Genomic DNA, 72,089 nt, shown 5'->3' with positions numbered 1-72,089 from the left:
GTGAACTGTTTTTTGATTGGTGGAGAAAGTATTTTGAGTATTTTAAATACAAAATTACTCCACTCTAAAGTATTTTGTTACAAATTACATTAGATTTTGTATCGGCCCTATCAAATACAAATTACAAAATACTCAAAAGTAATTGAAATACGTATTTCAAATACAAGTAATAGAAATACTGCCCATCTCTGAGTGCTGCTGCAGTAAAAGCTTCCTCACTGCATGTCGGATACAGCCACACCATTCTATCAAGCTCAAACATTTTAGATCCTTAATTTCACTGCAAAGGAGTGGAATTACAGTTCAATCTGTTGTGTCATCAAAACGACGTATGTTCATGTTTGGATTCAGGTGATTTTTGATTTAGAATCGCCAGTGTGCTAGTAACGGACGTAGTCGTCGTACGAGGTCACGTCCAGGTCGAACTCCAGCTTCCACTGCAGGGTCTTGAATGTGGGCCGATTTTGTTCGTTCGCCTTCCAGCAGTCCATCATAATGTCATGCATGACTTTGGGACAGTTGGGCGGGCTTGGCATCCTGTAGCCCGTGGGGACCCTCTGGATAACTTGGTAGTTGGTCATGGCTGGGGGGGGGAGAGAATCACAGGACATTACAGCTTCTCTTGCAGGAGACAATTGTTTGACATTAAAATGTTTGAGCTACTTAATACCACAGGAAAAAAAACTGCGCTTTGACTTTCCAGAAAATTCAGAATACGTCTCTGCCATTTTTTTAAATCTCTATGTTCAGAGAATAATTTATCACTAGGTTGACCAAAGTCTCACCTGGGTAAGGCATCTGTCCAAACGTCATGATCTCGTACAGCAGAATTCCAAAGGACCAAATGTCCGATTTGATGCTGAACATGTTGTCTAGGATGGCCTCTGGCGCGGTCCATTTCACAGGGAATTTACTTCCTTCTTTGGCTTCGTACACATTTTCATTCTCTTTCTAGAAACAAAAAAAACTATCAGTGAGTCAGCTTTAGTGTAGAGATCCGGCGACAACCTCCGGATGTGAAAAGTGAAGCCAATGCAGAGGTGCCTTAATTAAGGCCTTTACAAGCTGGGGGAATTTTTTTACATGCAATCCATTTGCGGCACAACATATTTTTTCAAACTGTATTATGTCAAACTTAGTCATGAATACGTTCACACAGTACGCAAGTATTACATAGTAAAAAATTCAAGTCTTCTTCAATACAGCATTATCATTTCATATATTATGTTTTTTCTTTTGGGTAAAACGATAAAGCAGGGGATGCTTTAGGGCGGGTCTACCTTGTGACTACCACGGCGTTGTCCAGTCTGGGAGTTGTCCGTGTTTTTGTCTTACAACCTAAACCCTTTTACACTGTTTTCAGTTCATGAAAGCCATTTGTAACATTTTGGTCGCCTACAAATGTCTCATTCAGCGTTCGGTTGTACTCAACTCCATCCTCTCGTGTCACTTCTGGTTCTGAAAAAACAAGATGGCAACCGTAGTCCACAAACCGATGGCTGATGTCATGGTAACAACGTCCACTTCTTATATTCGGTCCATGACGTAAACCCTTACTGTCGCAACATGACCGCACAAAAGTGTATTTTGAAAGGGTGTTTGATAGATAACCGTTGTCAACATGTGACAATACCTAAACTAAACAGTTAGACTTGGGTTGTGGAGTATATATTAGGTTGTATGATAAATGCCAATAAATGAGGGAAATGTCTGTAATTAATGGGGAATGCAGGCTTGCTTACACAGTTCCAACAACTACCAAGAATCCTTGTACAATAAGTTGATCAAAAAGTTAATTTACTTAAGTATTTTTTAGTGTAGTGTAACATTTGTATTTGCTGTGATTAGTGAGAATTACTATAACATTTGCTACATGCATTATACAACAGCACTTTGAATGTTAAACCCACCATGAAGACCCTGGCAAGGCCAAAGTCAGCCACTTTGCAGGTGTTGTTCTCACCCACCAGGACGTTCCTGGCTGCCAGGTCTCTGTGGATGTAGTTCTGCAACTCCAGGAAAGCCATGGCCGATGCCACCTGGGCAGCCATCTCAATCTGGTCAGAGATACCCAGCGTGGTGCCCTTATCCTCTGTAATCAAGCAGAGAGACACATAATCAGTCGCAGTCCTACCGTGTTTAAGGTAACGTAGGTAGCAGAGAAAGAACACAGGAGCCCAAAGTGTCAGGGGCCCCCCTGGCTTTCATCTACAAAATATAATTCAACAAGATACGTACAAACCAGGCAGATTTTAAAAACAAAAGAGACACAAAGACTACAAAGAGACACTATAAAAAAGGGCAAAACAACCATAAAGAGACACAAAATGATCATGAAGAGATACTGTACAACTACAAAGAGACAGAACAACAACAAAAAGAGACTAAACAACTATAAAGTCTGTCTCTTGCTCCTATGTAGTAGACATGGTAGGGCCAAAACTCAATGTGACAACTTTAACTCGTAGTTTTTTACTTACCTTTTGGCAACGTGCCACCATTAAAATGCATGTGGAATTAGCTATTAGCAGTTGCTGTTTGCAGTGTACCCATGGATGTACACACAACTATAACTGCATTACTTTGATACTGAAGACTCAGACAAACGTTTAAGATGCACTCAGTGGGAGGACCTGGTTTTTGGAACGGAATTTGTACACAGGGTAACTAATTTATAGACCACTGGGCTACTCTCTGGCCGAGACTAAATAAAATCAATGAAGTGAAGTATGTGCAGCTGAGATCAAAGTTTTGATTTATAAACTGTAGGATCTAGAATGGTTTTGTTGCTGTGGGATAAATCTCTACCGCGGCCTGACCCTTGCACATTAGCGTTGGACTCTGACCCTGCCATAAAGAAGCAGGAGCTCATCATCACGTGGGAAAGGTGGTGACAGCTCGTCTTACTTTTGAGGTACTCCAGCAGGCTGCCGTTGTTCATCAGCTCTGTGACGATGTAGATAGGCTCCTCCAGGGTGCACACAGCGTACAGCTGGATCAGCTTGGGATGCCACAGCCTCTTCATGATCTGAGCCTCTCTCATGAAGTCCTCCGCGTGCATTGTACCTGCGAGAGGTGTTCAGTGATGGTATATTAGGAGTTTTTGGTGACATCTTTGATGAGTGTGTGGTGTAGTGTTTTGCACACTCACTCTTACAACCAATACATTTCTACTCCACTGTCAACTTGACTTAATTTTACATTCTGACAAAGTTAGCCCATAATAAATACAACTAGCTACATGAATATGTTAAATACCCAGCAATACGGCCTGGGCTGCCATCAGCGTTGACCGGCGGAGCAGTGAGGCGAAGTTCTGCTCCTGGCCAGACGAGGATCTGCTGCCACCAGGTGCAGAGCGCTCCACCTCCTGCCGGAGGTCAATATGGGTCCGTCGGCGGCAGGCTGATCTCTGCCCTAGGCCCCTCAGCGACCAGCCTACCGTGGACAGACCCAGATCCTCCTTTGCTGCCGCCTTCCACCTGAGAGCAGCGCGCCAGGCAGCAGCTTCTCCTCGCTGGTCCACCCGGTTCCCGCTGGGAGTCAACACAACGATGCCACACTACTGGAGGCCCAGGCCATATTGCAGGGCCCGCTGGAGGGAAAAGAGGCCCTGGAGAACCAGGACCAGGACTGCACGAGGAAGGGTATCAGACCTTGTTACAGTAAAATGAAGAGGTTTTCTAAAGGGACTCTGGCGCTCGGAAATACTACTGCTTTTGTCCACAGGGACCGCCAAACGTACCTCTAAATTATAATAAAGACTAGGGGTGTAACAATACACGTATTTGTATTGAACCGTTCGGTACGAGGCTCATGGTCCGGTACGCATTACAAACCAAACAATACATTTGAATAATACTATTGCATTTGGAAAATGCAGAAGCTTAAATTGTGGGAAATAAAATGTTCTCTCGGTGGAGCCACTGCGCTTAACAAGGCAACCCACCCAACATAACAGACAACGTGCTGTCTGACACTCCCACCACGGAAGAAAAACATTCTACTCTGGTGAGGCACGCTTGTTCTGAGAGGCACGCTATGCTAAACTAGCTTACTAGGAAAACTAACAGCAGTACACACACTATAAACTATCCCCGAAGCATTAAAGTAGTGTTTCCCTACTGATTCAAACAGGGCTAAAGGTATATTTATAGCCGCGGTATGAGACCCTACTCTGGAGTGGAAAGCGCAGGCTGTACGAACATGCCTAATGTTATTGAGCCCCGTGACAATACTTCTTCACAAGCCCATTTTGCCAGACCATAATTCCTACTTTGTAAAAGAAAACAAAAGCCCAAACAGACGTCACAAAGCTAGCTGACTGTAACGTCACATTACCTCACTACTGAATGGGAGATGGAGAGCCATGTTCTTCAGACACGCCCCCTTGAGAGTCTCACCAGCGAGGATTTGGTATTTCCGCTTTCTTGCTGTATTGAAAACGTACCAAACAGTGGCACCACTGTGATGTATTGAACCGAACCGAGAATTTTGTGAACCGTTACACCCCGAGTAATGACATAACTTTCTAAATTCACCGATCACGCACTGAACTATTGACATGACCAAATCATCTTGTACTTTACTCATTCCTAAATAGTAGAATCCTGTTCAACACCTCCGGTGAGAGGAAAGGAGGCAGTAGCGTACCAGGTTTGAGGGTCTTCACTGCGACTGCTGTGGTGTCGTTCCACCGGCCCTCGAACACTTCTCCGAACTGACCGGCTCCGAGCTTCCTCAGCAGCTTGATGGACTTGCGGTCAATCTCCCATTGGTCCACTGTGTTGTAGGACAGGCCGTAAGTCTGCGGAGCCTCCATCTACACGGACGGGAGGAGTTGTTGTTTACTGAGATGACAAGGTGACTTTATACTGTATTTAAAAAAAAGTGTACTAAAGGAACAGAAACAACAAAAATAGAATTTAGAGAATCAACAGGATGTGTGAAGTTCATAGCGTGTCTGACCTTTTTGCACGGTTCAACAAGACGCACACAGAGGCCATTGGCCCGCTTGGAGTAATGTTCCACCAATTCCACCAGTGTTTCAAAGGAGTTGGTCCTCGACACAAAGTAGTGACCGTTCTCCAGTTTCTTCAGCTTGTAATGCTTCACATTCACACCGTCCAGCACTGAAAGACAAGTCAACATGAGGGATGTACTCAAGAGTCAAGAACTGCATAACTAAGTTTTCCTCATGGCACAGGTGTTGAGGGAAAGTTTTTAATTAAAGCAAGTCAACGCGCGTTTGTCACGGTCTTGCTTACACAACCAGCATGAGACATTCTAACGAGCTACAGAGTACAAAGAAGTTTCCATTTAAATTCATTTCTAAAATATTGATGTTGTGAGGAAAAAATAGGAAGTGCTGCACTGGGTCAAAAAAACGTGGTTTTGGAAAAGTAAAGAATCAAGTGCTCTTTAAGTAGTCGATTAACAATGAAAAGGATAAATAGATCAAATTAAAAATATAAAATACAACTTTGAATGGAAGTCTATGGTATTGGTTGGTGGTCTGAAAATCATTCGAGGCCCTCTGATTGCAAGTTAAAAATCCTTTCTTGATACATGGATAAACATATATTTGTATTATTTCTTTGACTTGCTATTGTCAATATAGCATGTTGTCATGATAGAAGCTTCTATTAACTACATTAACTGTGGTTTAATTCAGTGTTAATTGGTAAGGGGTGCTAATACAAACAAGTAAAAGCAGTAACAAAAAACAATCAATGAGCTAAAATAAGCTTCAAAAAACAAACTGTAGAGCTGAAGAGAACTGCATTAGTATTGCTGCTCACTGAACATTCTAAAATACTATTATGAGGCACTGAAACGTAATATATCAGAAGGACATGGTCCCTGTAAATGTGCTTCAGTATGAAGCCACATACTGTATTTGAAAAATAGAATATTGTCCATAATCATTCATGGAATCAACTTCATATTGCAACCATTTTAGGAAGTTTTTGGAAGAAATAAGCCTAAAATCTGTTTTAATGCTCAATACTTATTTTTTTTTTTTTTTAAATGCTGAACTTATGTGCTGTAACAGAATGACAACTATTACACGTGACAACTTTTTTTTTTTTTACTAGTTCCTTGATCACCTGTGCTCCTATCAGGAGTTACTGGTGTGTTAATCACATATACAATCACATATGCTGTTGGATCGTGGCCAATATTAGAGAAGTAATAACGCACACAAAAAGCAAATATCGCCGTCATTTGGGTCCTTTGATTCTATTTAATTTAAAATCAGTAAAACTAGCACGGGGTAAATGTTTTTGATTCACACACAAAGTGACTTAACCTCGGGTTACATGGCTCATCAACTGCCTTTAATGAATGAACATGGAAGGAATTTGCTTCCAATGAAAAAAAAAAAAAAGGCCAAAGTGAGAAGACACATGGACTCATTCATTATTTGAGTCAATTGAGGACAAGAGTGGGTCACTGAACAATGCTGGGGCTGTTTGGAAACGTGTGGACACAGTACACACACTGCAGAATGCTACCTGGCCAACTAGCATGACTTCATCTGAGAAAGTAATGTTGATCAAGCAGAATAATACACTAGTGCAATTTAAGTTTGTTGGCAGTCTGACTGCTTTAAGTAAGATTTGAAGACATCGCTGCACCAAACACTTTGTTAAGTCATTGTTGGTAATAATTATCATGATACATTAACCGCAATGTTCCATTTGTACATACGCGTATTACCATAAGATACTCTTCATATTGGCATATTGAAGCAAATTTGTGATATTGGGAGATACAAATAAAATTGAATTGTGAGGAGTTCTTCTTTAAAGGTTTCACTGTAACATGTGTATCTTAGCTTACCCGAGAGGGACAACGCCCCTTTCTCACTTTCAGAGTTTCTGATGAGGAAGGCGCCATGCTGATTCCCTCCTGCCAACAGCATCTTATCAGCCTCCAGCCTCTTTGTGTCGGGAAAATACCATCTGCGAAAACATAATGGCTTTCTGAATATAAATAATAATTTCTCAATAAAACTCAACCGTCTGGGGGCCCAAAGAATCACTGGTAATTTGGATTGATTTTAAATTGGCTTAACCATTCTGTTGTTGTTACTGTAACAAAACATATATAACAATCAATAATGTCCTTTTTGTCGTTCTTTTGTTAACAAAGCCCCAAACCGACAATATAGATCCACCAACAAGTATTGTGTGTATCAAAGCCTGATATATCTTCTTCCTCTCTGCCATAGTGCTCCATTGTTGTCCAAAACTATTAAAAGCACATCAGTGAGCATCAACTCATCAATGTTCTTTCATAATCATGACAATGAATAAGATATAGAATGAGACCAGCCTTATCCCCAAAGACCTTCATTATTTTAGTCTGAATATCTTTTAATCCTAAAGAATTTCCTGACCACAAACTAACTTCAACATGTATAAGGAGGCGGTCTCTGGGGGCCCTACAATATATGTTTTACCCCAGGCCTCCTGAGCAGGTTAATCCGGCCCTGATTAAACTCCAGAATAGCTGCAGACGCCTATGACATTTAACCAGAATATCAAAACTGAATATTTCACATTACACACACTGAAATCAATTGTTGTCCATCCAGTCTCCAGTTTGTGATTTAGTGAAACTGTGACACAATGTTGTCTGGACTGATGCAGGCAATCAGAACTATTTTTAACCCTGTGAACCAAATGGGAAAAGCCAGCGTACAGCTGAGAGGAAACCGGTTCCACTGAGGAGTAGGCCTTTCTTTGTGACGTTGCTTTTCCCAACAATTAGACTACGCCCAGCGATAAAGGTTTTATTTGTGAAAACAATGTGTGGAGAGGTTACCACATATTGTAGCATCAGGCATGTTGAGGCGATTACCTGCAGCCACAGGTTTCCTGCAAAACCAGTTTCTGTGACTTTCCAGAATGTCAGAGTCGTTAAACAGATCAGAGAGCAGTCTTCAAACCATGTAATAAGTCGGCATTTTTGCACTTTCGGTTCCCTTTTGTCAAAGTCAATGTTTTTTTTGAATGGGTTTTTGGTTAGATGCTTCAAATAAGGTCTGAGATTAACACAAGCATAAGAGATTTTAATCACTTAATAGCCTACTTGTGAATTTTGAAGCTTTTATGTGTCTTCAAAAGTGATTGCTGACAAGTGGCTAAATTAAACTACAAAACGTCATCATGCCGAACACTAGTCCGACTTTAATTTAGTGGTGGTGACGTGAAGCCTAGCGTTAGCTTTTAACTTCTGGCAATTGTATTTACGTTTTTAAAAGTCAGAAAATAACACCATAGCATGACAGGACACTTACATGCTGCGGTGCTTTTGAAAACTTTTTCAACCCGATCTAAAACTCAACGAACACGTTCGCAGGAGGACCTCTTACTGGAACTGAACCGCACCGATGTTCTGAAATGCATAGTATTATTCAAACGTATTGTTCGGTTCGTAATGCGTACCGAACCGTGAGCCTCGTACCGAAACGTGAGCATCGTACCGAACAGTTCAATACGAATACGTGTATTGTTACACCCCTAATAACCCAAAGCTGTGGCATCATAATGAGGTTATTAGGAGGTGGTTCAACTATAGTAGGACAGCACTGGAGGCCCAGGTGTAAATAAACGGCCAGCCACTGGAATTAATAACTTCTCAGTCTACATTTCCTGCTCACAGACAATCATTAACTGGTTTAACCCAAGACTTCAAACTGAAAAAAATGAATCAGCACTAAAGACAGAAATGGTGGAATGGTGTTTTCTATCTACATGAATTTGCTAATGACATGATGGGCTACTTACGGCTCTGCGTTGATACTCTCCATGGGCGCCACATAGTTAGCCGGGATGTATCCCTGTTTGGACGCAGAGACCCCGGTCAGGGCTTTCGCAAACCACCAGTCGCCATGACTTTTATCGAGAGCCTCTAAAGTGTCCCCCACATTAAAGCTCAGGTCCTCCTCTGTGCGTGCGGCGTAATTGTACTGGGCGATGTAATAAACCCCGGCTTTTTGACAAAAGCCTAACTCTGTTGTTTTATGAGCGCTGAGGTTTACATTGTCATCTCCCCCATGGATCTCGCTTCCAGGCTGGTTCGGCTTCTTAAACCACGAGGAAAGCCTCTTATCCATGGTACGGCCGTCAATCACTGCGAGTCATTCTGTGTTCGGGAGTAAGCGGAACAGTTTCCGCCTCCTCGCTTGAGTTCCACATTCATGTGTGAAGTTTGCTGGTTGGGCCTGGGAGTTCCTTTGTTGCCAACTACCTGCACCTGCTGAGGAATGAGGAGCGGCTCGACATGTCAAGCAACGTCCGGCGCCCTCTGGCGGCCATTTTGGAGGGCAGCACCCCTGGGAGGAGGAAGAAATGCGTCATCATTTTCCTGTTGTCATATCTTTTTTTAAAAATATAATAATAAAGTAAATTAAAATAATCATGGTGACTCACAATTATGTGGTACTCAGTAGAAGTTGTGGTACAAAAAAATGATGTCAAAGTAAGTACAACCTTTACTTATTAAGACAAAATGTGCAGATAATGAATCCAAATAATGAGATAAGTCTAAATCATGACCACATAGCAGGGATGGGGAAGTTGCTTTATAAGCATATAGCTTTGCAAGCTACATTCCAGTACCAGAGGTACAACTACAGCAAAGTGACGCTGGGATCTATAGGGTTAACTGAAGCTACTCAGAGAAAGTAGTTCAAACTAATTTGTAAAAATAATAAAAAGATTACATTTGACAAAGTATGTGTGATAAAAAAATAATAATAAAAATATAATATAGCAAAAAAAGAAAAGAAAAAAAACACTCAAATGTAGTTTCTTTCAAAAAAGTGCCCACTTGTTCACTGGCCATACATAAACTTAAAGAAAATATAAAAATACCCCACTAAAAAGGATATTTAACTTGCACCTTTTTAGACCGTTCGACCAACTTGACTATAGCTGTAAACAAAACTAGACCAGTTGTCGTTTTGCAACATCTGACTACTACAATCTCAACAACGAAATCAGCCACGTGTCTCTCTCCTGCTGTTCCCTTGTGGGTCCTTCACTGTGTGTGTGTGTGTGTGTGTGTGTGTGTGTGTGTGTGTGTGTGTGTTCCTGTCCTGCCACTTACTCTCCTGGCTTCCTGTTCACCTGCCTCATCAGTTCATCATCCTTGCAGTATTTCCACCTTGGCACTTTGTTAAATATACAACATCACAGACATATTTACACTTGTAGCCCATGGAGATGTGGTAACGGATGCTTCGTGGCTGTACCTGACTGTTTAATTTACAGACTGTACCCCACTCTGTCTCCTATCTGAATGTCCTGAATAGTGTATAGAGCAGTGACGTGCGGTGAGGTTCGTGGCTGGTGAGGCACTGGCTCTTTCAGAGTCAGATTTACAAATATCTGAACCCAATAGAGTAGCTTGAATCACCATTCAATTGGCAGCTTGCACATTGACTAGTGGTTGTTTTTCATATTTCAGTGGCAGTGGCGGGCCATGCATTCTATACCTGGGCCTTCACTGCTGAAATACCACCTTATAACCACATGATGGCGCCACAGCTAGGGTTATCATTCGTTTCTTGGGCTGTAACTATACAACGTTACGTATTTGTATTAAACCGTTCGGTACGAGGCTTACAAACCGAACAATACGTTTGAATAATACTAGTGCATTTGGAAAATGCAGAAGCTTAAATTGTAGGAAATATGTTTTCTGCGCTCACTAGGAGACAGCGGTCTATGCGACCTCTGAACCGGAACAAAAACAGCTGGGGCCCCGCAAGTGTTCTGGGAGGCTAGGCTAACTAGCTTAACGGAAAAACAACAGCAGTAACACGCATTCTGCTACACACTCAAGGGCCATTCAGATATTAGATGTAAAAAAAACAGTTGACTTACCAAATGCTGATCACATCCTCTTTTCTTTGTTGACAAAGAGTTTAATCCCACAGTTCAATCCCAACTCACAAATCCGCTTCTCTTCCAATTTCAGCCATTGAGTGTTAAAAAACAAAGCTAGGTAAAAAAAAACTCTGCTTTTTCACTGCGGTTTTGTGTCAGACCAGCAAGACTAAATAGGTTCTACACATGTATTCGCTTTCCCATCTTTCATTACATTTTCTTCGTGGACATTTTTGGATTATTTGTCGATCATTTTCAACTCAATCACTTGTTGGAAAACCGCTTTACGGGCTGTTGCCTCTCCTGTCTATCTCATAATTTCGACCATAGGGATATTTTTATTTTCAAGAATAACAAGAACAGCGATGGGTGTCTGAACTTACTCAGTTTGACTTTGTATCGGCCAGGTAGTCAGAATGCAGGGGCGGATGCTCTCTCCAGGCAGTATGCGGAGCAGAAGGGGACAGAGGGGGGGAAGGGTGGCACAAAGTTTTCAGGACACATATAGTGTTCTGTCCAAACCCCATCGGAGCTTTCCCTCATTTGACATGTCTGCCTTGGCTAGTCTACAGCAGGTAGATCCCGTAATATCGTATTTTCGAACATACTGGGAGGGGTGTGAAACCTCTTAGGGACAAGAGGTTGCAGGAATGTGACAGAACAATTGGACTTTTGAGATAGTGGGGAAGGATTGTGGAGCTGGGGAGTGTGCTGTACCGGACGCTGTGTGATCAGAAGGAAGGACAGATTAAGCAGCTTTTGTTGCCAGCGGTATTATACCGAGAGGTGCTTACTCGCATGCACACTGACCATGGGCACCAAGGGGTGGAAAGAACATTCAAGTTGGTTCGAAGTCGGCGCTATTGGCCGGGAAATGTTTGCGGATGTTGAGGCTTTTTGTAAGACTTGTGAACGTTGTATTGTTTCTAAAGCACCACAGCCAAGGGTCGTTGCAGCGTTGGGGAGTTTGTTGGCTTTTAGGCCACTTGAAGTGGTTGCAATGGACTAAATAAGCTCAGGTTCATTTGTTTGAAGACTGTTCTGAGGGTACAATCACTGGCTGCTTCATGACCATGTTCTCCACAGTACGTCTGGTATTCTCTGTACAGTGAGGAAAATGTACTGAACACTGGCTCCAGATACATTTGTTTAGAGTCCCTCTGACAGTAGTGACTTTCAACCTTTGGCAGGCTGTGAAGAAATTCTCGTGCAGAACCATCCTGCTGACTGCGGATCCCTGATGGCATTTGCTGCTGCGCCTGGTGCATTCTCGTGTCCGATTTGGCCCATTCATGGACACTCCACGCTCCTATGTTGAGTGTGGACAGAAACATTGTCTGGCAAACTGGTACCTGCTTGTTATCAACCTGCAGTCTGTACTTATATGTTCGGTTCTTCCGAGATTGACCACCTGTTTGTCGTTTTGTACGGCATGCTTCAAACCTGTGACGACACGTAATGTCCTTATATAACATATAACATCAGTGTCAAACCTTGTATTCTTTCCAGATACAACCTTTAGGCCAGGGGTCACTAATAGGTCACTAATCAAATATAGGTATTCTATCAAGTTTCCTGACTCGAGTGAGTGATTTACACACACAGGGCTGAGACGAGGAAAGAGAACGAAGAGCAGGAGAATAATTCCGTGAGTCAGAGAAGTTATTTCACATGACGTTCTTCAAAGAGAGAAAAGTGGTTAGCGAGACCAGAGTCTTTATTAACCAAGAATAGACAGACTGTTATATAGGTGAATTATTCCCACGGACAGTTTAAAACTACTATGTCTCATATGTTCAGAGACCGTGACGATTATTAAAAGTGGTAATGTGAAGCGCCACTAGAGACAAAGCACAACTTAGCAAATGTACCAACTCACATCTGAAATGAAGTCACAGAAAATAAACCTAAGAGTTCAATATGATCAGAATCCTAACACATTAATTCACTCTCCAACAATGATGTTAACAGAGAGAATAGAGCTGAAACAAGTGGTTTTAATAACCAAAGATAAAGTCCCTGCACACAAATTTCTCTTGTAAAAAATATAATATTGTGGCCTTTTTTGATTTACATCACTTCACACCTGAATGAACTGAATTTAAAGCTGCAATGGCAATTCAGTGAAATACATTTTTTTTAAATGTACTTTATTTTAAGATGCACATTTTTCAAAAGCCTTCTGTTATGTCAGTTATTCTTTAATCCAGACCTTATTTTACTTACAATGAGAAGAACATTTATTTATGTCGTGTGAATAATTCGCACCACTTTTGGTGTGAACACTGCATAACTCTGTGTGTAATGTCTCTATCAGATTGAGACTGAATGATCCACATTTGCTCAGATGTTGATAACTCACCTCACCATACTTGTTCTTCATGAAATTACATTAGGCCCTTCAGGCGGAGTTACCTGGTCCTTAACGCGTTATTTCTTTAAACAGTCGTCACCGTGAGATTCTAGATTTGTTTGTGGCACACTTCAGACACATTTATCCTTACGGACTCTAAGTCTCTTAGGTCAAAGGACTTGAACGTTTTTAACATCTACCTGCAAGATATTCAACCTTCAAGGTATTCAACATGACTGTCAAACACTCACCCTTGTTTTCCAGTCTCAGGTGAAAAGCCTTCAATATTTGATGTTACCTTATGTTCTCTGCTGTCATTGGTGAAGGAGTTTCCTTCTGGAGGGCCAGTTCACCAACCGCTGTTTGCTCCTGATGATCTTTCAAGGGTTCCTGTTCGTGACGCCAAGTTTGTGGTGGAAAAACTATACAATAGTACAGAGTGAGTCCTATAATACTGAATGCTGAAATAAGGAACATCGAGAAAAGAAAGTTTGTCTTTAAAGTATTTATTATCTGCGCAGAGAAGGTTCAATCATCACACAGAGTGCCTGTGTGCAGTCTGTGGGATGAAGAGCGCTGTGTGTAGTCTTAGTCTGTGTACATCTTATAAAGGCTCAGTGCATAGGAGAACGGGGGGTGTAGGATGAGTCTAAGACATCTTTTTCTGCTTCTAACCTAAACATTCTGTGATTTACTATCTCCAAGTTAAACATTCTGTTACTTAAGCTATAACAGACATTCCATATGTTCTTGTCAAACATTAAAGCACACACACGCATAAACAATATATATGGTCTTGTAATTGAGTAAGGAAAGTCAGTTGAAAAATACTTTGCACAGGGGAATTTTCTATCCCAACTTTCAGACACAGCCTGCCTGAAAGTGCATTCAGTTGTCAAACAAAGCCAAACCTAGGAGTGCTGCTGCAGTAAAATCTTCCTCACTGCATGGCGGATACAGCCACACCATTCTATCAAGCGCAGCTCAAACATTTAAGATCCTTTATTTCACCGCAAAAGGAGTGGAATTATTAAATCACATTTCAATCTGTTGCATCATAAAAACATTGACGTATGTTCATGTTTGGAATCAGGTGATTTTTGATTTAGCTTCGGTGCAGAACGAATGTTGTGTCCCAGATGTCATCCTCGATCACTTCCAGGCCAAAGAAGATCTTCAGCAGGGTCTCAAATGGGGGACGATCCTGTTCGTTCAACTTCCAGCAGTCCATCATAATGTCATACATGACTTTGGGACAGTTGGGGGGGCTTGGCATCCTGTAGCCCTGGGAGACCATCAGGACGGCTTGGTAGTTGGTCATGGCTGGGGGGGGGGGTCACAGAAGGACATTATAGCTTCTCATGCAGGAGACAATTGTTTCGCATTAAAATGTTTGAGCAATTTAGAAACCACAGGGAAAAAAACTGCACTTTGACTTTCCAGAAAATTCTGAATACATCGCTTCCATTTTTTTAAATCTCTATGTTCAGAGAATAATTTATCACTAGGTTGACGAAAGTCTCACCTGGGTAAGGCATCTGTCCAAACGTCATGATCTCATACAGCAGAATTCCAAAGGACCAAATGTCCGATTTGATGCTGAACTTGTTGTCTAGAATGGCCTCTGGCGCGGTCCACTTCACAGGGAATTTACTTCCTTCTTTGGCTTCGTACACATTTTCATTCTCTTTCTAGAAACAAAAAAATATAATCTATAAATAAATATATAGTAAGTCAGCTTTAGTGTAGAGATTCGGTTGCAAACTGCGGGTGAAGCCAATGCTGGGCCCAAGCCCTATTTTTAGGCCTCTGCTCAGAAATTGCATACCCAAACTAAAAAGAGTGTATTTCTGGAACTGCAAGGTCTATTTGAATAGTTTTTATGTTATAATAAAAGGTAACACTTGTGAGATTTGTTCAGATGGGTAAATATCAGTGTATATGTTACTGGTTAAGAGTAAATGAAGATGGCACACAGCTCAAATTGAAAAGTTTCAGGTTCGCCTGAAAAAAAAGCACTTTTAATGTTATTATTTCTTTGGAATGATGCAGCTGGAAGTCTAAAACCTCTCCCAAATCATAGCACAATATGTGAACAGTCTCTGTACTAAAACCCATCTAATTTTGTTCAGCTTCACTTTATCAAAGTCAAAATTTGCACAGAGAGGTCAGGCGAGGTCAACCAAATTGTCATTTTGGAACCAGCTGTTCCAATGTAATTTTATATACGATATATTTAACTTGTTTTATCACTAATAGTGTTCAATACATCCAAATACAGCAGTTTGGCTTCATTTTGAGAGCCACAATAGTTTGTGTCTCTGATCCATGGGACTTTCTCGTCTGAATTCCAGTTGCTCTGTGTCTATGGAGACCTAGCTCAGCAGCCCATTGGTCGATTTCAGTCAATGAACCCTCCTTCGACGCGTCAGAGCCTCTAGAATTGAGCTGGGACAACGTGGGATTGATTGACAGAATTGTTAGCCAGTCAGAATCAAAACCGCGCCGTCCCTTGCAAAGCGTAAAAAACGATACGCCGAAAGTGAAATCGTCACCCCCTCTTACCCTGCCTTATAAATAGCCCCTGTCGTCACGGAAAATGTCACAGAGACACAGGATATACGTAGAACAGTTTTTTTAGCTCCAGAACCGGGAAATTATGCCTTTATCTTCATGAATCCACGTAAAGGTGAGGAGCATTTATGATTATTAGCGGTGAAGCAGTTTGTTGTTGTGGTGCTTGTTGGCTGTTTCTCTGTAATGGTTTCACAGAGAGAAATTTGGAAGATATCTCTGGAATCTGTGTCAAATTCTCTTGCTTTCTGATATATTGGTTGTCAGTGTTAGCTTTTAGCTTTGTGATGGTAGCTCGGAGCGGAGTGCGTAGCTCGCGGACTCATGGTGAAAAATACGTGATATTGTGGTACATCTTCTAGTTGATTATATTAGTTGTGTAGAATTGTGTTTGGAGTGTGTAAAAATGGCTTGCACGATATTGTTGCCCAGAATCTCTTCTTTAACTGGGTATATAACATGTGTGTAACATTCATTATATTCATTTCTGAGAAGTGCATTGTACGATACGCTGTACGCTAAACTTTCTCCATAAAATCGAGAGCCCCCTCGGCCTTTACAAGCTGGGGGAATTTTTTAGGGAATATTTTTTCAAAATGTATTCATGACAAACTTTTTTTTGTCATGAATACGTTCACACAGTACGTAAATATTACATAGCAAAAAAAATAATTTCAAGTCTTCTTCAATACAGCATGATGTTTATTAAATAGATTATGGTTTTTATTTTGAGTAAAACAGACCATAAAAGAGGGCATGCTTTAGGGTGGGGCTACCTTAAAATTGACAGGTTGCCACCACGGCGTTGTCCAGTCTGGGAGTTGTCCGTGTTTTCGTCTTACAACCTAAACCCTTTTACACTGTATTTTCAGTTCATGAAAGCCAACTGTAACATTTTGGTCGCCTACAAATGTCTAATTCAGCGTTCGGTTGTACTCAACTCCACCCTCTCGTGTCACTTCTGGTTCTGAAAAAACAAGATGGCAACCGTAGTCCACAAACCGATGGCTGACATCATGGTAACAACGTCCACTTCTTATATTCGGTCCAAACCCTTACTGTCGCAACATGACCGGACAAAAGTGTATTTTGAAAGGGTGTTTGATAGATAACCGTTGTCAACATGTGACAATACCTAAACTAAACTGTTTGACTTGGGTTGTGGAGTATATATTAGGTTGTATGATAAATGCCAGTAAATTAGGGAAATGTCTGTAATTAATGGGGAATGCAGGCTTGCTTACACAGTTCCAACACCTGCCTAGAATCCTTGTACAATAAGTTGATCAAAAAGTTAATTTACTTAAGTATTTATTTAGTGTAGTGTACCTTTTTATTTTATGTGATTAGTGAGAATGACTATGACACTTGCTACATGTAAAGGACTCTTAAGAGGTTCTGTGAATATTTCCTACAAACCTTTTACTTTGCAAGTTACCTAAGTTAATCACTTCCTGCTAGCTTTTATTTTGTGAGTGCCTTTTTACGTTTTGGGTCCTTTATTTTAAAGTCCTTTTGGCAAAACCGCTGTAATTTTAAGCTAATGCTAGATTTCGGTTTTAACATCTGATTTTGCGAAGTATATATATATGAGAGAAAATGTTTGATTAATGCTCCCATGTATATTTTAATGTAATTTACTGAATGTTTAAACTCTTAAGAGCTCATTTATGTTTTCTGGAGAAAGGCCAGAAGGAGAGAAAAGTAAATTTGTGTTCATCAAAATAAAGGCCTCTGGAAACATCAGTACGCTTAACCATTGTCCGCCTGGGGTCCGCTACACTACATGCATTATACAACAGCACTTTGAACGTCAAACCCACCTTGAAGAATCTGGCGAGGCCAAAGTCAGCCACTTTGCAGGTGTTGTTCTCGCCCACCAGGACGTTCCTGGCTGCCAGGTCTCTGTGGATGTAGTTCTGCAACTCCAGGAAAGCCATGCCCGATGCCACCTGGGCAGCCATCTCAATCTGGTCAGAGATACGCAGCGTAGTGCCCTTATCCTCTGTAATCAAGCAGAGAGGCACATAGTCAGTCGCAGTCCTACCGTGTTTAAGGTATCATAGGTAGGAAAGAACACAGGAGCCCAAAGTGTCAGGGGCCCACAAAATATAATTCAACAAGATACGTACAAACCAGGCAGATTTTCAAAATGATTTCAAAGAAACAAACAAAAGAGCTACAAAAGAGACACAGAGACTACAAAGTAGGGGTGTAACGGTTCACAAAATTCTCAGTTCAGTTCAATACGATACAGTGGTGCCATGGTTCGGTACGTTTTCAATACATCAAAAAACAGAAATGCCAAATCCTCATTGGTGAGACTCTCAAGGGGGCGTGTCTGAAGCTTTGTGTAGTCTGTGACTTCCGGCCGTCTGTTGTCAGAGCAACAGCGGGTGCTTCGAACATTTGATTCTCTGTTTCGGCTTTTGTTTTCTTAAACAAAGCAGGAATTATGGTCTGGCGAATGGGCTCATGAATGAGTGGTGTCGTGGGGCTCAATAGCATTCAGCATGTCAGTACAGCCTGGTTTTCCACTCCACAGAGTAGGGTCTCATATCCGCGGCTATAAATATATCAATCACTGTGGCGATTGCTTTAGCCCTGTTTGAATCGGTAGGGAACAATTACCTAAACGCTGCGGGGAGAGTTTATAGCGAGTGTGCTGCTGTAAGCTAGTTTAACAACAAAGCGTGCCTCCCATAGTTTGTAGCGTGTGCTGCTGCTGATTTTCCTGCTAAGCTAGTTTATCGTAGCGTGTGTGTGAAAATAAAATGTTAAAAACTTTAAAAACGCGGAAAGTGGGCGGACCTGGAATCTGGAATGGAATTTGTACACAGGGTAAGTGATTCAAAGGCTACTGGGCTACCCATTAAAGTGAATTATGTGGAGCTGAGATCAAAGTTTTGATTTATAAACTGTAGGATCTAGAATGGTTTCGTTGCTTTGGGATAAATCTCTACGCCTGACCCTTGCACATTAGCGTTGGACTCTGACCCTGCCATAAAGAACCAGGAGCTCATCATCACGTGGGAAAGTTGGTGACAGCTGGTCTTACTTTTGAGGTACTCCAGCAGGCTGCCGTTCATCAGCTCTGTGATGATGTAGATAGGCTCCTCCAGGGTGCATACAGCGTACAGCTGGATCAGCTTGGGATGCCGCAGCCTCTTCATGATCTGAGCCTCTCTCAGGAAGTTCTTCGGGTCCATTGTACCTGTGAGCGGTTTTCAGTGATGGTATATTAAGAGTGGAACTTTTTTGTGTGACATCTTTGGTGAGTGTGTGGTGTAGTGTTTTGTACACTCACTCTTACAACCAATACATTTTTTCCCCAAACAAGAAGCTGAGCCTGCTTACAATTCCAACTCCACTGTCACTTTAGTTAATTTAACACTTTACTTTTTTTTTTTACTATACTTTTTTTTAAACATTCTGACAAAGTTAGCCCGTAATGAATACAACTAGCCATGTGAATATGTTAAATACCCAGCAATACGGCCTGGGCCTCCCTCAGCGTTGACCAGGGGAGCAGTGAGGTGAAGTTCAGCTCCTGGCTGGACGAGGAGCTGCTGCTGCTGCTGCTGCTGCTGCTGCCGGGCGTGGATCTCGCAGGTCGAAGGGGGCAGCAAAGCAGGATCTGTGTCTGTCTGCGGCAGCCTAGTCGCTGCCCGAGGCCCCGCTGGAGTCTGACTTTGTCTTATTTCGCGGTAATTGGACAAGCGAGAAAATGTACTATTTCTATATAGTTGGTATTAATGCTCGTCATCGGGTCTCATTCCAGCAAAACTGGATTTTAACTCGAAACTCCTTTAGCTCAGACTTTAGCGGGGCCTCCGGCAGCGACCAGCCTTCCGTGGACCGAGCCAGATCCTGCTTTGCTGCCGCCTTCGACCTGCGAGCTCTGCAGCAGCTGCTCCTCCACTGTCCAGGAGCTGAGCTTCTCCTCGCTGGTCCGCCCGGTTCCCGCTGGGAGTCAACACAACAACACCACATTACTGGAGGCCCAGGCCGTATAGTAGGGCCCGCTTGAGAGAAGAGAGGCCCTGGAGAACCAGGACCAGGACTGCACGGGGCAGAGTATCAGACCTTGCTGCAGTAAAATGAAGAGGTTTTCCAAAGTGACTGGCGCTCAGAAATACTACCACTTTTGTACACAGGAACCGCCAAACTTAACTCTAAATTATAGTAAAGACTAGGGGTGTAACAATACACGTATTTGTATTGAACCGTTCGGTACGAGGCTCATGGTCCGGTACGCATTACAAACTGAACAATAAGTTTGAATAATACTATTGCATTTGGAAAATGCAGAAGCTTAAATTGTGGGAAATATAATGTTCTCTCGGTGGAGCCACTCGCTCAACAATGCAACCCACCCAACGTAACAGACAACATGCTGTCTGACACTCCCACCACGGAAGAAAAACATTCTACTCTGGTGAGGCACGTTTGTTCTGAGAGGCACGCTATGCTTAACTAGCTTACTAGGAAAACCAACAGCAGCACACACGCTACAGACTGTCCCCGCAGCGTTTGGGTAGCTGTTCCCTACTGATTCAAACAGAGCTAAAGGTATATTTATAGCCGCGGATATGAGACCCTACTCTGGAGTGAAAAACGCAGGCTGTACGAACATGCCTAATGTTATTGAGCCCCGTGACACTACTCCTTCACAAGCCCATTTCACCGGACCATATTTCCTGCTTTGTAAAAGAAAACAAAAGCCCAAACAGAGAATCAAATGTCCGAAGCACCCGCTGCTGCTCTGACAACAGATGGCCAGACGTCACAGACTACACAAAGCTAGCTGACTGTAACGACATATTACCTCACCACTGAAGATGAAGAGCCATGTTGTTCAGACACGCCCCCTTGAGAGTCTCACCAGCGAGGATTTGGCATTTCTGCATGTTTGCTGTATTGAAAACATACCGAACCGAACCGTGGCACCACTGTGTCGTAATGAACCGAACCAAGAATTTTGTGAACCGTTACACCCCTAGTAAAGACATTTCACTTTCTGATTTCACCAATCACACACTGAACTATTGACGTGACCAAATCATCTTGTACTTTAATCATTCCTGAATAGTATGATCCTGTTCAACACCTCCAGCAAGAAAAACGGAGGCAGTAGCGTACCAGGTTTGAGGGTCTTCACCGCGATTGCTGTGGTGTCTTTCCACCGGCCCTCGAACACTTCTCCGAACTGACCGGCTCCGAGCTTCCTCAGCAGCTTGATGGACTTGCGGTCAATCTCCCATTTGTCCACCGTGTTGTAGGACAGGCCGTAAGTCTGCGGAGCCCACCTCTACACGGACGGAAGGAGATGCTGTTTACTGAGATGACAAGGTGACTTTATACTGTATTTAAAAAAAAGTGTACTAAAGGAACAGAAACAACCAAAATAGAATTTAGACAATCAACAGTTAAGTTCACAGCGTGTCTGACTTTTTTGCATGGTTCACCAAGCACGGCCCGCTTGGAGTAATACTCCACGAATTCCTCCAGTGTTTCAAAGGATTTGCTCTTCGACATAAAGTAGTGACCGTTCTCCAGTGTTTTCAGCTTGTAATGCTTCACCTTCCCACCGTCCCGCACTGAAAGAAAAGTAAACATGAGGGATGTACGCAAGAGTCAAGAACTGCATAACTAAGTTTTCCTCATGGTACAGGTGGTGAGGGAAAGTTTTTAATCAAAGCAAGTCAACGCGCGTTTGTCACGGTCTTGCTGACACAACCAGCATGAGACATTCTAACGAGCTTAATGTACAATAAAGTTTCCATTTACATTACATTACAGTCATTTAGCAGACACTTTTATCCAAAGCGACTTACAATAAGTGTATTCAACATAAGTATTCAAGGAAACTACGAGTCACCAGAAGTACATTTCCTTTGTTAAACAAGTATCTAAGAGTATAAACCAGAGAAAACGTACAGTGCAGAAACAAAGGAATACAATAAGTGCAACGAACAAATACGAATACAGTAAGTGCTGAGAGGAAGGCTCAGGGTAGCACTTCTTGAAGAGGTGGGTTTTCAGCCTGCGCTGAAAGATGGGCAGCTGTCCTGACATCAGTGGGGAGTTCATTCCACCATTGTGGGGCCAGGACAGAGAAAAGTAGTGACCGGGTCGATCGGCAACCAATCGCCCCGAGGCAGCAGAGCGAAGTGGTCGGGCGGGGGTGTAGGGTTTAACCATGGCCTGGAGATAGGAAGGAGCTGTTCCTTTCACTGCCCTGTAGGCTAGCACCAGAGTCTGAAACTGGATGCGAGCTCTTACAGGGAGCCAGTGTAGAGAACGGAGAAGGGAAGTTGTGTGGGAGAACTTGGGGCGATTTCAATTCATTTCTAAAATATAGATTTGTTGTGAGGAAAAAATAGGAAGTGCTGCACTGGGTCAAAAAATTTGGTTTTGGAAAAGTTCTAGCTCGAGAACCTTGACATGCCCATGCGGTCTTGAGCAGACAACTGCCCCCGAGCAGTCCTGTTCTGCCGCACTGCACCCCACCTTGATAGGCAGGCATCTGTTGTGACAATCTCCCGGCGGAATGGGACTAAGCCCATGGGGACACCGTTTGCCGGATATGCTCTCCCCCTCCATGGGGATAGGGTGGGTAGGCACTGTTTTGATACTAACACTGCCCTGTGTCTGTGCCACTTGGCGACCAAGTGAAGGCTGTTCAGCTATCTGCAAACCCAAGGGAACGACAGCTGAAGCAGTGAAGCATCACTGAGGCTGGGGGCGTTGAATACAGATTCTCCTCAGGGGAAACTATGAGGGACACAATAGTCGGCTCACTGGCTGGTATATGGGCAAGGCCACATTTTTTTGCGTCCTGCATCGCCGCCAGGGTTCGGCCATCTGATGTAAGATGGGACAGAGTGCTGGTGTGTCTCCAGCATCCATGCAACTCCCTCAGATATTATTCAGAGGGAGGAAAAGAAAAGGTGGTGGGCGCGGGAACGCGCCTGAATAAGGCACTCGCAGGCGGAAGTTCCGGCTGCGGTGTATTCCACTGCAGGCATGCCAGCGCCATGCAAATGATCAGGGTAGGTTGGCTAGCCTGCCTAGCGAGAAGATGAAAAAGGACTGATCTCAGGATGACACCGGAACTTATAGACGACGGGGGTCATCCGATGTTACAGGTGACTTTGTTGCTATAAAGACTCGACCTGCGCATTCGCGAGACAGAAGATATCCAGTGTTAAGCACTGCCTCTGGTGGTCAGTAAGGATGAAATAGAACCAATTTGCGATATCTCTCTTTTGTGTTTTCATTTTCATTAGCCACCATAGGCTAATGATCCGCTATCAAACCCCCTACGTTTTGCTGCTCAAGTGAAAGAGCGTGTGTTTTCTTACTTCTGAATTCTACTTTTTGAAAGACAGATGGCGTAATTTCATCTTTCAAAATGTACACAATCCCTCTTCGGAGCAGAACTTCTTGAAAGCTTCAATTGCCACTGTAACATGTTTATCTTAGCTTACCCGAGAGGGACTGCACCCCTTTCTCACTTTCAGAGTTTCTGATGAGGAAGGCGCCATGCTGATTCCCTCCTGACAACAGCATCTTCTCAGCCTCCAGCCTCTTTGTGTTGGGAAAATACCATCTGCGAAATCAGAATTTAAGCAAAATGGAGCCGAGCGGGTCAAACATAATGGCTTTCTGAATACAAATAATAATTTCTAAACAAAAAAAACCGTCTGGGGGCCCAAAGGTTCACTGGCAATTTGGATTGATTTTAAATTGGCTTAATCGATTCTGTTGTTCTTACAATAACAAAACATATAACAATAATGTCCTTTTTGTTGTTCTTTTGTTAACAAATCCCCTGAAAGCCCCAAAATCATGACCATACCCACTGTTTATTTTCACTCACTTCAAGCACAGTCCCTCTGTCACTAGAGCACCAAATGTGTATCAATCCACTGCTAAAAATAGTGTCCAATATATGCAATATTTCCTCCTGTTTAAGCAACGATCATTTAAAACGACAGTGCCCAGCTGTTTTAAGAAATGCTTTAGCATCTTAAAAAAAAGTATAGCTGATATACAAGACCTATCTATCGTGAAAGACTCATATCCTCAGTGGGAACGAGTGGTTTTGGGGCTGAGAGTCACAGACGGGCTGTGAAAGTCTGACTAATTATTGTCGGTTTGGTCTTTTCATGAGATTTGTTGACAATAAATAAGATATAGAATGAGACCAGTCTTATCCCCTAAGATCTTTATTATTTTAGTCTGGATATCTTTTAATCCTAAATAATTTCCTGACCACAAACTAACTTCAACATACATAAGGAGGCGGTTTCTGGGGGCCCCACAATATATGTTTTACCCCAGGCCTCCTAAGCAGGTTAATCCGGCCCTGATTAAACTCCAGAATAGCGACAGACGCCTATGACATTTAACCAGAAGCTTAGTCCACAAACCCAGAGTATTAAAACGGATTATTTAACATTACACATTCTGAAACCAATTGTTGTCCATCCAGTTTGTGATTTAGTGAAACTGTGACACAAATGTTGTCTGGACTGATGGAGGCAATCAGAACTATTTTTAACCCCGTGAACCAAACGGGGAAAAAAAGAGCATACAGCTGAGAGGAAACAGGTTCCACTGAGGAGGCCAAGTAGGCTGACAGTGGGTCACAAAACGGGTTGAACTTTCTTTGTGACGTCGCTTTTCCCAAGAATTCGACTACACACGGTGATAACGGTTTTATTTGTGAAAACAGTGCATGGAGAGGTTACCACATACTGTAGGATCTGAGCGAGGCCTTTCGTGGCATGTTGAGGCGATTACCTGCAGCCACAAATAAGTTTCCTGCAAAACCAGTTTCTGTGACTTTCCAGAATGCCACAGTCTTTAAACAGAACATACAATAGAGAGCAGTCCTCAAACCATGAAATAAGTCGGCACTTTCGCTTCCCTTGTGTCAAAGTCAATGGGTTTTTGAAATGGGTTTTTGGTTAAATGCTTCAAATAAGGTCTTAGGTTAACACAAGCATAAGAGATTTGAAAGTTGTTTTTTTTAACAAATTAAGATACGTCAGTTAATAGGCTACTTGTGAATTTTGAAGCTTAATTTTACGTGTCTTCAAAAAGGCGATTGCTAACAAGTGGCTAAATTAAACGTCATGTGTGGATATTATTCAGCACTAAAGACAGAAAAAAAATCAACATGTCAGTGTTTTACCTTTAGAGAAATGACGTAAACATTGAATGCTTCATATACAGGACTGTCTCAGAAAATTTTAATATTGTGATAATTTTTTTAGTTTACTGAACCAAGCTGAGTGTTTTTCAAGGCTCAGGAAACCCTTGCAGGTGTTTCGAGTTAATTAGACGATTCAAGTGATTAGTTGAATACCCTACTAGTATACTTTTTCATGATATTCTAATATTTAGAGATAGGATATTTGAGTTTTCTTAAGCTGTAAGCCATAATCAGCAATATTAAAAGAATAAAAGGCTTGCAATATTTCAGTTGATTTGTAATGAATCCAGAATGCATGACATTTTTGTTTTTTTAATTGCATTACACAAAATAAAGAACTTTATCACAATATTCTAATTTTCTGAGACAGTCCTGTATGTGGAATGGTGTTTTCTATCAGCGACCATGACATGAATATGCTAATAACATGATGGGCTACTTACGGCTCTGCGTCAATACTCTCCAAGGGCGCCACATAGTTAGCCGGGATGTATCCCTGTTTGGACGCAGAGACCCCAGTCAGGGCTTTCGCAAACCACCAATAGCCGGGACTTTTAACGAGAGCCTCTAAAGTGTCCCCTGTATTAAAGCGCAGGTCCTCCTCGGTGCGCCCGGAGTAATCATACTGGGCGATGTAATAAACCCCGGCTTTCGCCTGTGGAAGCCGTGCTAAAGCTGCTTTTTTACGAAAGCCTGGCTCACGAGTCTCCATGGGACGGCCGTCAATCACTGCGAGCCACTTCGGGAGTAAGCGGAAACAGTTTGGGGGAATCCCTTCGCCTCCTCGCTCGTGTTCCACATTACATAAAAAAATACAGATGTAATTTATAATCCCTGCGGGATCAGACGGCAGCAGTCTTCGACCCCTCAGCACACACCCAGCGAACACAAACACACTCCGCCACTTAGTCTGTGAAGTTTCCTGGTTGAGCCTGAGAGTTCATTTGGTGCCAATCACCTGCACCTGCTGAGGAATGGGGAGCGGCTCGACGGGCCTTTCTCAATACCCAAGTTCACAAGTACGGACTTGTGAACTTTTGGAGTATGAACTTGGAGTCTGGACTGATCTAGCAGCCTTTGTCTAAATGAACCTGTGAAAAAGTACATGTTTTTCTCAGTTTGGGGCCTCCGTCCTCACTAGTGTGACGTCCCCCCCCAAACTGAGCTTTGGTGAAACCAGGATAGAGCGGCCCAGGGTGGGTCGGGACTGTGTGGCAGTAAGAGAGCTTTTATTTCCTCCTGTGATCACTCATTTTAAATGTCAATACAGCCCATCACACGGTACGGCTGCTGTCAATAAACTGCATTTTTCTTTATCATGTCAGATGATATTGTCATGAGTAATGATCAGCCGCTTGACAATGACTGATGCACCTGAGCTCACCATTCAATCATTTTACACTCTTTATGTCTCAACAGAAACAGAAGAATATGTACAGAGAACTGCTGTAGTGTGAATTTGGCTGCATTATAGCGCAGTATAGGTGACGACAGAGAGAAGGGGAGGGTGACTAAATGGAGTTTTAACAGACTGAGACCGTCTCTCTCATATGCAAACATAATGTAACCAGGTGGTTGGGCCGTGCTGAAGGGGCAGGACTGGAGGGGAGGCAATAGATTTTATACCAAGGCAGTGGGTCTCACAAAGTCTACACGGCTAGAAGAGCCTAGGTCGTCAGTTGGAGTGGACGGCGCGAACTGTGGAAATGGAAGATCTTCAAGAGGAGCTACAGGCCCTGAAGGAGAGGGTGGTGGTAGACATGCCGGCCTTAAAGGACATGAATGACTCCTTGAATGCACAGTTGCAACAGGATGGGTCTCCTGTTGCGTCCAGCTCCCCCGTCTTTGATACAACCGGAGGGAACATCCGAAGCCAGACAGGAGATAAGATATCGGTCTCAGAGCGAGAGGAGAGACCCTAGGCGCATTCTGGAGATTTTGAAGGAAATATATGGGCAGCCTTATTCCTTACAGACAACCCAGGACACCTGCTCTGAGTCCTCTGCAGGCGACTCAGTCCAGAAGACTCTGTCTCAACTTGTGAGCTCAAGGAACTCCAGGAGGAGACCCCACCCTCGAGAGATTGAGATACCCTGCAAAAGATTCAATTCATTGACCTGGTATATATAACACTATCTTTGAAAGGTGTTCTATGAAGTTGACATCTGAAGATATTCATATTTGAAGGGAGAACAGGGACTTGATTGTTGGATTGACCAGTTCTTAGAATTGGAGGATGCATCCATTGTACAGTAACTAGTATAGCAGTCTTGTGTACTTTTTTTTTTTATTAGTAGCTTCAAAGCGTCTTTTTCTGTCAACAAAGTAAGACTTGACCTTTGCCTTAGATGGAATGCTGAATATGATATGACTTGTAATCCTTAGCTTGCTTCTATTGTCTTTATTGTTGAAACTTTCATCAAAGTTATAATAAAACACTGGGAACAGCACAGTCAACAGCAATGATGAAGATTTCGTATGAGCATTTATGTTTTATGTTTGTGCCAGAAGTGAAGGAATCGCCTTGGCTTTGACTAAATACATTCAGGCTGTCAGATTCTTGGATTAACGTCATCAGAGCATCTTAAAATTAAAACTGTGCACTCCTGACCTCTTGTGGTCCAAGTCAGCACTTTCTGACACTGGTTCAGCAGTAAATATAATGAGATGATTAAAACACAAGGAAGGACGTCAGTAAAAGTATTCCAGATATTTTTGGACCCTCGTAAAGCCCTTTACCTCTGTTGTGAAATCATAATTAAACCTACTGCTTCTACTCGCAAGTAAAGCTATCATTGCAAATACTTAAATATCAGTAGTACTACTGCTACAACTATTGTTCCTGAAATTGGTACTACTGCTGATACCCAATGTATTATGTTTGTATATGAGAGAGACGGCCTCAGTCTATTAAAACTCCATTTAGTCCCCCCCCCCCCCTTCTCTCTGTCGTCACCTATACTGCGTTATTACTGTGTTACTGCAGCCAAATTCACACTACAGCAGTTCTCTGTACATATTCTTCTGTTTCTGTTGAGACATAAAGAGTGTAAAATGATTGAATGGTGAGCTCAGGTGCATCAGTCATTGCCAAGCGGCTGATCATTACTCATGACAATATCATCTGACACGATAAAGATAAATGCAGTTTATTGACAGCAGCCGTACCGTGTGATGGGCTGTATTGACATTTAAAATGAGTGATCACAGGAGGAAATAAAAGCTCTCTTCTGCTACACAGCCCCGACCCACACTGGGCCGCTCTATCCTGGTTTCACCAAAGCTCAGTTTTTTGGGGGGCTGGGGGACATCACAGTAGTGAGGACGGAGGCCCAGAACTGAGAAAAACATGCACTTTTTCACAGGTTCATTTTGGGGTACAGTCCGTAAATTGTACAGCCACGAAGCATCCGTTACCACATCTCCATGGGCTACAAGTGTAAATATGTCTGTGATTTTGTAGATTTAACAAAGTGCCAAGGTGGAAATACTGCAAGGATGATGAACTGATGAGGCAGGTGAACAGGAAGCCAGGAGAGTAAATGGCAGGACAGGAACACACACACACACACACACACAGTGAAGGACCCACAAGGGGACAGCAGGAGAGGGACACGTGGCTGATTTCGTTGTTAAGATTGTACTAGTCAGATGTTACAAAACGGACAAGGTAGACAATTGGTCTAGTTTTGTTTAAGTATGCTTAAGTTGGTCGAACGGTCTAAAAAGGTGCAAGTTAAATAACCTTTTTAGTGGGTTATTCTTATATTTTCTTTAAATTTATGTATGGCTGGCGAACAAGTGGGCACTTTTCTGAAATAAACTCAATTTGAGTGTTTTTTTTTGTTATTACTGTGTATCACACATACTTTGTCAATTTAATCTTTTTATTTTTTACTATTATTTTTATTTTTACAAATTAGTTTGAACTACTTTCTCTGAGTAGCTTCAGTTAACCCTATAGAGCCCAGCGTAACTTTGCTGTAGTTCTACTTCTTCCAGTGGGATGTGAAAAGCTATATGCTTCCAAAGTAACTAACCCTGCTATGTGGCCATGATTCTGACTTACTACCTCATTATTTGGATTCATTACCTGCTAATTCTGTCTTAATAAGTACAAGTTGTACTGGCTTTGACATCATTTTTACGTACCACAACTTTACCGAGTACCACATAATTGTGACTCACTATGATTATTCGAGTTATTATTTTTTCCTGGCAGGAATAAACTTCCACAGTGACCTCATAGTTATAAAATGCATCATAAAAAAAGAAAAATATATGATAACAGGAAATTGATGACGCATTTCTTCCTGCTTCCAGGGGTGCCGCTCTCCAGAATGGCCGCCAGGGGGCGTCAGTCGGCGCTTGACACGTCGAGCCGCTCCCCGTTACTCAGCAGGTGCAGGTGATTGGCACCACATGCACTCTCAGGCACAACCAGGAAACTTCACACACTAAGTGACAGAGTGTGTTTGTGTTCGCTGGGTGTGTGCTGAGGGGTCAAAGACTGCTGACGTCCGATCCCGCAGGGATTATAAATTACATCTGTATTTTTTAGGAGGCGAAGGGATTCCCCAAACTGTTTCCGCTTACTCCCGAACACAGAATGGCTCGCAGTGATTGACTGCTCTGTACCATGGAGATCCAGAAGAGGCTTTCCTCGTGCTGGCAGAGCTTTTTGGCATGTTTTAAGAAGCCGAACCAGCCTAGAAGCGGGACACCCGGGGGAGAGGACAAACCCGACATGGTTATTGTGAATCGCGGCGCTCGTAAAACAATAGAGTCGGGCTTTAGTAAAAGAGCAGCTTTAAAACCGCTTCCATCGGCGAAAGCCGGGGTTTATTACATCGCCCAGTACGATTACGCCGCACGCACAGAGGAGGACCTGAGCTTTAATGCGGGGGACACTTTAGAGGCTCTCGATAAAAGTCATGGCGACTGGTGGTTTGCGAAAGCCCTGACCGGGGTCTCTGAGTCCAAACAGGGATACATCCCGGCTAACTATGTGGCGCCCGTGGAGAGTATCGACGCAGAGCCGTAAGTAGCCCATCATGTCATTAGCATATGTAGATAGAAAACACCATTCCACATATAAGAAACATGCAATGTTTACGTCACTTATCCAAAGGTAAAACACTGACATGTTGTTTTGTCTTTAGTGCTGATTAATGTCCACACAGTTTGAAGGGTTAAACCAGTTAATGATTGTCTGTGAGCAGGAAATGTAGACTGACAGGTTAATAATTCCCACGGGGGGGTTTCGGTTTATAAACACAAGAGGAAGACTGGAGGAAAACATGTACACAACAATCTATAAAAGAAATGATCGGCATTGGAAGGGATAATTATTATGGGAAACATATATGTACAAGATTATTTAGCACACCAAAAGCACATTCAAAATGTAAAAAAAAAAGAACTAATTATAATGTATAGCGTGATTTATTCGTTTTTCAAATTAAACAAGCACTTGAACCAAAATGTGCAGGATACTTCGAATTACAGTTATGGAACAGAAAACAGGGAACTGATTTTATATATATATTGTTTTTCTCATTTTCTCTACTTTTATGAAATATATCAACATTGCTGGAATGCTATAAGTATTAACAACATATGTAAGCAAAAGTCAATTTATGCTATCTCAATACACCTTTAATAAAGTATAGTCGATCAATAAAAAACAAGAACATGAACATGGCCAGGAAATGCCTTTGCTGGTATTTCCTGGCCAGTAAAATGCGACAGGGATGAGGTATGTTTGTAGATCAACCCGGAGGTTAGCGCCGATTAGTTCCATTAACAATAAGCAAACGGGATTTTTCCTTTGGATTATGGGAGAAAATAGGCTCTGTGGCAGAGCATCTAACCAGAAACCCATTAAAAAACCCATCGACTTTGACACTAGGTAACCAGAAGCGCAAAAATGCTGACTCATTTCATGGTTTGAGGACTGCTCTCTATCGTATGATCTGTTTAAACTGGTTTTGCAGGAAACTTATTTGTGGCTGCAGGTCACCACTTCAACATGCCTCAGATGCTACATTATGTGGTAACCTCTCCACACTTTGTTTTCACAAATAAAAATGTTATTGTCGCGTGTAGTCGAATTCTTGGGAAAAGCGACGTCACAAAGAAAGGCCTACTCCTCAGTGGAACCGGTTTCCTCTCAGCTGTACGCTGGCTTTTCCCGTTTGGTTCACAGGGTTAAAAATAGTTCTGATTGCCTGCATCAGTCCAGACAACATTTGTGTCACAGTTTCACTAAATCACAAACTGGAGACTGGATGGACAACAATTGATTTCAGTGCGTGTAATGTGAAATATTCAGTTTTAATATTCTGGTTAAATGTCATAGGCGTCTGCAGCTATTCTGGAGTTTAATCAGGGCCGGATTAACCTGCTCAGGAGGCCTGGGGTAAAACATATATTGTGGGGCCCCCAGAGACCGCCTCCTTATGTATGTTGAAGTTAGTTAGTCAGGAAATTCTTTAGGATTAAAAGATATTCAGACTAAAATAATGAAGGTCTTTGGGGATAAGGCTGGTCTCATTTTACATCTTATTTATTGTCAACAAATCTCATGAAAAGACCAAACTGACAATAATTAGTCAGACTTTCACAGCCCGTCTGTGACTCTCAGCCCCAAATCCAGTAACGATAGGCCTTGTATATAAGCTGTAATTTTTTAAAGATGCTAAAGCATTTCTTATAACAGCTGGACACTGTCGTTTTTAAACGATCGTTGCTTAAACAGGAGGAAATATTGCATTTATTGGGCACTATGTTTAGCGGCGCATTGATACACATTTGGTGCTCTAGTGACAGAGGGACTGTGCTTGTGAGATTTGAGTGAAAATAAACAGTGTTTATAGTCATGATTATGAAAGAACATTGATGAGTTGATGCTCACTGATGTGCTTTTTTGTAGTTTTGTACAACAATGGAGCTCTATGGCAGAGAGGAAGAAGATATATCAGGCTTTGATACACACAATACTTGCTGGTGGATCTATATTGGGATTTGTTTAACAAAAGGACATTATATTATATTATTGCTATATGTTTTGTTTTAGTGAGCACAACAGAATTGAGCAGCCAATTTGAAATCAATCCAAATTACCAGTGAACCTTTTTAGAAATTATTTATTTTCAGGAAGCCGTTATGTTTGACCCGCTCGGCTCCTCTTTGCTTAAATTTCGCAGATGGTATTTTCCCGACACAAAGAGGCTGGATGCAGAGAAGATGCTGTTGGCGGGGGGGAATCAGCATGGCGCCTTCCTCATCAGAAACTGTGAAAGTCAGAAAGGGGAGCGGTCCCTCTCGGGTAAGCTAAGATAAACATGTTACATTGGCAACTTTGAAGAAGTTCTCCTCCGATGAGGGGTTGTGTATATTTTCAAAAAGTAGAATTCAGAAGTAAGGAAACGTACGCTTTTTCAATTGAGCAATGTCGGGGGTTTGATAGCGGACCAGTAGCCTATGGGCGCTAATGAAAAGGAAAACACAAAAGAGAGATATCGTAAATGGGTTTCTAGTTTCTACAAAGTAAACGCACCTCCACGCTTTAAGCTAGGGGAGTGAGTAACCACTGATATAGTTCATGATGTGTTCAAATGAAATCTTGTGAAATGTAGTGCTTGGCAAGGAACCTGAACAAATACAGTTGTGTGAAGGAGAAGTTTTCCCAGCAATATGAAATAGATAGAGAGGGAATTATGAGCTGTTTTAGTTCCTAACACCACCTCTAAGCAGCTTTATAATACGTAATTTAAACCAATCAAATATTTGATTAAAAATACAATCATGTATCTCTTAAACATTTGCATTGTGTGATTTTAAGCAAATACCCACTATAGATGACAATAACAAAAGTAAAGGACAACATTTAGAGAGATGTTTTTGGAACAGTGGTGAAAAAACGTTAGTGTGAAGCATTTTTCACTAAAATGTTATGCTAACGAGTTATCCTAAAATTAGATTCAAAGAAATTGCAATATTACTGTACTATTACCTACAGTATCACAATATATTGAATCATAACTCCTGTATCATGAGATGCCAAATTCTCTTTTAGCATGTAAGTTACAAAGAACACATTACTTTCTTTTCTCTTAAAGATAAAAGGTGCCATCATCAGCTACAAAACGCACTCTTCAATACACTCCAGGTTTTATAATACAATTCAATTTTTTTTGTATCTCTTAATATCACAAATTTACTTCAATATGCCAATATGAGTAGTATCTTATGGTAATACGGGTATGTAAAAACGGAACATTGTGGTTAATGTATCATGATAATTATTACCGACAATGACTCAGCGATGTCTTAAAATCGTACATACCAGCAGTCAGACTGCCAACAAACTTAAATTGCACGAGTGTATTATTCTGCTTGATCAACATTACTTTCTCAGATGAAGTCATGCTAGTTGGCCAGGTAGCATTCTACAGTGTGTGTACTGTGTCCACACGTTTCCAAACAGCCCCGGCATTGTTCAGTGTCTCACTCTTGTCCTCAATTGAATCAAATGATTAATGGCTCCAAGGTTATCGAGTTAAAAAAAATAAATAAAATAGAGGTCTGTGCTCCCATAAAGCAGCGTGATCACTTTTATCTCCCTCTGCTCTAATCTGTCTTCTCACTTTGGCCTTGTTCTTTCTTTCCATTGGGACCAAATTCCTTCCATGTTCATTCATTAAAGGCAGTTGATGAGCCACACAACCCGAGGTTAAGTCACTGAGTTTGTGTGTGAATCAAAAACATATTTACCCCGTGCTAGTTTTACTGATTTCAATGAAATGGAATCAAAGGACCAAATGACGGTTATATTTGCTTTTTGTGTGTGTTATTACTTTTCTAATTTTGGCCACGATCCAACAGCAGCCTTTAAATCTGTATATGTAATTAACACACCGATAACTCCTGATAGGAGCTCAGGTGATCAAGGAACTAGTAAAAAAAAGTTGTCATGTGTAATAGTTGTGTAATAGCTCTATTACAACACATAAGTTCAGCATTTAAAATGTCTTCCAAAAACATCCTCAAATGGTTTCAGTATTAAGTTGGTGAGACATATTTGGATTCCAATGAAGGATTATGGACAATATTATAATTTTAGACTATGTGGCGCTACTTTTTCATACTGAAGCACATTTACAGGGACCATGTGACAAACGCGCGTTGACTTGCTTTAATTAAAAACTTTCCCTCACCTCCTGTACCATGAGGAAAACTTAGTTATGCAGTTCTTGACTCTTGAGTACATCCCTCATGTTGACTTGTCTTTCAGTGCTGGACGGTGGGAGGGTGAAGCATTACAAGCTGAGAAAACTGGAGAACGGTCACTACTTTGTGTCGAGGACCAAATCCTTTGAAACACTGGAGGAGTTAGTGGAACATTACTCCAAGCAAGCCGATGGCCTCTGTGTGCGTCTTGGCGAACCATGCAAGACGGTCAGACACTTTGTTTCTGTTCCTTCAGTACACTTTTTTAAAATACATTATGAAGTCACCTTGTCATCTCAGTAAACAACAACTCCTCCCGTCTGTGTAGATGGAGGCTCCGCAGACTTACGGCCTGTCCTACAACACGGTGGACCAATGGGAGATTGACCGCAAGTCCATCAAGCTGCTGAGGAAGCTCGGAGCCGGTCAGTTCGGAGAAGTGTTCGAGGGCCTGTGGAACGACACCACAGCAGTCGCGGTGAAGACCCTCAAACCTGGTACGCTACTGCCTCCTTTCCTCTCACCGGAGGTGTTGAACAGGATCATACTATTCAGGAATGAGTAAAGTACTTATAGTAAGATGTCAATAGCTGGGCCTCTCGTAGTGTGGCGTCGTTGTGTTGACTCCCAGCGGGAACCGGGCGGACCAGCGAGGAGAAGCTCAGCTCCTGGACAGTGGAGGAGCAGCTGCTGCCGGGCGCGGTGCTCGCAGGTCGAAGGCGGCAGCAAAGTAGGATCTGGCTCCGTGCATGGAAGGCTGCCGGAGGCCCCGCTGAAGTCTGAGCTAAAGGAGTTTCTAGTTAAAATTCAAGTTTCTCCAGAATCAACAAAATCAGACTCCAGCGGGGCCTCGGGCAGCGACCAGCCTGCCGCTGATAGACCCAGATTGACCTACTGTCGGCGCTCTGGAGGGAGTTGGAGAGCTCTGCAGCCGGTAGCAGCTCCTCGTCCGGCAGGAGCACAACTTCGCCTCACTGCTCCGCCGGTCAACAATGATGACCGTATTGCTGGGTATTTAACATATTCATGTGGCTGGTTTGTATTCATGGCTAACTTTGTCAGAATGCTAACATTTAGTAAAGTGACAGTGGAGTTAGAATTGTAAGCAGGTTCAGTTTCTTGATTGGGGGAAAATAAATGTAGTGGTTGTAAGAGTGAGTGTACAAAACGCTACACCACACACTCACCAAAGATGTCACAAATAAAAAAAAAATGTCACTCCTAATATACCGTCACTGAACACCTCTTCCAGGTACAATGGACACGGAGGACTTCCTGAGAGAGGCTCAGATCATGAAGAGGCTGCGGCATCCCAAGCTGATCCAGCTGTACGCTGTGTGCACCCTGGAGGAGCCTATCTACATCATCACAGAGCTGATGAACAACGGCAGCCTGCTGGAGTACCTCAATAGTAAGACCAGCTGTCACCACCTTTCCCACGTGATGATGAGCTCCTGCTTCTTTATGGCAGGGTCAGAGTCCAACGCTAATGTGCAAGGGTCAGGTGTAGAGATTTATCCCAAAGCACTTGCTTTGCAGCTCTCACTTCTTAGACAGACGTGCCGTGTAGTTGTGCGAGATATGTAGTGTCACTTCCATTAAGAGTGAGAGGAGGAGCGCTCATGTGCAAATGATGTCTGTAACATGTATCATGGTCAGGACATGTTCAAAGTCGAAGGAAGTATAACGTAATCTAGACTGTAACTGCTATAGATTTTATTTGAAAAAATAAATAAAAAGAATAACCCGTAGTGAACATTAAAAGCATGACTGTAAAAGATGAGTTTGAGTTAGTCCCTGGCCAGATTTTACTTTAAAGGTGCTAAATTTGACATTCGAACCATATCTTGAACGATTGCCTCTACATGGCTCTCATCATGGCGCCGGCTCAGCTAGCAGCTAATGGTGCTAACAGTGATTTGATTTCCGATATTAAAATGATAAATAGTTCAGACATGGGTGGATTATGAGACAATGGGCAGAACAATTTTCTTCTATATCCTATTTCTTTCTCTGCCACCTTTCATACTTTAAACACGGTAGGACTGCGACTGATTATGTGCCTCTCTGCTTGATTACAGAGGATAAGGGCACTACGCTGCGTATCTCTGACCAGATTGAGATGGCTGCCCAGGTGGCATCGGGCATGGCTTTCCTGGAGTTGCAGAACTACATCCACAGAGACCTGGCAGCCAGGAACGTCCTGGTGGGCGAGAACAACACCTGCAAAGTGGCTGACTTTGGCCTCGCCAGGGTCTTCAAGGTGGGTTTGACGTTCAAAGTGCTGTTGTATAATGCATGTAGCAAATGTTATAGTAATTCTCACTAATCACAGCAAATAAGAGTGTTACACTACACTAAAAAATACTTAAGTAAATTAACTTTTTGATCAACTTATTGTACAAGGATTCTAGGCAGGTGTTGGAACTGTGTAAGCAAGCCTGCATTCCCCATTAATTACAGACATTTCCCTCATTTACTGGCATTTATCATACAACCTAATATATACTCCACAACCCAAGTCAAATTGTCTAGTTTAGGTATTGTCACATGTTGACAACGGTTATCTATCAAACACCCTTTCAAAATACACTTTTGTCCGGTCATGTTGCGACAGTAAGGGTTTACGTCATGGACCGAATATAAGAAGTGGATGTTGTTACCATGATGTCAGCCATCGGTTTGTGGACTACGGTTGCCATCTTGTTTTTTCAGAACCAGAAGTGACACGAGAGGGTGGAGTTGAGTACACCTGAACGCTGAATTAGACATTTGTAGGCGACCAAAATGTTACAAATGGCTTTCATGAACTGAAAACACAGTGTAAAAGGGTTTAGGCTGTAAGACGAAAACACGGACAACTCCCAGACTGGACAACGCCGTGGTGGCAACCTGTCAATCGCAAGGTAGTCCTGCCCTAAAGCATGCCCTGTTTTATGGTCCGTTTTACTCAAAAATAAAACATAATTTACTAAATGATCATTATGTATTGAAGAAGACTTGAAATTGGAGATTGAGACCATAAACTCGTGTTTACAATGTTTACTGAGGGAATAAATCAAGAGAGAAGTAGAGTCAGAAGTAGACTTCTATACAATCAGACTTTTTGCAACCAGAGGAGTCGCCTCCTGATGGCCATTAGAGAGGATACAGGTTTAAATGCCTTTACACACGGGTTGCGACGACTAAACAACAAGAAAATGCTAAATACTCTCCTGCAAATATTTTATGTCTTGGGCTTTTATGTTGAAAGATAAGAACGGAAGGATCGAAACCGGTTTGCACAGACTTTGTCAAGGTTGACAGGAGTAACAAAGTTGGCCGTTTTGGTTCATGTTGTCAAATTTGAAATGAGGCCCTGGCTAGCCTAAAACTCTCCCAAATCATAGCACAACATGTCAGTAGTCTCAAAAAAAAAATTGGCTTTGATAAAGTGAAGCAGGACAAAGTTATAGAGGTTTCAGTACGGAGAGGTCACGCGGGGTCAAGCCAAATTCTTATTTTGGAACAAGCTATTGCATCTGTTCTATTCTAATTTCATATAACTATATATTTCACTTGTTTTATCACTAATAGTGTTCGATCTATCCAAATACAGCAGTTTGGCATCATTTTGAGAGCCAGAATTCCCTCTAAGGCTGTAAACCATGGATCCATTCTCGTCTGAGCTCCAGTCTTCATGTGTGTATTTGAAGCTATGATTGATCAATTTTAGAAAATGACACCTCTTTAGACGCGTCAGTCTCAGGAATGTGGTAGTAGAAGCCTGGTGTTGATTGACAGTCTTTAGCCAGTAAAAATCGAAAAAACGCTGTGCGCCCCCGAGCCTAAAATTCCATTCGCCAAAAGTCTGACCCCTTCCCCCCGGGGTCCCATATGTTAGGTTGACCCCCCCTTCTCCAGGAAACCGATGACAAAGACACAGGACATCCATAGCAACAGTGTTTAGCAGGCAAACAGGGAATTATGCCGGTCTTTTCGTGATTCAACGTAAAGGTGAGGTGCTGTCTGTGATCTTTTTTCGGTGAAGCGGTTTGTTGTTCTGGCGTTTGTTTGCTCACAGCTCTGTACTGGTTTCACAGAGAGAAATTCTGACGATATCTCTGGATTCTGTGCCGAATTCTCATGCTTTCTGGTATATTGCTCGGCCATGTTAGCGGTTAGCTTTTTGTTCGTAGCTTTCTCAGGAGTGGTAGTTTGCCGAGTCATTGCGACAAATACGTGATATTGTGGTACATCTTCTAGTTGCTTATATTAGTTGTCTATAATTGTGTTTGGAGTGTGTAAAAAATTACTTACATGGTAGTGTTGCCCAGATGTTGCCGTTTAATCTGGTATATATAACGTGTATAACATTCATTATATTCATTTCTGAAAAATGCATTCTACGCTAAACTGTCTCGCTGGAACCCTAAATGGTCCTCGGTCGGTAGCAGATGGTTTTAACTATTTAACCCCTAAGCCTATTTTGAAAATGTCATAAGAGCTTTTCTCTCTAACTACAAGGTCTATTTGAATAATAAAAATGTGAGCTTTTTTTAAGATGTGTATATGTTACTGGTTAATGCTGAATGAAGATAACACACAGCAAAAATTTAAAATTTTCAGGTTCACCTGGAAAAAAAAGCATTTTTATTGTTGATTTGTATTTCAAATAATGCAGCAGTAGGCCTATAAAACTCCACAATCATAGTACAACATGTCAGTAGTCTCTACATACTGTTTTTACTTTGATAAAGTGAAAGCACAATAGAAAAATACAGGCTTTTGTACGGAAAGTTTGGCCAAGATCAGGCCAAATTCTCATTTTGGATGCTGCTGCTCCAGGTCTCCCATGTTAACTTTATATACTGTATAACTATATATTTCATTTGTTGTATCACTAAAACAATAGTTCAATCTATCTAATACAGCAGTTTGGCATAATTTTGAGAGCCTGGGCCCTCTATAAACCTGTAAAACATGGGTCATGGGTTTTTTGGCAATTTTCATCCAGAAAACAATTTCAAGGTGCGAAGCGTTTCAATTATTTTGCTGTTTGGCTGTGTTATCTGTGGCAGAAGAATTGTAACTTTGTAATGGTTTGTAGGAGAAGAATTTGGAAGATATTGTTGGATTCAGTGTGGAGTCCTCGTGCCCTTTGATATGCAGTTTTGTCTGTGAAAGTGCCGTAGTTTTTGGCTGGTATCGGTAACGGAGAACATAGCTCGCAGTCTCCTGGCGAAAAATAGGTGAAATTGTGGTAGTACTTTGTGTATATATATGTTTTTGAGTGATTAAAATAGCTTACATGGTCCATTTTGTCAGAATTTATTCGTTACGCGGGTATATGATATGTCATAAAAAACACTTTTATGCGTTCTCAGAAGTACTTTGTCCTACATGTGTACTCATGTGTACACTCTGTCGCCCCCCCTCTAGGACCACATTGGGTCCCGTTAGGGGTTAGGCACCTCTGCATTGGCTTCACTTTTCACACCCGGAGGTTGCCTCCGCATCTCTACACTAAAGCTGACTTACTGACAGTAAAATCTATATTTTTTTTGTTTCTAGCAAGAGAATGAAAATGTGTACGAAGCCAAAGAAGGAACTAAATTCCCTGTGAAGTGGACCGCGCCAGAGGCCATCCACGACAACAAGTTCAGCATCAAATCGGACATTTGGTCCTTTGGAATTCTGCTGTACGAGATCATGACGTTTGGACAGATGCCTTACCCAGGTGAGACTTTCGTCAACCTAGTCCTATGATTCTCTGAACATAGAGATTTAAAAAAATGGCAGCGACGTATTCAGAATTTTCTGGAAAGTCAAAGAGCAGTTTTTCTTTTCTGTGGTTTTAAGTAGCTCAAACATTTTAATGCTATAATGTCCTTCTGTGCCCCCCCCCCCCCCACAGCCATGACCAACTACCAAGTCGTCCAGAGGCTCCCCACGGGCTACAGGATGCCAAGCCCCCCCAACTGTCCCAAAGTCATGTATGACATTATGATGGACTGCTGGAAGGAGAACGAACAGGATCGGCCCACATTCGAGACCCTGCAGTGGAAGCTGGAGGACTTCTTCGACCTCGACGTGACCTCGTACGACGACGCCGCCCGTTACTAGCACACTGGCGAGTCTGGGACACACGGAGGGAAAGAAGAAAAAAAAAACACTTTCCGCACTGAAGCTAAATCAAAAATCACCTGAATCCAAACATGAACATACGTCTGTTTTTATGACGCGACAGATTGAACCGGTGAAATGAAGGATCTAAAATGTTTGAGCTTGATAGAATGTTGTGGCTGTATCCGACATGCAGTGAGGAAGCTTTTACTGCAGCAGCACTCCTAGGTTTGGCTTTGTTTGACAACTGAATGCATGTGTCTGGAAGTGCCTGACTCATAGTAGCACACGCGATTGGAAGAGGCCTCTTTCAGCAGAGACACAAAGCTGCTATCTGACCATCTCGACGGACTGGTTCTTCTTGCACTCTGCATAGCGCACATTCTTTCCACCGGCTGTTACCGGCAGGTACCTGAGAGGAGTCGTGAGTCATGTTTTGCTCGTAAGCTCGATCTGTTTGGCGTGTGCTGATCATATGTAGATTTCAAAAGTGATTTAACATTATGCAGAAGTCTTTGGCCCCTAGAACTGAACAGTTAATGAAAGAACGACTAGATGATCTTCTCATTAACAAAGTGCATGCAAATCTAGAGTGAAGTCCACGCCCTCCATTCAAAATCAAATTGTTTTGTTGGTCTTAAATAAGGTGGACTTGCAGTATAGTTGCTCAACGACTGAACAATGTGAAACTAGACTTGATCCCTCCATTAACGCTGCTCTCAGATCTGTGGCCACGTGTATGTTTGAACCTGGTGGATTATCTCGTGCTCTAATGATTGTATATAATGTTTTTTGTGTCATGAACAAAATCTTGTTAATTGTACATTTTAGCCATGAAAGTGTTTCTATAATCCTACTGTATTTTATCATAATTATCCGTTATACATGGAATAATAAAATGATTTATATTTACTACAATGTTTGGTTATTGGTTTGGATTTGGAGAAAAGAAAAGCTTGTGTTTTGAATTAAGTAAAGATCATACAGAAGATTTGCCAGTGGGAAAAAAAAGGTTTGTTAACGAACTAAACAGAATTCTTATTTCTCACTTGCCTCTCAGGACTTCCGTAACATAGTAATCAATCAGAAGACATAAGAAAATTCTAAAAATGTACAGGATGAGTACATTAGATGAGGATGATGTAAATCAGAAAGATCTCACTTATGTAACTTAAAGTTAAAAAGAAAAAACAATCCGAGGATCACTTTCCCAAATAAATGAGGAAAAGAAAATATGCCTCATGCCACTGTTGGCTGTAATGACAAAAATAATTATTTTGATTACCCTCGCTTATCACTGCCTGCCTTTATGAATCCAGGTTTAATGTATTCATATTTCCTCATCACACCCTTTGGAGCTTTTACTGGCACAGGGTTGTCTCTCGCATCACTTTGCTGGTTCAATAATCAATCCATTTTGTGTCACTGCATCCGTTTGATTTTCGACACGCTTTAATATCACAGTGTGTACATTTATAAAAGCGTAACAGTTTTAGCAGTAATACATACGCTTTCCTGAAAAATACACCTACATGTAATTTCTCAATTTGGCCACACAGTGGCGCTGACACTCTCCTGCAGCCGCTCATACCTCCTCCTGATGTATGACTGTAGCCAGCAGAGTCGGTCACTAAAACCAGTCTTATGTGACAGTTTGAACCTCCACCTTTGGTGCAGATGTAACTATTGCATATTATAGTGTGTCCTCATATGTATTCCTGCTATACATCCCACGCGGTTTCTGTCAGAGGGCGGTGTGTGAGCAGCATGAAACCAGAGCTGGTGGCAGGATGCTGTGACCGCGATGACCTCAGGGAAATGTATCTTGATTGATAACTTTCAGCCGTAGACAGGCGCGTGTTCTACATTTGATTACTTGGGTCATAATCAACAAGTCCTGAATTTGCGGGTAATTCCAGATACTGTGAGTTCAGACGTATGTGTGTCATTTAAAAATAATCCATCACAGGGCAACAGCTGTTTATAACCTCGCAAATCACACAGATCAAAACACTCGAGACTGAAGCGATGATATTTATGGCCGCCTTTAATCAGACTTGAGATATGTCCATTGCCAGTAACGTTCGCCAGAACAATATTCAGTGGGGATGCTTCACAGATTGGTTGGCTAAATAAAGATATCATCTTGAGAGTATTGTTGCACTTTCCTCCAGAAACATGACCAGAATTCTATTTGAGCTTCTGTTCTCCAAAAAAAAAAAGAACAAAAGATGCATTTCTTGTTCTTTCACAAGTATCTTCTGGAGCCCCTTCAGTGTTTGTCCAATAGCACTCAAGTATTGCATGTCTAGTCCTGCACTTAATTGAAATGTACACACATACACTCTTAGAAATGAAGGTGCTAACTTTAGCCACATAGGGTTCTGTCGTAGGTGAACCCTTTTTGGGTTCCTAGTAGATTCACCTGGAACCCGTTCAAATCTTTTAACATGTCACCGTTTGTTCACGACAACTGGTCCGCAGCTGCCGCTCCCTCCACCGCCCAAGCCTGTTCAATATGTACTGAGATTTTGATATTGTTGATTTAGATCTAATGTTCATGTGTGTGTTTGTTAAGATGAAAATAGTTCTTCTTGTCAGTGAAAGCTTTTAAGGATCCACCTGTTGGAGAAAAACACGCCAACAAAAGTTTTGAAAATATTCCTCTAAAATAAAAGAGACTACGTTTGAGTTATCCGCCATCTTCGGCAGTGACTGCAGACAATCGCAAGTACTGGTACTCACCGAAACATGTTGAAAGTGATTGTTGCTATAGCAACAATAGAGGCCTCATCATGCCACGAGGCTAACCGCACGCAGCAACTGTAAGCTCACTTTAGTCGATAATCAAGTTGTTAAAAGAGGCTCAGTGCAACAAACACGAGTCCCGATGCATCTTAATTCATTGGAGAGGCGAGGCTGGAATGTTTGAAAGCTTTTTGAAAACATTTCACAGTGATAAACTATTTGCATAATTCGGATAATGAATAAGTAGCAGTGCGAAATAATCCATCTTCCTTTTAGTGTCTCAGGAACGCATAAGGCTGAGGATCCACCTTGGAAAGCACCTGTCTTTTTCCATTAAAAAGTGTATTTTTCCCCATTTACCATAATGCTTCGCAATAACAAGAGTGTGTTCTAATGCAACCCTGTAAAAAAAAAAACGCGGCAGATTTGCCCCGCGGTCATAAATTACAAGCAGACAACGCGTGATTGCCTCTCAAAGGGAAAACAAGTGGATGAGACAGGTTTAGTGAGAATTATTCAAATGAATTGCTCTTGTTTGCATAGAGAAAAGGGGGATTTTGAAAAGATGGGCTGCCGAGAATGGGATCGGTAATTCCTTTTGCAGCCAACATATTTATGAGCACCGGGTTAATTCCCCTTTTCACGGAGACATGTCAAGACTCCCGATGCGCTCCTCCTCCTCTTCCTCACGTCTGCCGGCATCTACGTATGATTGACTGTGACTCATTCCCAGTATATATGGAGAATGTAGGGTGAATATGGACTCACTGTTGAATACACCGCTCGATTGAACTGCGTGATTTACATGTTTTATGATGCCTTTTATATCATACAACCTATGAGAAAGACAATAAAACTCTGTTGAAGTGAAGATCCCTTTCAGTGGTGTTTGGGGGGCTTTCAATACGACAATTGCTTGTTCTCTATTTTCCTAGTACCCCATTTTGCATTGCCTAAAGGCTTTAAATAGACAACACGTTAATGCAAAACACTTCGCCTGCGAATATTATCTCTTGTGAGTGCTTTTATTGTGGAAGGTAAGAACAAAAGGGGCGGATCTGGCCTACGCTATACCTTTTGTCAGTGTGGAAAGAACTAATAAAGTCTGCCGCCTTGGTTCTGACTCCAGAGGCTAGTTGTTGCATCATCAATAGAGGTGCAACTCAACCCGTTCCGCACACTTTAATTGGATAATGCCTTCATATAATTAAATCAATAATTATGTTAAGGTGCAATTAAAGTCATCAACCAAAAACACATTTTACTGAACTATGTATTTATGGCTAACCTCTCTATGGAGTTGACGTCAATAAGAGGTGCAAATCAGAGCAGTGGTGAATTGAAAATGCCCACATTTGCTATGTATTATGTATATATGTAGATGTGTGATCAGTTAAATAGAATCCCTATAGCTTTCTGCCTGAAACACAATGTTCAAACCTGTGATCGATGGTTCCTATGAAGTGCATATTTGGAGTCATAATTAACTTCACTGCCTGCATATTGTGTAGAGTGCACCGGCTTGTTCTTTCGACGATCAAAGAACCAGATATTTTCGAACGCAGTTGTTCATCTTTTGAAGTACCAGTTTAATCAACACAGACAATTGGCAAAGTCAGAGACCGAAGGAGGAGACATTTCTGTACCAACAAAATGTGAATATAACTCAATCCCAAAAAGCAGCCTGAACTCATCAACAAAATGCAATACGTTGTCCAGACGTATCCGACTTGAGAGGAGAGGCAGAACTCTAGTCCTCGACCACTCAATTCAAAAAACTGATTCTGCCCATAAAAATCTCAATCATTGCTCTACGGGCTGTAAGCAGAGGAAAGCATCTCAGGAAGAGGAACAATCAAACCCTGTCCTTTCCTGAAAAAAAGCAAGAAATTGAGACGCTCCCTGTCAAAGATGCACATTTAAAAGCAAGCGTAGCATCTTAAAAGGAACCCGCCATGATCTATAGCTCTATAGCACTTTGAGTGATAGGACGGCCGGTTTACAGCCGGGAAGGCCATGTGTACGTGTGCATCTCCTATCAGTCCATCATGCGTTGCATTCTGGTAGAAAATCACAGGCGGTGTTGACACACAGTGGAAATCTATCATCCTCGAGCTTCACAGCCCTGAGCCGTCCTGCGGAGAGTGCGCTCGTCAAATGCGCAGGTCAATACCTAATCTGCTCTACATGTGCCCGTCCGGTACTGGATTGAGTTGGAGATGGCCCTGAACAGCCAGACTTTCTTAAATAACCGCCCCGGGAGCGATCGATCAAAGGCGACAAAGCAGTTGGATCATTAGAATAGTTTTGTTTGTATCCATTTAAAGCAGCGGTTCCCAACCACTTGTGCTTTACTATGTTTGTAGTTGTCAGGGAGTACTTGGAAACATCGTAGAGTTACGCAACTAATTTCACAAAATAGAAATTACGACTTTTTTTAAAAATATCAACACCTGTACAATATACACTGCAACTGAAAGTGCGCAAAACTTGTTGCAAGCAAAGCAGCAGAGAAGTTATAGCTCAAAGCAGGGGTCGGCAACCTTACGCCCAAACAGACGAGTTTGCAGAGAGGCTGCTGCAACACGAAGCTTCCAATATAATCAATGACACACTTCCAATGCGTTGGGAAGAGAGTTTTGGGGAAATGTTGAAGTGTGCTCTTATATGCATGTAAAATGACCTCTGTCACAATTGTTAGAATTGTGTTCAGAATTTGTTACATTTGTTGCTGATGAACAAGATTAGTATGAAGGTTGGTAAGATTAATTGATTTCAAATTTGATATGGTGTCAACTTATTGTTGATGTGGCATACTGATACAAGTACATTTCAAAATGGCACTTCATATGAAAAAGGTTGCCTACCCCTGGTTAAAAAGCAATGGAAAAATGATTGAAGTAGATAACGACAGCAAACGTATTGAATAAACAGTTGAAATAGTGAGCTAAGGGTAAAGGACACAAGGTTTAAGTTGGATAATTGTTAATAAAGAGGGCTGAAAATGGTCGAAATAGCTTAAAGGAATCATGTTATCCAGTCATTCCCTATTTTATTTTGATACCCGCCTCCTCTGTCGTCGCAGACAGCTTTACTTCCTGCCTGTGTGATTGTCTGCCCCGCCCTGATTGTTTTCACCTGTCCTCTCATCAGCCCTGCTGTCACCTGTCCCTCGTTATCACCGTCCTTCCCTTGTGCATGTGGTCCCTGTGCTCCCTTCTCCTCCTGCCAGTTCGTCATTGTTCTTCATTCCTCGTATGGAGCGCTGTAGCCCTGGTTCCAGGTAGTGTTTTAAGTCCTTTTCGAGTTCAGCGTTCTACTTCTATTTTCTGCCAGCCTGTAAGTCTTTTTTTCTTTTTCTTTTCTAAATAAATCTTCGAACTCTTTCTGCTGCCACCTCATCGGTTTGTCTGCTATTCCTGAGATTCTGACATGACCAAACTGACCTCAACATTGACAGTTCAATTATGTGGAACAAAAATGTCACAATATTTAGGAAGGTGAGCCTACAATACAGCCATTTGTACGCAGAACAGTCCAAGTCTTCAGCTGCCCTCCATTTGTCCTTGCGGAGGCAACCTGTGGACCTCCTCTGAGCGCTGCTGACTGGGAGATGAGGATGTCCTTAGGGTCAGTTCAGCTTAAGGAGGGCGAGGCAGAGTGTAATTATATTTGTGGTGTGGGGTTAGGTGAGGTTCAGGAAGCCAGCGCCGTTAGGGTCGAAGCGGGCTGCTGTGCGGGCGACATGATGGATGGACTTCCTCCCCTGGCTCCTCACATTGATCCCTCAAACTCTAATGGCCCACGAAGAGAGGGGCATCTTCTCAGAGATGAACGACCTGCACCTGGAGTCCTGGAGCCTCTTCTTTCCAGGCCTGGACCGCCACATCTTCATCATGTGTCAATTAGCGACCCGGCGATAAACGCCTCGCTGTGGTTGCTGTGAAGATGAGCGTGAAAAACTGTGCAGGCTCTTTTCTTGCAGGAACCTGGGATTCATTAGCAGAGCCGCGGTAGCCCTGACCTGACATTCATACCTCCTATATTTAATTATCTCCACTCTGCAGGGGTGCAGAATTGGCTAAAACATGTGCTGCATTTTGTTAAGCTAAAACCAGGCGCACAGGACAGGGGGGGGGGTGGGCCTGGTATGATCAAAAGGTAAGGACTGCCAGGCTTCAGTGGTTTGATGTCCTGGACTCGGGTTTGTCCGGAACCTTAGAAAAGGCATATTTAACGTAACCCCGCTTTTCCAGCAGCAGCTGTTTTCACTGAATAAGCTCACTGTACACTACCTGCTCAGCACCAAACAGCAAGACAGACACAGTTAAAGTCCAGCTGGTGGAAAAAGAGGAGCATTTAGCAGCTAAAGAGGAGAGACAGATATTTCCCTCAGGAGTTGGTGGAGACTGAAACAGAGCTAAAAATAACTGATTACGATGGACAGAAATGTTAATACGCAACTGTTTGCTAACAGGCAATATCCCCTTTCATTCACATTAGCTTTACCAACTTTATAAAGTGATATGTCGATGCCGTGTTTACAGCCATTATGTGGCCCAAACGAATTGATCTGAAATCTGATTTCGTGAGACAGCCCACCAATGATGTTAACGGAGAGGGGTATAGAGCTGAAACGAGAGGTTTCCATAACTATAGATATAATCCCCCGTACACAATTTTTCTCTTCTGGTGTTGAGTGCAAACACTGCCGGGTACTTACATTTATATAAAAAATCATTGGAAATCATTATCTAAATTAAATAGGATTCACCTCGTTTAAAAGATGTCTCCGGATGAAACGGAGGGCCGATTAGATCGGAGCGGCGTAGTGTAATTTGTCCGGATCACGGTGACACTTGCCCAGGTCCTGAGATCTGAGTCGAGCTGTTTCCTCAGTGTGTGACCGTAGCCACCTGCTCCATGCACGGGCCACTGAACATCCACAGCCCGGGGGCCTCCTGGGAGGTCGTAATTCTTGTTTCCTCGTTGTTGTTTGGTCGTTATCCTCCATGACATGGACACCACTTTCTAATGGAGCGGTCACGTTTTCTTCAAAATTCCAACTGCCATTTGAACGTGAGAAAAAAAACTCTTTGATTTGTAATGATCTATATGAATACTAAATTGAATAAACGCCATGCCCTGTTCTCCTTTTCAAGAGTCCTAAAATGCTCTTTGGGTTTGACCTCTCGCATGCCGTGTTGTGTTCTCAGTAAACCACACAGGCTGTTCTCATTAGCTGTTCATGCTTACACCTTCGGAAAGCAACGCACTAATATTCGTATGTAACCCACGTCATAAATTGTAATTATTAAATCGCAATACTTGTAGAATCACTTAGCATTGTAAAAACTTTCAAAAAATCCTCACCCAAGTATCGTTATATAGAATTGAGAGATCGGTATATTGTCCAAACCGATCATCCAGTGAGAGTTCTGGCAACCCAAAACCATTTAATAACTGATTTAACTCTATTGGCTTTATTAGTGTTAATAAATGTTATAAATAATGACGCTATCATTTGAAATCCTTTTTAAATAGTGCTTTATTACAAAGTGGTACTCACACGGGAACATGTTGGTCTTTTTAAGCAAAGGGCAATGAGAGCAACGCTTGGGGTGTTAACAGATCTCCACGGTGTTGTAGGACTCGGCTGCGTAGTCGGAGGCCAGTGTTCAATGACGGCCATGTTCGAGTAACGAGACTCAGTTCAGCCCGGTCTCCTCACCTCTTCTGTCAAGGCTTCATCCTCATGCGGGGCGATCGTTGCGAATCCCACTGTGTTACCATATGCTTCACCCATTTTGTCCGAGGCTCACGTTGAGGAGCAGTCTGCTGCGAACTGTCTGAGATCAAAGGCAAAAGTCCCGCAGATAGAAGTCGATTAATAAGAGAGAGACGGACCACAGCTGAGCTTTGTTTTGTCAGAAGTGGAGAAAAATGGTGTGACGTAATTACATTTCTTACCCACCTTCGGCTTCAAAGTCCGCTTTTCTTTTTACCTCCCCTCCTTTCTGATTTGCATCAAAGTAACCATTAACGTTACTGAAACAAATCTTGGCTGAGATCTCAAAGCCCGACTGAGGAGCTCTGACTGCACCAGGTCTCTAGAAAGTGCTAATCAGCTTCTACCAATTTGAAAAATGAACTCGACAACAGATGCTTGTGTTTCTCCTAGAAATTAAACGCCTGAACAACAGCCAGAAATGTCCCTTCTCACCCCTGGACAATAAAGTATCTGCCTTGCCAAGTACTCTTTGACACTGGTCCAGATGCACAGGTCTATCAAATGGTGTTCAAGGACTGCCATGACCATTGGCAGAGCCGGCCAAGAAAGCACTCGGATTTTCTAATCTGCCACGGGCCTTTTGTGACTTTGAATATTAGAAAAAGAGCTCGCCCTTCAACTCGGGCGTCCTCGCTTAAGTGAGCAGGACGTGACATAGTCAGAAATAACTCGATAACTGCTTCTAACACGCCTGCTGCTGTTTCAAATCATGGGTTTGTGCTTTGATGTGAAATTAATAAACCAGCGGCCATCTGTTTTGGCTGTAGGGACACAAGCTGACCTGATCAAAGACACAATCAAATGAAATACTGTAGCTTTGCTGCTTGTTTAGCGATTTGAGGGGGATATAACACGGTATTGCCGACATGAATGCTTGTTTATGACAAACCTCCTCATATTACATGTCTCTGTCTGCATATGAAAAGATTGAACAAGTAATCCCTCCACCCCCTCGAGCATGATTAAAAGAAGAAACAGTCAACGATCTGTATTCGGGAGTTTGTCAGGGCCTCCGAAAGCACAGAGAGGGAAATGATCGATCACGTTATGCAGCGGACCTTTGTCTTTCTGGCTCCCAGAAATGAAGATGGGCAATCATCCATCAGACCAGCGACCGCTTCCCAGGGTGTGAATGTATGATTACATCACTCTGACTCCATTTATCTGCATACCTCCTATTCAGCAGCGTGGACCCAGAGTGTGCTACTAACACCCCAGTGTCGTCGTCGTTCCCCCCCCCCCCGTCCAAAAAAAACCCCGCAGCACATAAAATTCCTCACAATCTGTCCCAATTCCTTTTAATGCAATCAATCCTGCTTCCACTCATTCCACTTCATTGTCTCTTTATTTCGGCACTTTCCTGCATGGGGAGGCTTGATTGATTTGGCTTTCAAGGATGGGAGACAGGAAAGTTGGGGGGCTAGGCAAAGTGTTTGGGAGCATCGTATAAACTCTGACACAGACAAATGGCCCCGGGCCCGGATCGGATGAATTATTTGACTTTCGGAATACAGCAGAGGCTCCCTTTCCACACGAGTGGCCTCGTCATGCCTTTTCTCCTGCTTGATAATATGGTGACAAGCACATCTGTTTTCTTCTGGCCCGTATCACTTAGCTGGAGCGCATGATGAGTAAACCCACAGTAGAACCTGTTTGATAAATTACACCTAGAAAGAAATTAATAGATTCATTGTATTATATTTAAGCAGCCAAACGTTTTGAGAGATGTTCTCAGTCACAATCGGATATCAATTTGATCACGTTGTGTCCAGTACATATGTAGGTCCATTGTCAAGTTTAGCACAAGGACTGGAAGCAGGTAGAGACTGTTAGTATGACCCCATCAAAATAAAAACAGACTCCCATTAACTTCCAAGCTGTTATAGTTTAATTGTGTCTTGGGTAATACATAATATTTAACAATTAGCAGTTGGCTAGTTTTGTGGCTCCATGTTGTTTTTGGCCTTGCAGGGGAAGTGCTAGCGAAGCACCAATAAAAGTGAAATATGTCCTCTAAGACAACCCGTTCTCACTCCCAAACACACCAAATACTGACAAGTGGCATTTGAGACCCAGGCACGCTTTAGCATCGGTGTATGTGGGAATGTCTGAGAAGGTCGGATGGGTCAAACAAACACAGGACCTTCACCCAGGAGATCCCTGTTCATGTCCTGTGTGAAACCACGTCAACGTTGACTTATTTTAACAGTTTTCTTACGTAGCTTCCATACTTAACTAACGGTTGTTTTACTTAAACACTTATTTAACCCCAAACTAAATCATTTCCTGAACCTAAACAAGAAGTTTTGTTGCAGAACCTAAACTTAAAAACTGAGCCTATGTTGAAAATATATTTGTATGTTCTATGAAAACAGTCTATTTTGAAAAGACTAACAGGCAGAGACTTAGACGTAGAGAACTGCTCCTATAAAAACCTGTTATTGACAACCTAAAGTGGATTGCAGACCTGTTTCTTACTCCGCAGTAAGAGTATATTTTCTCTGTGATCCCAAAACAACATTGGATTCACTTAATTTAGGCTCCTCGCTGACAAGATTGAACAACTGCTCCTCTAAAGCTCCAGCACATTTGCAGCCTCTGCCAGTGAATGACGGCATGGAGGGAATATAAAGTCCTCTTTCTGCAAAACACAGCGACAGTTTGCCTTGTTATAAAATCGCAGTGGCACTGATTAACACCATGTGCAGATTAGTCAGTCGGAGCTGAGAGGCAGCTGAGAGCCACACTGTGGGACAGGGACTTGGGGGCAATTAACAGCATTGACACCATTTTGGTGCGTCGACCGTGAGCGACAGGGTTTTCATAGAGAAGTCCCACCAGCGCCGAGCAGCCCCCCCCCCCCCCCCCCTCACTAATCCCCTGCAAGATTTCCATTTTTAATGAACTTCATTTATTTTTCTTACGACCGCTTAAACATTTCAACAGGGTTTTTTTCTCTTCTCTTTTTGTTGTTGTCGTTGCCGATTGGAAGAGGCTCAACTTGATGTATTTCACATAATTGACGGAACAGGGGCTCAGACGAAATAAGCATGAAATCATTTCTGACCCAATCCAGTAAATGAGGCGCAGAGGGTATTCAGAGGCGGACAACCCGGATGAAGACCTCGACCAGCGCACGCTACATAACCATGTACAGAACCAATGTGACCAGACGGGAACGGGAAGAGCAGAATGAGAGCCACCTGCCAAAACAAAGGATCTTTTACTCACTTTTCGCTCCACCCCCATATTTTTTCAGGCAGAAAACTCCAGTGCCCCCCCCTCCTATTATATACATATATCAAATGGTGGTATGTGTGAAGTGTTGCAGGTCTGAGGGTCACTTCATTAATGTGAAGTATTAAGAATATGCAGAAAGTGGAGTGGGAGGCACACTGATTACCTAAGGTGATGCTAATGGATTCGGAAGCAACAATAGTCTAACCTCTGCATCTTGATTAATTTGCTTCTCCTGCACTTTGAGACCTCACTGACACTCTCAGAATGAATAATTGCCTGAAGTTAAATGCCTACAAGTTTCTTTTAAGTATACTTTTTAAGATGACTGAAGTCATATTCATTTTCCAAATGCTAATGTTCCTCTAAATGCTGCAGCCTGTACTTGTTTTTAGGATTGTACTGACACATTTAAATTTATTTTTGTAGCAGGTGTTTTTGGCAGGTGTTGTTCTGGGTTTTCAAAGGAATGGTTTAACATTTTGGGAAGTTTACTTTAAGCTTTCTTGATGATTGCCAATCTCATGTCTGTATGGTGCTGCCAGCAGCTGTGTAGGGCCCCCTTGCTGTGCGGCTGGTATGGCGCCATCACGAGTTGATCTGTGGTTTAGGTGTGAAAGCAACACTCAAGCTTAGTTTATACTCTCTGTAGTGAAGACGCTGTGAGGTGGTCGCAAGTGGTCGCAGCTTTTGGTCGTCTAGGATTTGACAAAGATAGTCAATTCATTTTTTAAATGCTCTAGAAGCCGGCGGTCTTAAAATTCTTCATTTGAGTATATATCTTGCTTGCCAAGTCAATTTGTTTCCAGGACATTTAACCTTTATTTCTTTATAATGCATTCACTACTTGACTTCTTTCTTTACAGGACTCGTATAAAGGCACAACAGTAGTCTGTGAATATGAGTTTACAGTGAACCACCGTCCCTCCTCAGCATCATGGAGGTTGGTTTATGGGGTATTGCCACTTGTCTTCTTTCCTCTTCACATTACATTTTGTTCATACGCCCTCTGGCGTTTCGGGGAATAATGCAACGAACAGCGCTCCCAGCATGAATGCCTTTGCACGCGCTCGGAGCTGGCGCGCCATCTGTGGAAGCTCTCACCACGGTGCCACACACGAGTGGCTTCAGGGACCAGTAAGTTCCATCAGTCTACACCGACAACCTGACCAGCTGGTTCCCTGTTTCCAGTCTTTGTGCTAAGCTACGCTATCTGGCTGCTTCACATCTCATGATGGCTGGTTCACACTACTTTCTAAGTGGCAAACCGATAGGCCAGTGTGGAAATAAAGTGCAGCATAAAGCTCATACCTGTTCTGCCTTCTCGTCAACAGAGTAAATATAGAAGTGATGTATTCAGCCACAAAAACGGTGGTTTATTTTTAATCGGCAAGACCATAACTGTGGTTAGAAGCAGAGGAAAGGGCAGCACACACAAAAGCTCACACCACAGAAAGACCAACCAAAAGACTAGCACATTAGAGTTCCGACTGCACGGTTTGACATGTCAGATTTTCTGGGAAGTGCAAAACTACCACGGCAACAATTCCTCATCCGAAAGGCGTCGTCCCAAGGAGACATCACGATTACTACTTTTAAATATGACAGGCAGAAGCCTAAACAATAACACACGCATCAGAACACGTGTAAATCAAACAGGAATCGTTCTCTTCCAGTGTCTGAATAACAGCTTTTAAGATGTAAGAACATCTGTTGACTGCCACCGGTGCTTCCAACTCGATCCGTGTTTCTGTTTCAAGGCGGGCCTGCAGTGCGATGCAATATTTATTGAACCTTATGCTCCCCTTGTCTCGCCCCTCCTCAAGGACAGAGGCGGAGATGTTTTGATGTGTGCGGGCAGGAAGGCAGTGAGCGTCTCGCTAATGATCCGGCCGGTGTGATGGGCGCCTCGGGGCACTCGCGCGCTTTCAGGCTGTAGCAGCAAAACCCGTATTAGGAGGGTCACGACAGTTACTGTCACTAATGAGGCCATGTTATCCAGGGACAACGGAAGGTGAACAAAAGATAGCATGAAGATGTAAAAGTAGTCAAATTAAGATATCAGCGGGAGTGTTGGGTTATTCAAAAAGAGTACGTGTGCAAATGTTGCAAAAATATATGATGGAAAGGGAATCATGAGAGAAGCATTTTTCATCAGATCCTTTCTGTTAAAAACCCTTCAAATCTCAACCCCAATGACATCACAAGTGTTATTTTCTCAGACTTGACAAAGTTTCAGAGCGACAGAAGACTCTTTAAAAACTGCTTTCTATTTTCATTTTGACAAGAACATCTCGACTCAAGGTTCACTTACTAGCTGTTTCTGGAGCTTTCAACCACCTCTCTTTTATTCGAATATTAATCGTAATCTTGATATTCGCTTCCCACAATTAAATGAACACGATCGGCTTTGATACTGATGTCTGAAATGCATGCGCCACTAACAAAACTCAGTTTAATTAAGCAGCGTTTGATTTTATAGGAAGCTAACAGCCAGCCACCAGGGGGCGATCTAGTTTCGCCTTCACTTCTGGGGAGCCTCCATGCTGCTGCACCTTACTGCTGCAGCTCATGAGAAACTTTCCTGAAAGTCACGGTCCAGAGTAGAGGATTGATATACTGGGTATTACTCGTTTTGCCCGTCTGCTCTTTGGACAGAGCGGGTGCATCTGTCTGGGTGATTCAACTCGGCAGGTCAGGGCTGGGAGCGTGTTCCTCCATGTGCGCTGTGACCGGCTATAGTAGGTTGGAAAGGCTCGGGGTGAAGGTGGCTCGTGGCGCCGACCATCTGTTTAACCATACTTTGTAAGGTGGGACATTTTGGCCATGTCATTACCATCACATCAGCCGATGTAGCATCAAACTACATGGTTTATCTAATATCTTCATTTTGCTGCTCAAAGTGAAAATGAAGGCTGACTATTCCTGAATATTTACATATCACAATTTATATTGCATAAAAGATATTGCAATGTTTTTTTTCCCAATATGGTGCAGCTCTCTTTTCTACATTATCAGGAATGTAGCACAACATGGAAGGGAAAGCAATGCTTTATCTAAATGTAAAAGTGCAATAAAACATTTTGCCCTACTTGATCGGTTGATGGATTTTGCTCAAACTCCATCCTAGCGAGTGAATGGAACTTGAGTTAAGATGTTTTCCCAAACTAATTCTAAGGTCAGGGATGAATGGATGGACTCCGAACAGCCACGACATGAACGGGCACTGCACGAATGGACAAGTGAAGATATTGCAGCCTCTACTGCCTGCATTTTGACCGCTGGCTCCAATCGCTCAGTTAGCCTTTTAATGTTAATGATTAGGGAAAAATGACAAACATTCCTCAATGCAAATTGACTTCTGGATATGATTAGTTATAGGTGATTACTTCAGGAAGCTGGATACTAAAGCAATCATTTTCAACATCTGTAGCCATTTGTTTTCTTGGGCATAAAAAAAGAAAATCCTTTCTGCTTATGACAAATCGTAAAAATCCTGACGATAGTGTCTTTCCATTGTCCAACATCCTGACCCTGAAGGCCGTCCGGTCCTAAAACCTGCAAGCAGCTGGGTCAGTGCTGCATCACTGTCACTCTCAAATGAGAGCAAAAGTAATTGAGCTTGATTAACCTGGCCCTTTGCCACGTCATTAGATTGATAGATGGAAGTGGCAGATCAGACAGGAGAAGGCGGGAAGCACTTAAGTCATAAAGCAAGGTCGTTCTCAACACGTGTCTCGCTCATTTGCAGTGTTTGTTTCCACCTGCCTTGGCGCGGGACTCGCAATGTCAATTGCATGAACGAGGGGCAGACATTCCACTTTCCCCGGGTGACCATCTACTTGATGGCTGCATTGTAAATGCAAATTGAAAACAGGAGACCATGAATCACTATGCATCTACTATATCCACGCTGTATGCATGGCTGCAGTCGCTATCTGTTTCAGTGCCAAGAAAGCTGCTACATCAATCCTTTTATCACATTTAGCCTGTGCTATCTGATCAGGCGACCGCTGAAAGCAAGTCAAATGTATCTGGGGAAGGAAAAAAAAAAGAACAAATAATGCTTACAGGGCATCAAAACCATTTTCATTGTCCTCTTAATCTGCACTGTTACTCTATAGAAGTTATGTGGGTTTGTTAACCATTTTGTAAATGTTCAGTTCAGAGCCTGCATTTAGATCTACTCTGAGGTAGCAGGTTCTATTTCATCAGTGGAAAAATGTAACTCTGGGTACATTACTAAAGTACAAATCTGAGGTACTTTGAGTATTTCCATTTAATGCAAATTTACAGTTTTATTCAACTGAGAAATATTGTACTTTTCTCTCCACTTCATTTATCTGACAGCTTTTGTAAGGCTACTTGTTTCTTTGCATATTGAGCATGTAAAATATGCATGTTATAGATTAAAGTCATTAAACAATCCGACAGTATTTGAAGTAGAGTTGTTCCGATACCCACACCATTATCGGAAATGCCTCCGATATCGGTGAGTCTCTGCACAGATCCGATATCGTGTCATCATACATTTTATCTGCAACAACAACAACATGCATCACGCGCTACCAGATCCGTACATCCTGTCCGATCGGTACTGCACATGTGCAAACTAGCGCTACACACTGCTTTTCTTTGGTGCTAAACATTGTGAACACCAAATTAACAAAATGTTGAAATCAGCGGGAGGAGAGCTAGTAAATGTTGCTGTCAGCAGCCGGGAGGCCGCACAGTCCTGCTTGGCTAAATAACACCGCTAACCGCCAACGATAGCGGAGGCTGCATTTAGTTACATTACGATGCGTTCAAGCTCCATTCAGTAAAAATAAGACTTAACACTATCAGCATGTGTTCAAATTAAATCTTGTAAAACGTCGTTTCACTTAAATAAATACAGTTGTATTGAAGGATATGTTTTCACAGCAATAATCGGAGCAGCATTTTCTGCCAAAAGGAGCAATGCAATTACTGCATTTAAGCCTACGTGTTCTTGTGTCCAAACAATCTCTTGATAAACTCATCAACCGCTTCCAGAAAGTCAAAGAAAATCTCCCTCCAGAGGAAAGGCCACCCATGAAACTCTCCAAAATATCTGCCAAGATAGGAGTTATTTTTCTAAGACCAAATATTTGTCACTGAGAATCCTATTCCGAGACAACCCTGGCTTTCAAACCTTGTCGCCTCACATTTAACCCTCATTTTTTTCTCTGCAAATCTCAGTAAGCGGTTCCTCTCCTGTTACTATCTGTGTGTGCTTTCTTTAAAAAATTCAGGGTTTTGCCATCTAACAATACACAACATGACACCACAGTGAAAGCTCATTTGAATGTGTATTTGTGTGCAGTACTGCATCTCAAGAGGTGCTTTGGGATGCCCTAAGCAGGCCGAGTCTGGAGCTCTGAGTAGAGAATCTATGCACACGGAGACGTGAGGTAATCGGTCAGTGAACATCTCCGCTGTGAGGGGGACCCTGCCTCCATTTAGGGAGGGCGCTTCATCCAGGGAGTACGTCATTACTGCTTTTCATGATGTGCATGGGGGGGGGGACTGGGGAGCCGCGTTGTTCAGTGCTTATGGTTTTCACGTAGGAAGATTTTTGGGAGAAGGAAATTACACCGATATAATTAATTACCATCGTAAAAAACCGCAAACATCATTAAAGTGTAATTCCATTAGAGCTCCTCATTCCACCAGTATTCATTAGCAGACAAGAGTGGGAAACGGGAGGCGCCGAGGGAGAGAGAGTGCACGTGTCCACTCCCACACACACTCACTCTAAACTGAGTGTGCAGAATTCAGATCAGTGTTCTGCTGTTATACTCTAACACATTTGCAGGTTTTATGTAGTTCTATAAAGGAGATACATCAGGGCTATATGAGGATTGTGGGAGATCTTTGTGGAGGCTATCCCAGCATGCAATAGATGAAAGGCAGGGAAATAGGCAGCGCAGGTCACCAGTGGGTTGCACTAGTATTTCTTTTTCTCAGAGAATGTTTCTCAACTTTGTTACATTCAAGATTTTTAAATCAAGAAGTGTCCCCTCTAAAACGTGTGTTCTTGCTGCATCAAATAATGATCTGTTGATACAACTTTGCTCTAATGTTACTGGGTGTGTCAGTCGGTTCTATCAGTTGTGATAAAAGTCATCAGCCATAGTGGCAAATACACTGGACTGTAGTCGAAGAGGCGGTGCAAGTATAGCCAACATTGCCAGTGTTCAGAAAGTGAGGAAAAATGGCACTACTCTGCTTTGCACCACTCTACTCTGTATTTCCATTGTAGTTGAGTTGACAGGTATGTCTTTTGGAGACAAAATGCTTCTAAAGCCTTATGCCAAAAACACAGCAGAGCAGTGGCTAAGTGCGGCCAAACGTTTGGAATAGTTTAACTTTTGGCTGCCAAAGTACCCCATCGGCCCATCAGTGAACCGAATCCCGAGACTCCTGTGACATGTCGACTCATGGCAGGACATGTTGGAAAGGAATTGCTTCAAGCTGGTAACACATTGCATTTTTCCCGTCGGCAGAAAAATGCAATTATTGCAGCGAGCTGCCCCTGCCTGGTGTGTGTGTGTGTGTCCCGCGTTTATAACCTGTGTGTTGTTCTGTGTACAATCTTGCGGTGGAAAATGCTTTCTGCTTCAACTGACAATATGATGTCACACTTTGACATTTTGGAGTCAAATGTGTAACTGGGATTGGTAAATGTAATGTGATCACTGATTTTCTGATTGTAATCCCTTATGCTTTTTCACAGTAGTGACATATTGCCCAACACAGTTTGAGTGTAACTTGACTGATGATTTGAATCACTGTGTAGGGGATAGCCAATTATCTAAAACACTCTATTTGACGGCAAAACTGATAGTGAGTGCACCTTAGCTAAAGCATGTGCATACATCAAAAGAAAGCACAGTAGGAAAGCAGGAAGTTCATCTGTAATCTTTGGTTGTATTTCATCATTCATCTTTGTTTTCTCTGCCAAAATAACTTACATCGTCTGAGTTTCATCGTCTGAATGCTCGCGTTTGTTACCCTGTCGGACTTGATGTTACGCTATGTTTCATACCCCCTAGTCACTATAACTGTTTGGAAAGATGGCCACTGAAATAAGACGAAAGTTATTCAAACTTCAATTATCATTCAAGTGTAGTGTTGAATGTAGAAATGGCCTCTTCTGCTTCCTCTACAATGGATTTATTTCAGTCTCGTTTGTGCTGACAGCTCCGCGTTCATCTGATGGACCTGCATTCACACCGTAGTTTAGGTCAGCTGTTTGGTGCAAAGTGAAAGACAATTATTCTACAAGAATCAATACCAGTATTCGCTTGTAACATACAGTAGATGCAGGCTTGTTTTATGTACAAAGTACACCATGGTGTTAAAAGCGTGGGTTTCTTTGTTTAGTTCATTACGCTCCTATTACATGGGTAAAGCTTCAAAGTGAATACTCTTTGGGGGTGGGGGGGGTGAGGTGGCTGATAATTGTCACACTACAAATACAAAAAGATGACATTTTTCCATAACCCTAGAAGAGCTTGTGCCGCGTATAGGAGCAGCAAAACCACTTTCCCCCAACAGAGCTGGTTCCATCACGTTGAAATCTGCTCTAATTGGCAACTTGAACCGATTCAAGTGTGCTCTTGATCTCAGCGTTGAGAGGCGAGATCGCCATAGCACAGCGCTCCTGCTTCTTACCTGTGGCCTTCAGAGGAGACTCTTATCCGTAGACAAACCCTGGCAGAATTAAAAGTCTCATCAGCCGATTTATAAAATAATCCAGTTTGCCACTGATAAACCCGGAGCATTAGAATACTTTTGTTTAAGGTCACACTGGTTTGGGCTCATTTGGGTGCCTGTCTGTCCTCTTGAGGGACTCCGAAAAAGGTCGCGTGGAGACGAGGCCTCCACCCCAGGTATATTGCTTTTGTGTGGGTGACTTCTAGCTCATCAGACTTTTATCACTTAATCCATCTACTTGACCTTTGGCGGCGTCTCCAAAACTATTTCTTTTAACAGATCTTTTCTGCATCGAGCCCCGTCGGATCCCAGAGGACAGCTCGGGCCTCTTCTGAATGATTAGTGCCCCGCTTTGTTCTGCCTGAATGGGGGTTGTGAGAAAAGCTTTTTTTTTTTTTTTTCAGCTGGAGATCGGTGAAGGGGAGAGACACTGACAATGCCACAGGAATAATCTCACAACCCGTAGTCATATCTCACCGGCTGCTGACAATAAAGAAGAGTCTTTCAGGGTATGATTCATTACTGGAAGAGTGGAATGCAGATTGCCTGCAAGGTACTCCTATTTACATCAATACGGTGAATTGCAAAGAAGGTACAAGCGAGCCGGATGCGTTCCACCTTTTGTCTCTCTTTACACATCAGTAAGACTAATAATCACAAGCTTCACAAGATGTCACAGAGCTGTTTTTCTCTCAGCAAGCTAAACCACAGAAATGTGTATTAAAAAAAGCAGCTACCGCGTCTGAATACAAATGCCACCAATAGGGTGACAATGTCCCCCTTCATTTCACCCCTTTACCGCGGTCCATTATGTATCCAATCTGTAGTAATGGAGCAGAGTGGGCACTCCTCACGTCCATCTGGTCAAGTGTTGGGATTGCCTGAGGGATGAGATTGCCCAAGTAGTAACGGACGCCCTGCAGTTAAGAGGCATCTCATAGACGAGTAGAAGCCTGGCAGCAATGCATCCTGATGGTAAAGCAAGCAGTGAAGGCGTAACTTGGATGTGCTTCGTGCGGCTGGTCCAGGATTACGACAGTGAACCTCATGGAGTAAAAAAGTGTTATTGTAAAAGCATCATTATGCTTGAAGTACTTGTCGAATCATCAACCAGAGCCTGAAAACATTAACAATCATTTTGGGTTGTGTCAATGGTCACCTGACAAATTCAAATCTAATATTTTCTCTCCTTTTTGCTTTGTTTTGGTCTCCACCAATCCTGGAGAAAAATATCTGTCCCTCTGCCTGCTGTAGAGAAAAATGGGGATGATCAAATCGGTGAGACTTCAACCAAAACAGTGACGTTATGGGCTGTAAAAGCAAAACAATGAGCTCAAAGACACCAAAATGCTGCATAGAGCTGAAAAGAGTTGCAAAATGGGTCCCACAGTTCTGCTTGGCTACTACATTTTGTTCATGCTTAAGTGAAGATTCTAAACATGAGAAAATGTATGAATGCAACACATTTTCTTAAGTGACTTTCCACTAAAGAACAAATGTGTGGCCCATTGTCTTTGTCTAGAAAAATTTACACAAACCCCCCCCCCTAAAAAGTCTGGACTCCTCCCGTCACACTCTCTGCGATTCTCTGCTGGCCAAGCTACTCAAAGTGCTCTCTCATTAGTCAGCCGGCGAAGGCGCGCAATATCCTGAGCAGGAAGCCTGTGTTGACAGTGAACAGGCTGGAGAGTCCAAAAACGGCAGTCCATTTGGCACAGGCCTGAGGAGTTGATAAGGCGTGCTGACTTCCCTTCTTCATATTCTGATGTTCATGCCAGAGGAATAGTTTATACGATGAATAATTGGTGGCATAGCGATTGCACGCAGAGGTGTTAATTCAATGTTTTAAGGCTAAATTGACACTGTGGAAAGTGCTTTGTCCCATTGATTCTGTCACTCAGATGTTAAAAAAAAAAAATGTATGGCATCAGGTTGAAGAACTCACTAGAAGGGCACCCGGAGATCGCAGAATTCCTCCAAGGCTGTTTCCATAAGTCAAATATAATGCATGTATATGCCTGTGATTGGGATCCGCTGTGGACTTGAATGAGTTCTTCCTTTGCCAACACCCTTCCATGAAGTTTCATGAACATTGGGCCAGTAGCTTTTCCATAATCCCGCTGACACACTAACAAACCAAACTGAATACATAACCTCTTTAGCAAAAGGTGACTAGAAGGGACCTCCACCAAGGCCATGCCCCATCTCACAATGTTAACAAAAGTACAAAAGAAACTGTGATTCTGATCCGTTGTAAAATGTAATAATAATGTACAAACAAACCAGAAAAAAGAACCTTCTGTCCCTGGATTTCTTTATTTTTTATTTTTTATTTAATCTTGCCTTCAATGACTCAACACTCTTTTGTGTTGGAATGTTCAGTACTCATGATGGGAAATGTTGGATGAACTTGGGGAACAATGGTTTTATCAAAGGCACTTCTCTTAAACTATCAAATAGATTAAAGTGATATTCTTTTATTCAATTTTGTCTCCTGTAGCAAGACTCTTACCCACGCTTTCCAGCGTCTGCAAGGAATCAAGTCTGTGTGTAATCAGATAAAGGCATGAATCAGAAGGTGACGGTTCTATCCGAAAATGTGATATCTCTAGGTTATATTTGGGTTTGAAATCAGATGTTTGCCTGAAGGATTGTACTTCAAAAGTTAATTTGTAGAGATCCACAGGGTGCCGATCCGATACCAGTGTTTAATTGATTAGCTGTATGCCTCACTGTATGGAAGTGACTGGGGTCATTGTTTTGTGTGTAAGACAATATCAGGCTTGACGTAAACATCGCTTTCTTAACTTTGTAATACAAAATTTAACAAATAGATATGTAGATATAAATGTATTGAATTTGATTTTGAACTTGGACCTCTTCAACTGATACACATCCACCAAGTGCCTGCTGGGATGGACATGCCAAGACAGAGTGGCTGGATAAATCCCCGTCCTCTGGAATAACAGCTGAGTCCCCCACTGGCCTCATCACACCAAAGCTCCCTGCTCTCTCACTCTCCCTCTATATGAAGAATAGCAGGCAGAAAGGTGAGTAGACTTTCCATTGAAAAATCAGTTTGAAGTGCAAAGAAAGAGGTTGATTTCAGAGTTGCATATAATTAAAATGGTTCATGCATCGTTGAATGTCAGTGACTGAACATGCACTATACCAGTGCCCTGGAACTGGCCTGTTGAGCGTTGGGTCTAACATGTCTGGACTTTACTCTGGCTGGATTTGCTCTAACTGCTGCGAACTGAAGGCCTGTCTACCGTCTCCCGGAGCTGCCACTTGTTCTACTCCCGGCCGAGTAGACTCCTGGTGGCAGAGAGGACGATGTGAGGGGTCGTCCATTCTCACTTCTGCCACCTTGGATTTATTCCAATAGTCAAACTATTGAAACAAACACTGTAACCTTCACATGTAGCATACAACTGTTCACTGTACTTTTTTTTTTTTTTTTTTTTCTTTCATGTTTTAATCAAAAACACTGGCCAGATCTTGCATATTATCATTGTGAGCAAGTTGGCAGTCCGATGTTAGCGTTTTGTCTTGAGGAGTCTCTGGTTGGTTGGTGATTTTGCCTGGCCTGGCTCTCCATTCCTGTCTCTGCTCACTTCCCCCCCAGACCATGTATCCTCTATCCAGACCTGCTGTCCTCCAGCCATCCACTCCATGACCTCAGACTCTCTTAGCAGTCCTGGTCACCTGATATCCCTTCTCACATATACAAAAGTTCCCTCTTTCCTCCTCAGACCTGCAGTTTATAACAGGCCCTTTCCCACACACTCCTTGCCAGTTCGTCAACGTAGCCATTTGCTTCATGCCTTTGAGTTCCAGCTATTTGTATCTGATCTCTTCCTGTTTTTCTCCTGTTACCTGATCTGGATTTAAATTGGATTTTGACTTTTCGCTCATTGGATTTGTGTGCCTGGACTGAATTCCTGGTGTTGACCTTTGCCTCCAAATGCCTACAGTTTGCAACCCCATTGTCTAAATCATTGTGCTCATCCAGTCAGCCTGCATTGTCTGCATCTGGGTCCTATCACTGTTACCCCCCCACCCACCCCCCCAAATGTGACACATTCATTTTTAAGGCACGCCATCGTAGAGCCTTAGTGCAGCCTAACAGAGTTGCTAATATATGTCGACTTTTCGTCTGTGTCTTAAATCACTCTATATTCACTACACAGTACGCTTCATTTACCCTTTGCCATTTCCTTGTTATGATGGAGGACATCCAGCCTGCAATACCTTTCATACAAAATATGTTTGGTGCTGCAAACTGGTATGTAAACATTAATTGTAGGACAAAGCTGAGGATAAAAATACTACCAGCAATTCAGCTACATCTTTTACATTTAACGACTTAAGCCACTTAACGACTGACCCACCTGACCTTGCTTTCACCTAACCGTGCTGAAACTTGGCGGAGAGAGAAACGAATACAAAGCACAGGTGTTCAGTGAGGGGAAGAATCTGGTTTAAAGCTGCAAAAAGATGCAATGTTGGTTTGTGATCTGGCAGAGGAACACTGTAATTTAATACATGCGGAAACCAGACGTGTGTAAAATACATCCTGACAGAGCCATATGTTAATGAACATGCTGTAATTAGGCATCTGGGGGGCCGGGCTGGATTGTAAGTATGTTGAAACCAAGGTTATCTGCCTTCATATTTGAGTTTGATTGACACACCGGGACCAGCGGGGAGGTGCTACCGTACTGGGCGAGTGGAGTTGGCTAATTGGTGGAGGTTGTATCTAATGGTATGTTCCAGTCTGGTTCACTGTCCCCTGATTATCAAAGAGTCCAGACGTGACTAAGCAGCCTCATCATAGTTTTTTTTCTTTTTCCATGTGCCCCATGTTGACAAAAGAGAGCATAATAATCCATGCTTTGACCGTGATGAGGATTTTTTTCATTCACAATTTATCCCGACAGATTATTAGATAACTGACCCACCCGAACCCTCCCACATGAGCAAGACCCCCAGCCTCTTTGTAGTAGTTTTGGATCTCTCTGGTCATTTTCTGTCTTGTAGTTGTTTGAAGTTTCTTTGTGATTGCTGTGTCTCGCCATAGTTGTTTTGGTTCACGTTGTCGTAATTGTGTCTTGTTACCGTGGATTTGATTCTCTGTGTGGTTTTTGTGTCTCGTTATAGCCTATTTGAGTCTCTTTGTGGGTGTTTTGTCACCTTATAATCGCTTTAAGTCACTTTGTGGTTGTTTTGTCTCGTTGTAGTTGTTTTGAGTTTTTTTGAAATTTCTTAGTCTCTTTACAGTATTTTGGGTCACTTTGTGGTGGTTTTGTTTTACTGTTGTTGTTGGTCAATTTGTGGTTGTTTTTTTCTCATTCTAGTCGTTTCGAGTCTCTCTGGGATTACTGTATCTCGTTATAGTCGCTTTGTGGTTTTCTCACTACAGTCATTTTGAATCTCTTTGTCTTTGTTCTACTTTTAACTGAGCTCTTTGACTTTCAAACATGAAATATTAAGTCATTTCAAACAGAGGCAGTGGCCCGGGAGCCTCCTGACTATTTGGGTTCCTGGGCTTGTGCCCAATAGGCCCGTTTAGTAATCCATCCATGATTAATCCCTTCTGCCAGCTCCATTCAGTCTGAATGTCCCAAAGAGCTAAATGTCAGGGAAGGAGAAGCATACGGCGAGAAGTGTCGCTGTACCTACTCTAAACAGCCACCTATTAGTCCCCCCCCCCCATATGAGAAGGACACTCGAGCCATTCTAGACATATGAACTCTGTTAGAGGAGATGGAGGAGAGCGTTTGACCTTGACAGTGCACTGCCTCCCCTTCGGTGAATTTACCCTCCCTCCTTTTACGAGAGTTTATGCGGGGGGGGGGGGGGGGGGGGGGGTCACTTGCCCGTGCAACTTTGAAATGACACATAAGTCCGACCGAGAAAGGAATAAATCAGCTCATTTATACAGAAAGGCTGAGATGGGTTCCGCTCTCAATCATAGCAGCTGGCAGGACCATGCATCTCTGCGACATTTCACAAATCTGCGAAAAAAACAACAACTTCCGCCCCTCCCAGAGCAGCGGGGTCATGTCTGTCAGCTCCATCTTCTCGTGCCCAACCTTGGGGTAGGCCTCGACCTGCTGTCCCAGAGGGCAGACCCAGACTGACAAGCACAGAGGAGACAGACAGAGAGGCAGACCCGGAGAGGAACCTGTCGCTATGCTAATGCAGCGGCGGCTATCAGGCGCCACAGTGACACCACCCTCCCCGTCCGGCTCGGCGCGCTCAGGGGAAAAGCCAGCGTATTTTTCTCACTTCCACAGGCAGCCTTCATTTTCCACACTACTGGAAACTGGACACTGTCATCTGTTATTGAGTTTTCTGGGCTGCAGTGCCTATCTCTGTCTGGGAAATTCAATGCGGGGCTTTCTGTTGTGAGTGGGATCACAGTGGTCTGCGATGGGCCATTGAGTCTCACCTGAAAATTGGCTGTTAGTAGATGAAAGCACCATCATTCATCCATTTTATTCAATGTGTTTTAATGGAAAGAGGCTCGTAACATGGCTCTACAGTCCCTATAAAGACCAATGCTATAATACCTTAAAGCACTCAGTAGGAAAATACCCTTTTTAAGTGAAAACTCTCACACGATTCGTATTAATTACAAATATGAAAATAATTGTTTGTGAACTCAGTATTTAGTAGATTGTCCTTTGGCAGTAGTTACAACCTTGAGTCTATGTCAGTGGTCCCCAAACTACGGCCCGCGGGCCGGATGCGGCCCGCCTCCACATTTGGTCCGGCCCCCTGAACAATACCAGAGACGCATTATGATTTTTTTTCAGTCTGCACAATTAATCGAATTTTAATCAGCCAACCACCAGGGGGCGAAGGAGATGAGAGCTGTCATGCGCGCACCCTGTAGAAGTAGAAGAGTAGAAGAAGTAGAAGAGCCGAGCCCCGATCCGCGCGCACGATGCAACGGTCGCTCACCTGCGAGTAGCACGCGAGTAGCACCCCCCCCCCCATGATCGGGCCCTAGGTCAAACGATATGTTCAGTGATGTGGCCCTCACAGGAAAAAGTTTGGGGACCCCTGGTCTATGTGAACCGGTCTCTGGAGAGCAGGGCCGTCTTTCAATCAGAGGGTTGGTGGTTCAAACCCTGGCTCCGGCTCCGGCAACCACTGGTTGCATGTCGATGTGTCCTTGAGCAAGACACTTAACCCCGAAAATTTCTCCCGTAGCTGTGTCTACGGTATGATAGCATCTGAATTGTAAGTCGCTTTGGATAAAAGCGTCAGCTAAATGACTGTAATGTAATGTAATTCTTCTTTGCAGCTCTGTCGGGTTACTTGGGGATTGTGAGTGAAAAGCCTTTTTCAAGCCCAACTACAAAGTCTCAGTTGGATTGAGATCTGGACTCGGCAGCTTACAGTACGTTACCGTTCTCGCTGGAGAAACACGCTGCAGCGACCATGTTTGACGTCGGGGATGGCATGTTCATGATGACGCACAGTGTAACATGCCGCTTTGTCTGATGGCCAAAAGCCTCAGTTGTGGTTTCATTCAGACTATAGAATCTTCTTCTAGCTGACCTCGGAGTCTCTCGCATGCATGGAGCTCAGAGGTCATGTGAGTTTTCTTTAAAGAGGGAGTTCTCATGCACCTCTTCCACGAAGCTGTGACTGGTGAAGCACCTGGCCAACTACTGTCGTCTGCAGTCACTCCGATCTCAGTCTCTGAGGCTTGGAACTCAGGCTTGGAAGTTTTCACAGGTCTTTTGGTCGACAGCTGTGCCATACCTTTTCCACTTCTTAAAGATGAACTGTATTATTTCTACATTGAATTATGTGGCTTTTTAAAAGCAATCAGCTGCACCAGTGATGATTTATTAAGGAGGTCAATGCTTGCAAATGTCTATTTTGTCTATCGCTTTGTAGAGATTTGCTACTACTTTGACGGTTACGAATCTTTCCCTGTTGATCAGTGTGGAAGAACGCCACATCAAATCTACTTTGATTCAATAATGTAAAACACATAAAACGAGAACTTCCAAGAGTGTTGATCACATTTTCTAGGCTGCCTTCAGTCACAAATATAACGTGGCACGCAGAGAAACAATACAAATTCACCAATTAATCCCCCCCCCCCCCCAGCATCAATTCAAGCCACTATAAAAGATCATTAAGATTCGATGTGCCAATGATGGAGCATTACAAAAAGAAACCTTGACAGACAGTTTAAGATCCAGTGGATGAATCAACATAATAAAAGAGCAGGACATCCATCATCCACCTAATTACCTTTCAGGCCATATTAGAGGGTGTCAACAAAAAGGTCAAGGTTGCTTTGGCACCGGTGCTCATCCTCAATAATATGCAGGAGGGTGGTCATCTCTTTTTGATGCTTTGTTACCTCACGCTTTTCCTTTTAATGGTGGGAAGTTTTCACATCCGTTGCTGTCAGTCAAGAGCGTAGGTTTGCAGTTGGATGGTATTTTGGGTGGGCAGAATTGTCCCAACCAATATTTGAGCAAACTTATTTGCATTATATTTGAAGTCATAGCAGCATGCTGGCATTTGATGGGCTGAAAGGGAGGAGGCTATCTGAAGGCTCACGTCACTTGAAAATATCATATTTACTGCCAGACATGGAGGAGGCGAGATCGGTGTGCTTCAGTTAGTTTGACTCGTTTGGAACGAAGCTCATCGTGAGTTCAATCAGGAAGACTATCTTCATGCTTCATTCATTAAAAATGCTCTCTCTCTCTCTCTCTCTCTTTCTTTCTTTCTTTCTTTCTTTCTTTCTTTCTTTCTTTCTTTCTTTCTTTCTTTCTTTCTTTCTTTCTTTCTTTTGCAGGCAGCTGTCATTTTTTTTGCAGGTGTTTTTCTGTTCCTCCGATGAAGGGCAGCGTACAGACCTATGAGCTATTAAAGTCCAGAGGTTTATAAATGAATACAAATTCATTAAAGCATAATGAAGGTGAATAGGTGCCAGATGCCCATTTAAAGAGGTTACTTCCCCAAACCAAAATAATTGCTTAACGAAATGCATGTAAGATCGCATCTTGTTAAGCAAGGATTGTGTTCTGCATACAAATTAAAACCTGCGTTATTTTCAGGTGTGCTAAATCAACAGTAAACCTTTGCTTTCCAGGAATATAATACTCTCAGCCATAATGTCAAGCTTGTGGATTACACATGATTCCTCATTTTGAGTGGAAAAGTGCAAAATTAAGTTCCTATTTAAACTGCAATAATTTCATAACTGATCATTAACATTATTCTACTTCGACAACAGTGTCACTTTGTAGCAGTCCATCATTCTTTGGTACTCTTTGACTGTCATTTCCCTTTTACATTTATTTTTTATTTTAGCTGAACGTCACAATGCCCCTGAGTTGATTGGTTATTCAGATCACCTGTTGTGCAGGGTGTGAGGGACTGGCTCCTAATTAAGAATTGAGAGCAGCTTGAGGCATTTACCCTCTTAGCCAATCAGGGTGTGGCGACGCCCTTTCTTTAGGGCTGAAGAGAAGGGGAGAACTGCACCCAGGCCATTCTGATCCTTCCTCTATTTAACGCGGTCCTCATTTCAGCAGATAGTGTCAGCCAGAAACTCTGGTGTTATGGCCCCAATGAGACTCCTTTGCTGTCTTAACGTTTCTGATTTAAGGGTGATTATGAGCATTGAGAAACCCAGCTGAGGTAGATATTAAAGAACCTTTCCCCCTAGACCAGGGGTCAGCAACCTTTACTATCCAAAGAGCCATTTTGCCGTGTTTTCCACAAAATAAAATTCATCTGGAGCCGCAAAAGCTATTTGATGTCAAATTTCTTGTCACATATCAAGCATTCAGGTAAGCCAGCATCGTTGGCAGTGAAAGCAAATTAATACGTCCACGCAGAATTAAACAAATTTTCCTCCGTGACTTTTCTTCTTTTGGATTTATCCATTGATAGTTTAGGACGGCGGTCTCCAAATCATGATCAGCCAAATACAAGGAAAGGCGCTTTACCACGTAAGATGCATGTGGCGCGGCCATTTTTGAATATATTACTATTTTGCTCGACAGGGTTCGAATCCAGGTTGATGCGATCTTTCCATAAATATATTTTCTTCAAAGTATTTCTTTATATGTGGCTGTGATGTAGTGCTCACTTATACAATCGTAATCCCCACAATATATATGAGATGTGGCTTTTAGATCTCCAGCAATATGTTTATGAATGTTTAACGAATCTGAATGGTGTTGTCACAATATCTGGGGGATACACAAGCTTTTTATCTGAATCCTTGTCTGTTTTCTAATCCAGACCTGCCTGCAGAATAATTGCATCCTAAATTGTTATCTGGTCCTCTGGAATTTGGCCTGCTGGTATGCAAATGGTGTGAAGTGGACATTTCCTGTCTGTTTGTGGGGAAAGCCTCCGTTCCACGATTGAATCCAGTTGCCTGAGAACTTTGTTATGTGTATTTCCCTTGGGCGAGGCTCGTAGTGCATTCGGTTAGTTCTGTTGTGATGGACCTCTGGAACTGTTCTTCTTACGATAATAAATACGTTATGTTTTGTCTCAAATGGGAAGTTTTCTTGGACTTAAATGCTGAAAGCCTGCCCCTCTACCTCCCTCACATGTTGAAGTGTCGTGAAAATACAGTATGACGTACATGATGGGGTAGGACTTGAGTTTTCAGTTTGCAAACAGTATTTTTAGCCGACAAAGACAGAAAGTTTCAGTTTGTGCAGTTTGAGCTCCGGTCAAGCTCTGGACGATTCCGTCATTGAATCTTTTGCACAAATCTTTTTAATGATTTTGTAGTGATTCACTACAAAGAAAAAGAACTGCTTTGCCCATCACTCGGCAAAACTGTTTATAAAGTAGAAATTATTATAGTCAAGAACAATGGTGACATAACATCACCAGCAAAGCTCATTTTGGAAAAACTTACTTCTTTTTTGAGCTTTCATGTTTCTCTTCATTAATAATCTATATGCTGTGTGCAGAGACTCGATTATTCAGCTTCCCACATCTTGAGCTCCTAGCTCTCTGCTTGCACAATTCAATGGTCTGGAGAGGAGAGGGCTGATAAGCAGGTAGAGGAACTGAGGAGGAGAAGGCTGTCCGGGGGGCAAAGCAGACAGATGGCAAACAGTCAGGAGAGGGTGAGACGAGGGAAGGAAGAGGTGGGGGGGGGAGTAAAAGGGAAAGAAGGTATTTTTGGGAATCTCGGCTCGGTGGACTCACGCTGAGAGAACAGAGAATCTGTGCTCCTGTGGCTTTCTTCTCCTCAACATCTTTTTTCATTCCTCAGGGGGTTGAATAGGAGGCTTACCAGGGTGGAAATCTAGCAGCTCTCGTTCTGTTTTTACGAGAGGTATTCGCCGTCTGCAACCACAGTGGAATTGCGAACAATGAGTTGTTTCATATAGAAAAGAAACCAGGTCACAATCAAAGCACAAAGCAGTTACAATCGGCAGTATCAATGCAGGCAATCTTGACAATACAACAGTTTATGGTGAAGACTGCAACCCCGTCTCCTACACATTATGTCGCCAACTAATTTAATTAATTTCTTCCTTCTTTGAACCTTCACTAGCTAAAAGTTGTGTTGACAGGAATTGTGACGTTCCCATATCACAGCAGGGTTGATGGTGGGCCGTAGCTAACCTTTTTTGCTAAAACAAAGGCAGTCACTGCAGTAAGCGTCACCTCCCATTCAGTTGTGGAGATTAATGGCGGTTTAAAATGTTTCTGAGGAATGTGAGCGGAGAGAGAGAGGAGGACATCGCGGCTCTGATTTGATCATGGCACCTAGCCCTGTGAGTGCATTCCCGTGTCCAACACCTTGGATTACAGCCCTCAGGGTCATTAGCAGAGCTACTGCAGGAGTGTTTGAATTGGAAATCTATTCATCTGCTTTTATCATATTGATTTGTGGTGGCTGCCCCCCCCCCCCCCCCCCCCATACTCCTCCTGCAGCAGCAAAATACAGTTACTGATCAGTACAGGAAGCAAACCAGCAAGCCTCGACAGCGCTTTGTAAGCCCCCTTTTAGGTCTCATGAACTCTTTCTCTACTTGTGTGGCGACTAAACTTCACACGTAGAGAGAACAAAGCCCCACCATTCGTCTGCGTCGACGTATCCCGGCGCCGGCAGTCGGCTGCGCCGCCTTGCTTCAGTGCACAGCGAGTGCA

The 72,089-nt window shown here is 42.7% G+C and overlaps 3 protein-coding genes across 3 annotated transcripts in view; 1 reads left to right on the top strand and 2 right to left on the bottom strand.

The window, feature by feature from the left end:
- LOC306711297 (tyrosine-protein kinase FRK-like) overlaps positions 1-9,195 on the bottom strand; it is a 12,600-nt gene extending 3,405 nt beyond the window's left edge. Inside the window, exons 1-8 of the mRNA XM_079180169.1 lie at positions 8,799-9,195; positions 6,847-6,968; positions 4,969-5,132; positions 4,654-4,822; positions 2,908-3,066; positions 1,911-2,092; positions 786-951; positions 1-583 (exon numbers count right to left, since the gene is read on the bottom strand). The exon at positions 1-583 is cut by the window's left edge and continues 3,405 nt beyond it. Of these exons, the coding sequence (XP_079036295.1) occupies positions 381-583; positions 786-951; positions 1,911-2,092; positions 2,908-3,066; positions 4,654-4,822; positions 4,969-5,132; positions 6,847-6,968; positions 8,799-9,127 (1,494 nt within the window). The 5' untranslated portion in view covers positions 9,128-9,195 and the 3' untranslated portion in view covers positions 1-380. The remainder of the gene's footprint in view (positions 584-785; positions 952-1,910; positions 2,093-2,907; positions 3,067-4,653; positions 4,823-4,968; positions 5,133-6,846; positions 6,969-8,798) is intronic.
- A 4,842-nt stretch (positions 9,196-14,037) lies between these two features.
- LOC306711299 (tyrosine-protein kinase FRK-like) lies at positions 14,038-26,001 on the bottom strand. The gene is made up of 8 exons (XM_079180172.1): positions 25,501-26,001; positions 23,325-23,446; positions 21,283-21,431; positions 20,974-21,142; positions 18,890-19,045; positions 17,655-17,836; positions 14,783-14,948; positions 14,038-14,580 (listed from the first exon to the last, which is right to left on the bottom strand). The coding sequence occupies exons 1-8, from the start codon at positions 25,767-25,769 to the stop codon at positions 14,363-14,365; spliced, it is 1,431 nt and encodes a 476-aa protein (XP_079036298.1). The 5' UTR covers positions 25,770-26,001; the 3' UTR covers positions 14,038-14,362.
- Positions 26,002-29,536: 3,535 nt separating this feature from the next.
- LOC306711814 (tyrosine-protein kinase FRK-like) lies at positions 29,537-41,314 on the top strand. The gene is made up of 8 exons (XM_079180859.1): positions 29,537-30,097; positions 32,266-32,387; positions 34,356-34,519; positions 34,620-34,788; positions 35,544-35,702; positions 36,373-36,554; positions 39,845-40,010; positions 40,188-41,314. The coding sequence occupies exons 1-8, from the start codon at positions 29,697-29,699 to the stop codon at positions 40,394-40,396; spliced, it is 1,572 nt and encodes a 523-aa protein (XP_079036985.1). The 5' UTR covers positions 29,537-29,696; the 3' UTR covers positions 40,397-41,314.
- The last annotated feature ends 30,775 nt before the right edge of the window (positions 41,315-72,089 follow it).

Source organism: Pholis gunnellus (genome assembly GCF_910591455.1).
Source record: "Pholis gunnellus genome assembly, chromosome: 19".
Lineage (NCBI taxonomy): Eukaryota > Metazoa > Chordata > Actinopteri > Perciformes > Pholidae > Pholis > Pholis gunnellus.
The sequence above is the reverse complement of the archived record's forward strand: the minus strand, read 5'-3'. Positions and strand labels throughout refer to the sequence as shown.

Bases quoted from the DNA above. Each gene is read 5' to 3' on its own strand.
- LOC306711299 (XM_079180172.1), bottom strand. From the start codon at position 25,769: ATGGAGACTCGTGAGCCAGGCTTTCGTAAAAAAGCAGCTTTAGCACGG. The intron at 23,447-25,500 runs GTAAGTAGCCCA...CTGATTTCGCAG, and splicing joins GAGAGTATTGACGCAGAGCC to ATGGTATTTTCCCAACACAA. The intron at 19,046-20,973 runs GTACGCTACTGC...AACCGCTCACAG, and splicing joins GGTGAAGACCCTCAAACCTG to GTACAATGGACCCGAAGAAC.
- LOC306711814 (XM_079180859.1), top strand. From the start codon at position 29,697: ATGGAGATCCAGAAGAGGCTTTCCTCGTGCTGGCAGAGCTTTTTGGCA. The intron at 34,520-34,619 runs GTCAGACACTTT...CCGTCTGTGTAG, and splicing joins TTGGCGAACCATGCAAGACG to ATGGAGGCTCCGCAGACTTA. The intron at 36,555-39,844 runs GTGGGTTTGACG...TTTTGTTTCTAG, and splicing joins GCCTCGCCAGGGTCTTCAAG to CAAGAGAATGAAAATGTGTA.